The sequence below is a fragment of the Sapajus apella genome, unplaced genomic scaffold, assembly GCF_009761245.1.
Source record: "Sapajus apella isolate SASKATOON/1434 unplaced genomic scaffold, GSC_monkey_1.0 scaffold122, whole genome shotgun sequence".
NCBI classification, from domain to species: Eukaryota; Metazoa; Chordata; class Mammalia; order Primates; family Cebidae; genus Sapajus; species Sapajus apella.
In genome coordinates, this window is record NW_022437062.1 from 1 (window position 1) to 58,359 (window position 58,359).

The following is a 58,359-nucleotide window of genomic DNA, read 5'->3' on the forward strand; positions in this document are numbered from 1 at the left end:
AATGCCTTTGGCAGTACTCTTTATGAAGGGAAATTTGGACTGAGAACTTGCCTAAATATTCTTAAGTGTAAGAGATTTACTGTGGTAGTCCCTGCTTTTTTATACCTAGAATCCTTTGGAGACTTTTAAGCTTACTGTGATCTACTAAAGAATACTAATTAGGGCCAGAGGTCTGTGAAGAGAGGGGATTACATACAGATTAAAATTAGGCATTTTCAGCTCTAGTTGAGGGTAGAGGGACAGGGGACAATGCCACTAGGCTGTTGGTGGGACATCATTCCTTGCAGTGATGCTGCTTAGTCCTTGTCCCTGAGCTTGCTGCTTCCCCCCTAGGTATGCAGTGCTTTGTGGTCAGCTGGCTGAGCATGAGAGCATCCAGAGGCGCATCCAGAGTGGCTTTAGCTTCAAGGTAAGGACAAGCTTCTTCCTTGTACTGGCCTATCCCAGACTCCCTGCTCCTTTCTGGCTCCCTGCCAAAGGCTTTTCTACAGCCTCAGTGACTTGCCTCTCCTTTTTTTTTTTTTTTTTTTTGAGGCAGTCTCACTCTCTTGTCCAGGCTGGACTGCAGTGGTGTGATCTTGGCTCACTGCAACCTCCTCCTGGGTTCAAGCAATTCTCTTGCCTCACCCTCCCAAGTAGCTGGGATTAGGCATGTACCACCATGCCCAGCTAATTTTTGCATTTTTAGTAGAGACAGGGTTTCACCAGGTTGGCTAGGACTGCGAAGACTGGTTTCAACTCCTGACCTCAGGTCATCCGCCTGTATCGGCCTCCCAAAGTACAGGGATTACAGGCATGAGCCACCGCGTCTGGCCCTTGCTGCTCTTAGCAACTCTCGTGTCTGATGTTAGTTTACATTTTCCCCTTAGGAGCATGTGGACAAAGCCATTGCTCTCCAGCCAGAAAATCCCATGGCTCATTTTCTTCTTGGCAGGTGGTGCTATCAGGTAAGCTGCATTTCAGGGCTTGACATAATGGTCCTAAATGCCTTCTGGCACTGATTTCCTTGCCAGAAAGAACAAGATCTTTGGTCTGCTCTGGCTCAGGTGCCCTTTCCTCTGAATATTATTGGTGGTTGGACCCAGGCCCTTTTGACCCTGTTTTCAGTACATTTTCAAAGATTAAAAAAACCTTTAAAACTTCTTATTCACACCTTCATCTTTTGGTGGCAGGTCTCTCACCTGAGCTGGCTAGAAAAAAAAACTGCTACAGCCTTGCTTGAAAGCCCTCTCAGTGCCACTGTGGAAGATGCCCTCCAGAGCTTCCTAAAGGTATCAGAGAGGGGTGGGTGGCAGGGAAAAACACCAGGGTAACCTTGTTTTTTACAAGGTTTTCCTGGTAGGGGGCAATTTTGTGTTTGCTTGTTCTATGGGAAAATCAGAATCACTTGCACACCTTATCAAAAATACAGATTTCTTCTTCAGACCCACTGAATTAGCCACATGGTTGGGGACTAGAAATCTCTCATAAACTTCAGCCTGATTAGAATATAGGAACCTCTTACTGAAATACCTTTGTCCCTTTTCCCAGGCTGAAGAACTACAGCCAGGATTTTCCAAAGCAGGAAGGGTATATATTTCCAAGGTAAACTCACTTGTCTACTTCAACATAGTTCTGGGAACTCCTGAAAGCACACATATTCACCCTTTTCCAGTCTCCTTGATACTATTTCTCTCAGGTTTCACTGTTGTCTGTTTTCAGTGCTACAGAGAACTAGGGAAAAACTCTGAAGCTAGATGGTGGATGAAGTTGGCCCTGGAGCTGCCAGATGTCACTAAGGAGGTAATGCCTTTTTTTTTTTTTTTTTTTTTTTTTTTTTTTTTTTTTTTTGAGACGGAGTTTCACTCTTGTTACCCAGGCTGGAGTGCAATGGCGCGATCTCGGCTTACCGCAACCTCCGCCTCCTGGGTTCAGGCAATTCTCCTGCCTCAGCCTCCTGAGTAGCTGGGATTACAGGCACGCGCCACCATGCCCAGCTGATTTTTTGTATTTTTAGTAGAGACGGGGTTTCACCATGTTGACCAGGATGGTCTCGATCTCTTGACCTCGTGATCCACCCACCTCGGCCTCCCAAAGTGCTGGGATTACAGGCTTGAGCCACCGCACCCAGCAGTAATGCTTTTTAAATACTCCCTGTCTGTGTGGATCACCTTAGGTTGGGAGTTTGAGACCAGCCTGATGAACATGGAGAAACCGCGTCTCTATTAAAAATACAAAAGTAGATGGGTATAGTGTTGCATGTGTATAATCCCAGCTAGGCGGGAGGCAGAGGTTGCAGTGAGCCGAGATTGCACTCCAGCCAGGGCAAGCAAAACTCTGTCTCAAAAAAAAAAGAAAAACTGCCTGTCTTAACTGAATCATCATGTGACATCTTTTAGGAAAAAATCTTTCCTAGGGAACGAAACACAGTCTACCTCTAGGGGACGAGACAGATTTCATGGGCTCCAGGCTATCCTGAGAAAGTAGGAAAAAGAATATAACAGAGCTCAGGAAGGAAGCAGAGGGCCCCTGTTCTCAGGTTCCACGGGTCTGGGAAAATGCTGGCTTAAATTTTGAGTCCTAAATTTGTTCTTTGTTTCCCTAGGATTTGGCTCTCCAGAAGGACCTGGAGGAATTAGAAGTCATTTTAGGAGACTAAGCACATTTCACTGGCCTTCATGACTTGATGCCACTATAAAAGTCAAAGCTTTTTTTTTTCTTAGACATTCCTGAGATCAGGCAAATACTCAAATCTGACTTCTGGGTCTGACTGCCACCTACTGCCATTCCCCATCGGGTAATTTATTCTAACCTCTTAACCTAATCTAAAATTGGGGAAGTACTGGTGGCCTGGGTTGCTGCTGTTCTCTCCCTTGAGTGATCTCTAGGGGGAAAAAATCAAGATGCACACCTGCCCCAGGATTACACATGGGTGGAGCCTGCTAGACCTGAGACCTTCCAACTGCTGGTGAGGTGGATAACTTCAAAGAGCTACGAGAACAAAGCATAGAACTTGTCACTTTAACTTTTTCACTGACTAATATTCAACACACACAAATATATATAAATATAAACATAAACATATATATAAATATACATTCCTAAGATCATACCTTACCTACCAGGGTAAAAAGGAGGGATCAGAGTGGCCCACGGACATTGGTTTCTTACCACCTATCATGTGAATTCTACCTGTATTCCTGGGCTGAAGGGCTGGACCACTTGATGACTTCCAGAGTTCTAGCAGCTTTTGGAATGATAGCAGTGGTACAGGGTTTATGATGATGCTATAAAATGATGTCTGAAAAGTTGCCTAGAATATATTTTGTTACAAATTTGAAATAAAACAAATCTGATGTTATCAGCTTTTTAGTCTTGTTTGACATCTCCATAATTGTTTGACGATAGAGGCTACTGCAGGCAGGTTACAGTTAATGCTCTTTCCAGTATGTAAAATACAGGTAATTCAGCTTATTTTTTGAGACGGCGTTTCACTCTTGTTGCCCAGTCTGGAGTGCAATGACATGATCTCAGCTCACTGCAGCTGGGATTACAGACATGCACCACCACACCCAGCTAATTTTGTATTTTTACTAGAGTCAGGGTTTCACCATGTTGGTCGGGCTACTCTCAGACTCCTGACCTCAGGTGATCTGCCTTGGCCTCCCAAAGTGCTGGGATTACAGGCATGAGCCACTGTGTCCAGCTGGTATTGGGCTTATTTTTAGCCTAAACAAGGCCTACTGCAACTAAGCAGGTACTCCCTTGCCAGTCTTATGTTCATTCTTAGAGCCACCAGCACAAACCCCTAATTCCACCTAGAAGAAAAAGTAAGACAACTTTCTAGGTCAAATTCATTTATAAGGTATTTAAGACTGAAATGCTTAGGGTGGGTGTGGTAGCCCATGCTTGTAATCCCACCCAGAATTCTGGGAGGCCGAGGTAGTTGGATCACTCGAAGCCAAGAGTTTGAGATCGGCCTGGCCAACATAGTGAAACCCCATCTCTACTTTAAAAAAAAAAAAAAAAAAGCCGGGTACGGTGGCGCAGGCCTGTAATCCCAGCTACTCAGGAGGCTAAGGCAGAATTGCTTGAACCTGGGAGGCAGAGGTTACAGTGAACCGAGATCGCACCATTGTACTCTAGCCTGGGCAACAAGAGTGAAACTATGCCTCAAAAAAAAAAAAAAAAGATGCTTTTATTTAAGAACCAACCTCTTACTCCAGAATATCACTGTCTTTATTATACTACCTCATTTATTTTGTGGTATAGTAATGAAAAAGGACTTGAGATATACTCAATTCTAATATTTTTTGGTCTAAAACCTAGATTCAGTGGCTCTGGGAATCCATCTTTCTCCAGTGATTTTCCCAAGGAACAGGCAAACACAAAATTGCCCCCCTACCAGAAACCCTTCCTAATTAGGGTCTCAATAATGTCCATAGGAAAAGCAAAGTTAACTCCGGTATTTCTGTCACCCGCACCCCCCGTCCACCTCAGTACCTTTAGGAAGCTCTGGATGACATCTTGCACAGTGGCACTGAGAGGGCTTTCCAGCAAGGCTGTAGCTTTTATTTCTAGTCAGCTCAGGTGAGACCTGCCACCAAAAGATTAAGGTGTGAATAAGAGGTTTTAAATATTTATCATTTTTAGGAACACTGACTATTCTGTATGGAAAACAGGGTTTGGCCCAGCCACCAATAACGCACATTCCGAGGAAAAGGTACTTGAGCCAGACCAGGCTGAGGACTTTACTCTTCCTGGCAAGGAAATCGGTGTCATAGGACATTTAAGACCATTTTACTTATATATATATATATATATATATATATATATATATATATATTTTTCTCACCTTTTTTTTTTTTTTTGAGATGGAGTCTCACTCTGTCACCCAGACTGGAGTACAGTGGCATGATCTCAGTTCACTGTAACCTCTGCCTCCAGTGTTCAAGCAATTCTTCTGCTTCAGCCTCCCAAAGAGCTGGGATTACAGGTGCCTGCCACAACACCCGGCTAATTTTTGTATTTTTAGTAGAGATAGGGTTTCACCATGTTGGCCAGGCTGGACTCATCCTGACCTCAGGTGATCTACCCACCTTGGCCTCCGAAAGTGGTGGGGTTACAAGCGTGAACCATTACATACACAGCCTCCTTATATGTATTAATATCTCATAACATCATGTTGTATATGTTAAACATACATTAAGTTTATTTTAAAAACAGAAAAACGGTCACTGAGCACTTTGGGTAGGATCTGGGTTGTAAGTCCTAACTAGTGAAATGAGGTAAAGGGAAAAAAAGAGTCCCATAACCTCCATTTGGCCTCTGGCTTCCAGGGACATTGACAATGCTAGTTTTCAATCTTTGACTTTTTTTGAGACAGGGTCTTGCTTTGTCACCCATGCTGCAGTGCAATGGTGTGATCAGGGCTCACTACAACCAATACCTCCCAGGCTGAAATGACCTTCCCACCTTAGCCACTGGAGTAGCTGGGGACTACAGGCATGTGCCACCATGCCCAAATAACTTTCATTTTTAATTTTTTTGTGCAGACAGTGTTTCACCATGTTGCACAGGCTGGCCTCAAGTGATCTACCCACTTTGGCTTCCCAAGGTGTTGGGATTACAGATGTGAGCCACCACGCCTGGCCCAGTCCCTGATTCTTCTTACTCTTTTAAGAGAGAGGCTGGGCATGGTGGCTTACACCTGTGATCCCAGAACTTTGGGAAGTCAAGGTAGGCGAATTACCTTATGTCAGGAGTTCAAGATCAGCCTGGTCAGAACAATAAGAAATGTCTCTACTAAAAGTACAAAGAGTAGTCGGGCGTGATGGTACACGCCTATAATCCCAGCTATTCAGGAAGCTAAAGCAGGACAATTGCTTGAAACCAGGAGGTGGCAGTTCCAGTGAGTTGTGCCACTGCATTCCACATTGGGCAACAGAGGGAAACTCCATCTCAGGACAAAAAGAAAAAAAGAGACTAGAACTGCTTTGTTTTATTTTGTTTTTGACATGGGAGTCTTGCTCTGTTGCCAGGCTGGAGTCCAGTGGTGTCATCTCAGCTCACAGCAATCTCCACTTCCTGAGTTCAAGCGACTCCCCTGCCTCAGCCTCCTGAGTAGCTGGGACTACAGGCGTGCACCCCCATGCCCAGCTAATTTTTTCTATTTTAGTAGAGACAGGGTTTCACCATATTGGCCAGAATGGTCTCGATCTCCTGACCTCATAATCCACCCACCTCAGCTTTCCAAAGTGCTGGGATTGTAGGCATGGACCACCGTGCCTGGCTAGAACTGCTGTTAAAGCATTGTAGGGCTGGGCATGGTGGCTCACGCCTGTAATTCCAGCACGTTGGGAAGCTGAGGCGGGCAGATCACTTGAGATCAGGAGTTCGAAACCAGTCTGGCCAACATGGTAAAACCCTGTCTCTACTAAAAATACAAAAATTAGCAGGGCGTGTGGTGGGCGCCTGTAATCCCAGCTACTCCGGGGGATGAGGCAGGAGAATTCCATGAATCCAGGAGGTGGAGGCTGCAGTAAGCCAAGATCACACCATTGCACTCCAACCTGGGTGACAAGAGCAAAGCTCCATCTCAAAAAACAACAACAAAAAAAAACCCAGAAACAATGCAACATTAATTTGAGTCGAGTCTTTCTATGTCCCTGCAGGCAGTGGTACCAATAGGCAGCAGCAGAGATTTCAACTGCCTCTTCTCTCAATACTAGCTGAGAGTCCCTTTGAAGTTAGAAGAGCTAGTTAAAACTCCACGTAGAAGTCTGAAGGAGAGGAAAAGACGTAACCCAAAACCCTGAAGTAAAATAATCTAGGCAAGTACCAGATCTGCACAACCACAGACTTACGAGATACAAACAAAAGCCAGAGCCAGGTGCAGTGGCTCACGCCTGTAATCCCAGCACTTTGGGAGGTCAAGACCAGCCTGGCCAACATGATGAAACCCTGTCTCTACTAAAAAAAAATACCAAAAATTAGCCGGGCCTAGTGGCAGCCGCCTGTAATCCCAGCTACTCGGGAGACTGAGACAGGACAATCACTTGAACCCGGGAGGTGGAGGTTGCATGAGCCGAGATCGCACCATTGCACTCCAACCTGGGCAACAAGAGCAAAACTTTGCCTCAACAAAACCATAAACAAAGGCCACAAGGCAAGCCATGGTATATCTTTCTTTTATTTTCCATTAGGTTAAAGAACAAGAAAAATCATCCGCAAACAGGACTTCCCTTTCTGTTTCAAATCTTAAAGTAATAGAAACTAATCACCCCTACCTACGTAGTGCCAAAAAGATTATGGAGACCCAATCTGCTATAAACAGCACATTCACTACTATTAACTACTTTATTAGAAGCCTCACAATCTGTTTACTTACCTTCTGAAATGCTTCTTTTTTTTTTTTGTGACATGGTCTTACTCTGTCACCCCAGGCTGGAGTACGGTGGTACAATCTCAGCTCACTGCAAACTCCACCTTCTAGGCTTAAGGGATCCTCCCACCTCAGGCTCTCAAATAGCAAGGACTACAGGTGTGAGACACCATACCTGGCCTGAAATGCTTAAAACTCCAGAATTATCTTGAGTTAGTCTTAGCAATAAAAGACCACGCAGGTAGATGGTGAAGGGCTAACGGCCCATTACGCTTGGCACAAGACTCCATAACCAAAACCTTACACAAGATCATTCAGACACACAACTTAAAAACCTGCCTGAGGGGAAAGTTTTACTGACAGAAAAAAAGAATCTGTGCAGAGACCCATTCCCTGTGCTACATAGCTCAGGCATTTTATTATACCATTAATTCAGAAGTGACAGAAGGGTCGAGTCTCTCCAGCTTTAGTTATCTTAGAAACATAAGACTGTCCTGTAGACAGCTTATAAAGACCCAAGTCATTCCCAAGGCACCATGTCAAAGATACTTCGCACCCCTCCTCCAAAACCAAAGAAAACACAGAGATTAATACACTCCAGAGAAATACACAGTTTAGATTAGTTTGTGACTACTTAGCTGTCTCCTGTTTACACCATCAGAAAAGCTGATACAATAGCTGTTTTCCTGGAAGCCTTTTCCTGGTAGTCAAAACAGGAAGAGGCCTGTGAACACCAGGGAGCAGTGCAGTGCACTCCCATTAGGCTACAGCACTTAAGGTTTTTAACAGGAAAAAAAACCCAATGATTCAGTCTTTGGCATCTCCCACTCCATCTGCATTGATGGCAAACATAGCTTCAGCTTCAGGAAGACAGGGAGAGTCGTAGATTTTGCAGATTCTGGTTTCCCCTCTTCCTTTCCTCAGATACAATCTGACCCAAAGACACAGACCAAAGCATCAAGTTACTATAATTAAAGAATTCTATTCCCATAAAAGAGCTGAAAATTTTTTAGACATATTCGTCCTAGAAGAACACTGGGGATGTTTCTGTACTATTTTCCTTAATGCATTTCCAACCTGGCAGAATCCATTTTTGCCCTGGCCCCTCTTAAGTGGATTGTCCATACTGAAACAAACATTAAAAAAAGAAAAAAATTTTTTCAGGACAATATCCTGTTCTTTGACCCAGGCTGGAGTGCAGTGGTATGTGATCATAGCTCCATGCAGCCTTGAATTCCTCCGCTCAACTGATCCTCCCGTCTCACTCCCCTAGGTAGCTAAGACTACAGGCACACACCACCATATCGGCTAGTTTATTTTGCAGAGATATTGACCTCACTATGTTGCCCTCACTTGTCTGGAATTTCTGGCCTCAAGCTAACCTCTCATTGTGGCCTCCCAAAGTGTTAGGATTACCACTGTGAGCCACTGTGCCCAGCCCATTTTTTTAGTAACCAGGGAGAGGCATATTAATTATTCAAATTCATTCTTCCACATTTGTGGGTTTTTAATTCTTATATGAGCAAATATTTATACCAACCAAAGCATGTCCATTAGATTAGCAAGCGTTCCCAAGTGTCTATACAACAGTAGCTTCAACAGGGCTTAAAAGAAAATGTTTTATCTTAATGTCTACTTCACAGTTAACATGACATTCTGAAAAGAATCATTCCCTCATCTTACCTGGTTGTTGATGCATGGGCAATGATATTTCCTCCAATAGGTTTTTTGGGATCGGCCGCAAACATGGCTGCTCCATCCACCTGGGCTACCACCTGATTAGTGATTACCACTGCTACGCCAAACTGATGGAGAAAGGAAAAATGTCAATTTTGTGGTCACAGACATTCCAAGAGCCTTAATGCTGCTACCACTTTCCCCTACAAGGCAACGAATGACTCATATCTCTCTTCCTCCTTTTCTTTTTTTTTTTTTTTTAAAGACAGGGTTTCACCATGTTGGTCAGGCTAGTCTTGAACTCCCAACCTCAGGTGATCCGCCTGCCTTGGCCTCCAAAGCGCTTGGATTACAGGTGTGAGCCACCATGCCCAGCTGGTCCTCTTCCTCCTTTTCTAATAGAGCTTGATCATCTCAGGCACTGATGTCTTGGCTTCCTAGCAAGGCTCCTGGAATTCACAGCCACCAAAAGTAGGCATTTTCTGTCCCTATCCCAAAACTTACCTCATCAGCAAGTCGCAGAAGCATCCGCAGAAACCTGGCCAAGTGCATCTGCCTGGCTGAAAGCTCACCTCGACCCGAGTAGTCTGTTCTGTAAAGGGCGGTGGCACTGTCTACAATAAGCAGTGCATACCTACAGGAAGCAAGGATTCTCTGAAGCCTCTATCTAGCCTGTGTCAGGCAGATTCTCTCCCCTTCCTTACCACCCTAAAATCTCATATTCATAGTTTTTCTTGCATATAAATGTTTTATTAAAATACTTGCACAGCACTAACAACTGAGGTACCATTTAACAAGATTTCCACAAAATTCAGATAGATTATGGTTTCATTTTTAATAGTGACTTGCCCTAAACTACAAAGCAAGAGTGTAAAAACAGGAATTAAACTTAAACCTCATTTCTAATTAAAGCTACTATCAATCTGGCCAAATAGCCATTACAGGATCCAGGTAAGAACTCTAAGAACGTATTTGGTGTCTTATACTGACCACATACCTAGATTCTACCATCATGGCTGATGCTTGATAAAGGAGCTGAGTCTGGTGGTCTGTGTTGAACGCTCGAGCATATGCTACATTATCGAGGACATCACTGCCAGAGAGACCATACCTATAGGAGAGGAGAGAACATTTATAGTCTGCACACAGAACTCAGGCAGATGGGCAATTCATCTCTGACACTTAAATTACCTGAACAGGTAGGGAAGAAGTGGTACTGACAGTAGTTTCAGGGGTAAAGAATGTAATTCCCTTTCTGTTCAGTTCGGGCCAACTATAAGCAGAGAGATGATAGCATCCAGTTACTCTGGAGCTCTACCTGGCAAGTCTTCAGTATAAATCAAATCTATTCTCGGAGGGCCAGGTGCCATGCTTCATGCCTGTAATCCAAGCACTTCGGGAGGCCGAAGCAGGTGGATCACCTGAGGTCAGGAGTTTGAGACCAGCCTGGACAACACAGCAAAACCCAGTTTCTACTAAAAGTATAAAAATTAGCTGGGCATGGTGGCAGTATGCACCTGTAATCCCAGCTACTCAGGAGTCTGAGGCAGAAGAATCGTTGAACCCAGGAGGCGGAGGTTGCGGTGAGTCGAGATCACACCATTGCACTCCAAACTGGGCAACAGAGCAAGACTCCGTCTCAAAATATAAAAATAAAAATATAAGGATGGAGTCAAGATGGCTGATTAGGAGCAGCTCAGGATTGCAGCTCCCAGCAAAAGCGCAGAGAGTGAGTGGGCGCCGCATTTCCAGACAGATTTTTATTGCCCACAGACCAGGAGATTCCCAGGGGGAGGAGCCCCAAGGGTCGCCAGCAGGGCTGTTTTTGCTGGCGCAGCTGTTTTGGCCGGAGCGGCTGTTTTGGCCAAACGGCCAGCATTCCAGCGCAGCAGTTCTCAGTACAAAATACACGGGTCCAGGCACTGTTTTAGCTGGCAATTGGAGCTCGGGGAAGACAGAGTCGCCCATTCAACAGATAGAAAAGGGGACTGAAATAGGGAGCCAGGCCAGGAGATTCCCAGGCAAAAAAGCAGCACGAATCTCAGTGTGGCTGTTTCAGCTGGCGCAGCGTGTTACTGCATGGGAAATCGCACAGATCCCCGCGCCTTTTCAACAGGCAACTGCAATACCTGGGAGACAAAAAAAAAAAAAAAAGGGTCTGAGGCAGGGAGCCAGGTGATCAGGCTTGGCTGGTTCCACCCACACAAAAAAACAGCAATATGAAACACTCTGGATTGAGGGTTTCACAGCAAGCATGGCTGAACCCAGGACGGTCCAGCTCTGTGGGGGAGGAGCGTCCAACATTAGCCAGGCACTCCAGCACTACAGAGGTAGTCCGCCGTTGCTGAGGGAGCCCGCTATTATTAAAGAGAGAGTCCGCCATTACAGAGGTGGGCCGCCATTGCCGAGGCAGTTCTAACTACACCCATATAAATAGGACTGCAGGGAAGTTCACACAGCAACTGGCCGGAGCCTACAGCAGCTCAGCAAAGCCTTGGCAGGCAGACAGTGACTAGGCTGCCTCCTTGCTGGGCAGGGCAGCCCTGAAAAAAGCCAGCAGCAAAACAGAAACTCATAAATAAAGCCCTAAATCCCCGGGACAGAGCACCTGGGAAAAAAAAAAGGGGGGGGGGGCGGTTATAAGTTCAGTTGCAGCAGATGTAAACGTACCTGCCCAGCAACTCTGAATGAACAATGGAGCTCACAGCTCAGCACTTGAGCTCCTATAAAGTACAGACTGTCTCCTCAAGCAGCTCCCTGACCCCCGTATATCCAAAGAATCACCTCACAAAGGAGAGCTCAGACTGACATCAGGCGGGTATCCTTCAGGGACAAAGATAACAGAAGAAACTGGCAGCAACCATTCCTGTTCTGCAGCTGCTACAGGTGATCCCCAGGCAAGCAGGGCCTGGAGTGGACCTCAGCCATTCTATAGCAGAGAGGCTTGACTTATAGAAGGAAAACTAAGAAACAGAAAGAAATAACTTCATCATCAACAAACTAGACGTCCACTCAGAGACCCAATCTAAAAGTCAGCAACTACAAAGACGACCGGATAAATCCACAAAGATGGGAAGAAAGCAGCGCAAAAAGGATGAAAACACCCAAAATCATAACACCTCTCCTCCTACAAGGGATCACAACTCCTCACCAGCAAGGGACCAAGGCTGGATGGAGAATGAGTGTGATGAATTGACAGAATCAGGCTTCAGAAGGTGGGTAATAAGAAACTTCTGTGAGCTAAAAGGATATGTTCTAACCCAATGCAAAGAAACTAAGAACCTTGAAGAAAGATTTGAGGAAATGCTAACGAGAATAAACAACTTAGAGAGGAATATAAGTGAATTGATGAAGCTGAAAAACACAATGCGAGAACTTCGCGAAGCATACACAAGTTTCAGTAGCTGAATTGACCAAACAGAAGAAAGGATATCAGAGGTCGAAGATCAACTCAATGAAATAAAACGAGAAGGCAAGATTAGAGAAAAAAGGGTAAAAAGGAATGAACAAAGTCTCCAAGAAATACAGGACTATGTGAAAAGACAATCTACGTTTGATAGGTGTACCTGTATGTCACAGAGAGAATAAATCCAAGCTGGAAAATACTCTTCAGGATATTATCCAGGAAAACTTCCCCAACCTAGCAAGGCAGGCCAATATTCAAGTCCAGGAAATACAGAGAACACCACAAAGATATTCCTCAAGAAGAGCAACCCCAAGGCACATAATCGTCAGATTCACCAGGGTTGAAATGAAGGAGAAAATGCTAAGGGCAGCCAGAGAGAAAGGTCGGGTTACCCACAAAGGGAAGCCCATCAGACTCACAGCAGATTTCTCAGCAGAAACCCTAAAGGCCAGAAGAGAGTGGGGGCTAATATTCAACATCCTTAAAGAAAAGACCTTTCAACCCAGAATTTCATATCCAGCCAAACTAAGCTTCATAAGTGAAGGAAAAATAAAATCCTTTACGAACAAGCAAGTACTCAGACATTTCATTACCACCAGGCCTGCTTTACAAGAGCTCCTGAAAGAGGCACTAAACATAGAAAGGAACAACCAGTACCAGCCACTCCAAAAACATACCAAATGGTAAAGAGCATCAACACAATGAAGAAACTGCCTCAACTAACGGGCAAAACAGCCAGCTAACATCAAAATGGCAGGATCAAATTCATACATAACAATATTAACCCTAAACGTAAATGGGCTAAATGCCCCAATCAAAAGACATAGACTGGCAAATTGGATAAAAAGCCAAAACCCATTGGTGTGCTGTATCCAGGAAACCCATCTCACCTCACATGAAGGATACACAAAGGCTCAAAAATGAAGGGATGGAGGAAGATTTACCAAGCAAATGGAGAACAAAAAAAAGGAGGAGTTGCAATTCTCATCTCTGATAAAATAGACTTTAAAGCAACAAAGATCAAAAGAGGCAAGGACATTACATAATGGTAAAAGAATTAATGCAACAAGAAGAGCTAATGATCCTAAATATATACGCACCCAATACAGGAGCACCCAGATACATAAGGCAAGTTCTTAATGACTTACAAAGAGACTTAGACTCCCACACAATAATAGTGGGAGACTTTAGCACCCCATTGTCAATATTAGACAGATCAACAAGACAGAAAATTAACAAGGATATTCAGGACTTGAACTCAGACCTGGACCAAGCAAACCTAATAGACATTTACAGAACTCTCCACCCCAAATCCACAGAATATACATTTTTCTCAGCACCACATCACACCTACTCGAAAACTGACCACATAATTGGAAGTAAATCACTCCTCAGCAAATGCAAAAGAACGGAAATCATAGCAAACAGTCTCTCAGACCACAGTGCAATCAAGTTAGAACTCAGAATTCAGAAACTAACTCAGAACCACACAGCTTCATGGAAACTGAACAACTGGCTCTTGAATGTTGACTGGATAAACAATGAAATGAAGGCAGAAATAAAAAAGTTCTTCAAAACCAATGAGAACGAAGACACAACATACCAGAATCTCTGGGATACATTTAAAGCAGTGGCAAGAGGAACATATATAGCAATAAATGCCCACAGGAGAAGCAAGGAAAGATCTAAAATCGACACCCTATCATTAAAATTGAAAGAGCTAGAGGAGCAAGACCAAAAAAACTCAAAAGCCAGCAGAAGACAAGAAATAACTAAGATCAGAGCAGAACTGAAAGAGATGGAGACACAAAAAAACCCTTCAAAAAAATCAATAAATCCAGGAGCTGGTTTTTCAAAAAGATCAACAAAATAGACCACTAGCCAGATTAATAAAAAAGAAAAGAGAGAAGAATCAAATAAATGCAATAAAAAATGATAAAGGGGATATCACCACAGATTCCACAGAAATAAAAACCGTCATCAGAGATTATTACGAACATCTCTATGCACATAAACTACTAAACGTGGAAGAAATGGATAAATTCCTGGACACTTGCATCCTCCCAAGCCTAAACCAGGAAGAAGCCGAAACCCTGAATAGACCAATAACAAGGTCTGAAGTTGAGGCAGCAATTAAGAGCCTACCACCCAAAAAAAAGCCCAGGTCTAGAAGGGTTCACAGCCAAATTCTACTAGACATACAAAGTGGAGCCGGTACCATTCCTTCTGAAACTATTCCAAACAATCCAAAAAGAAGGAATCCTTCCCAAACCATTTTATGAGACCAACATCATCCTGATACCAAAACCTGGCAGAGACTCAACAAGAAAAGAAAACTTCAGGCCAATATCCATGATGAACATAGATGCAAAAATCTTCAATAAAATACTGGCAAACTGATTGCAACAGCACATCAAAAAGCTTGTCCACCATGATCAAGTAGGCTTCATCCCGGGGAAGCAAGGCTGGTTCAACATATGCAAGTCTATAAACGTAATTCACCACATAAATAGAACCAAAGACAAAAACCACATGATTATCTCAATTGATGCAGAGAAGGCCTTTGACAAAATTCAACAGCCCTTTATGCTAAAAAACCCTCAATAAACTAGGTATTGACGGAATATATCTCAAAATAATAAAAAAGCTATTTACAACAAACGAACAGCCAATATCATACTGAATGGGCAAAAACTGGAAGTATTCCCTTTGAAATCTGGCACTAGACAAGGATGCCCTCTCTCAACACTCCTATTCAATATAGTACTGGAAGTTCTAGCCAGAGCAATCAGGCAAGAAAAAGAAATAAAGGGTATTCAAACACGAAAGGAGGAAGTCAAATTGTCTCTATTTGCAGATGACATGATTATATATCTAGAAGACCCCATTGTCTCAGCCCAAAATCTCCTGAAACTGATAAGCAACTTCAGCAAAGTCTCAGGATACAAAATCAATGTGCAAAAATCACAAGCATTCCTATACACCAATAACAGACTTAAAGAGCCACATCAAGAACGAACTGCCATTCACAATTGCTACAAAGAGAATAAAATACCTGGGAATACAACTAACAAAGGATGTAAAGGACCTCTTCAAGGAGAACTACAAACCACTGCTCAACGAATTAAGGAGGACACAAACAGATGGAGAAACATTCCATGTTCATGGTTAGGAAGAATCAATATCGTGAAAATGGCCATACTGCCCAAAGTAATTTACAGATTCAACGCTATCCCCATCAAGCTACCAATGACCTTCTTCACAGAACTGAAAAAAAACACCTCAAACTTCATGTGGAACCAAAAGAGAGCCCACATGGCCAAGTTAATTCTAAGCAAACAAAGCAGGAGGCATCACACTACCGGACTTCTGTGTTTAATTTTCTGAGGAATGACCACACTGTTATCTACTTTAATTTTTATGTATGGTGTATAGTAAAGTTCTAAATTCATTGTTTTGCATTTGGAAATTCAACTACATCAGCACGATGTATTTAAAAGACCATTCTTTCCCTCATTAAATTGCCTTGTCAGCCAGGCTTGGTGGCTTATATCTGTAATCCTAACACTTTGGGAGGCTGAGGTGGGATGATCACCTGAGGCCAGGAGTTCAAGACCAGCCTGGGCAACACAGTGAGACCACCTGTATTTGTAAAAAATTTTAAATTAAAAAAAAATTGGCGGAATCATGGCCACTATGGTTGCTGCTTGTGGTGGTCTAGGAAGGAAGAAGTTGACACACCTGGTAACGGCTGCTGTCAGCCTTACACATCCCAGGATTCACACAGTGCTGTGGAGAAGATGTTGTTCACAATATAAACAGGTATCCAGCAATGAGGACCTGCCCATTCCAATGGAAAACCCTTATAAAGAACCACTTAAGAAGTGTATTTTGTGTGGAAAGCGTCCTGGTCAACATGGTGAAACCCCGTCTCTACTAAAAATACAAAAAATTAGCTGGGCATGGTGGCGCATGCCTGCAATCCCAGCGACTCAGGAGGTTGGGGCAGGAGAATTGCCTGAACCCGGGAGGCGGAGGTTGCAGTGAGCCAAGATCGCGCCATTGCACTCCAGCCTGGGTAACAAGAGCGAAACTCCGTCTCTATCCAAAAAAAAAAAAAAAAAAAAAAAGAAATCACAAAAGCAATTAAGAGAGCTCAAATATTGGGGTTTATGCCAGTTACATACAAGGATCCTGCATATCTAAAGGACCCTGAAGTTTGTAATATCAGATATCGGGAATAAATTCTATCACGTTACCACCAATTAAAAAAAAAAAAAAAAAAAATTGCCTTGTTACCTTTGTCAAAAATCAAGTGACCATATAGGTTTCATTTCTGAACTCCCCATGTTTATCCTCATGCCATCACCATATTGTCTTGGTTACTATAGCTTCATAATAAATTTTTAAACTGAAAAGTCTAAGACTTCAAATTTTCTTTTTTTTTCCAGACTGGGCTATTCTGGGTCCTTTACATTTCCATATTTTATGTTCCATAAATGTTATAATTAGTTTGTGAATTTCTGCAAAAAAAAAAAAAAAAAAAAAAAAAAAAAAAAAACCTTGCTGGAATTTTGATAAGGATTGTGTTGAATCCATAGATCAATTTGAGGAGAACTGCCTTTTTTGGAGACAGTCTCGCTCTGTTGCCCAGGCTAGAGTGCAGTGGCACGATCTCAGCTCACTACAACCTCTGCCTTCCAGGTTCAAATGATTCTCCTGTCTTGCCTCCCAAGTAGCCCGGACTACAGGCAGTGTGCCACCAGACCCAGCTAATTTTTGTATTTTTAGTAGAGACAAGGTATCATCATGCTGGCCAGGCTGGTCTCGAACTCCTGACTTCAGGTGATCTGCCCACCTTGGCCTCCCAAAAGTGTTGGGATTACATGTGTGAGCCACTGCGCCTGGCAAAGAATGCTACTTTAATATTGAGTCTTCTAATCCATGATGTGGAATGTCTCTCTTTATGTAAATCTTCAATTTTTCTCAGCAATGTTTTAGAGGTTTTGCTGTGCAAATCTTACATTTCTTTTGTTAAATTTATTCCTATTTTATTCTTTTTCATGCTACTATGAAGTTTTTTAAGTTTTACTTTTGAATTATTTTCTAGTATATAGAAATATAATGGATATTTGTATTTTGATACTGTATTCTGCAACTTTGCTGAACTAGTTTATTTAGTTTTAGTTTTTCTTGTGTGTGTATTCCTTAGGATTTTCTATATAAAGCACCATGTAATCAGCAAATAGTTTTCCTTCTTCCATTCCAATCTGGATGCCGTTTATTTCATTTTCTTGCCTGACTAAACTGTCCATGATCTTCAGTACATTGTTGAATGTAAATAGTGAAAGTGGGCATCCTTGCCTTGTTAGTGACTTTAGGGGGAAAGCATTCAGAATCTCACCATTAAGGCTGGGCACAGTGGCTCACACCTGTAATCCTAGCACTTTTGGAGGCCGAGGTGGGCAGACCACTTAAGGTCAGGAGTTTGAGACCAGCCTGGCCAACATGGAGAAACCCCATCTCTACTAAAAATACAAAAAGTAGCCAGGCGGCCGGGCGTGGTGGCTCATGCCTGTAATCCAAGCACTTTGGAGGCCAAGGCGGGCAGATCACCTGAGGTCGGGAGTTCAAGACCAGCCTGACCAACATGGTGAAACCCCATCTTATAAACAAACAAACAAAAAAAAAACTTAAAAAAAAAAAAAAAAAAAAAGTAGCCAGGCATGGTGTCCCACGCCTATAGTCCCAGCTACTCAGGAGGCTGAGGCAGGAGAGTCACGTCACTTGAACCCGAGAGGTGGAAGCTGCAGTGAGCTGAGTTAAGCCACTGCACTCCAGCCTGGGACAATACCTTGCCTCAAAAAAAAAAAAAAAAAAAAAAAAGATATTCACCATTAAGTATGATGCTACCTGTAGGTTTTTCACAGATGCCCTTTAGCAGGGCCTCTGACAGATGTTACGTTCATTATTGAGAGTGAGATATTTAAGGCTGTATCCATTAGTGAAAATGTGAAACTGGTCCCCTACTATTATTGTTGAGTTGTCTATTTTCCCCTTTAATTCACTTTTTGTTTCGTTTATTTTGGGGCTTTGTTGTTAGGCATGTGTATATGTTTACAACTGTTATAACTTCCTCACAAACTGACCTTTTAATTATAAAATGTTCCTCTTCGCATATAATGTGTTTGTCTTTAAGTGTATTTTTTCTGATATTAGTATAGCCACTCAGGCTCTCTTATGGTTACTATTTGCATGTAGTATCTTTTTATATTCTTTTGCTTTCTAAAGGGTTTCTCTGAAAGAAAACATACAGTTGGATTTTTTTATTTAATCCGGTCTGACAGCGTCTCATAGATTGTTGACTAGAGAATGCCTTTTTCTGGCTGGGCACAGTGACTCACGCCTATAACCCCAACACTTTGGGAGGCCAAGGCGGCTGGATCACCTGAGATCAGGAATTTAATGCCAGACTGGCCAACATGGCAAAACCTTGTCTCTACTAAAAATACAAAAAGTTAGCCGGTGTGGTGGCGGGAGAATTGCTTGAATCCGGGAGGCAGAGGTAGCAGTGAACTGAGATCATACCATTGCACTCCAGCCTGGGTGACAAAAAGGAGACTCCATCTCCAAAAAAAAATCAATGCCTTTTTCTACTAAGGAAGTCATTCTTTTGAACCACATATGTAATTTTGGGATGTGGGGTTATAGAAAAGACATTCTTCAGCCAAACCCTGGCAATCACTACAGTGATAAGTGTAGCCATATTCTCTCTTATCTGAACAGTAACCTACCTCTCAGCCACTGCTAGCAGCCGTTCTGGCCTAAAGGTACCCTCAGTGTCAATGTACATGGCCTTTCCTTCACCTCCACCCCGGTCAATCGGAAGCTATAGAGAACAAAAACAACAGAGGAAATGAACATTTTATTTCTGCTATAGGTGACCAAATTCCTCATAACATCTTCATCATTACTCCAAGTCAAAGGGAAAAACACTAAAAAATGACAGTGGTAGGTAAAGAGGAGGCATTCTCTTCTGATATTAATAGAAATATAGCTAGAAAAAAATGTAACACTGATTGTGTCTCAGAACATACAGTTAGTCTTGTCAGAACTGAACTGCTTAGAAGTATAGCCCAAACTAGGTAACAAAATTATTTTCTTTTTTCTTGTATTGGAGTCTCACTCTGTCGCCCAGACTGGAGTGCACTGGCACTATGGTTCACTACAACTACCTCCCAGGTTCAAGCAATTCTCCTGGCCCAGCATCCAGAAGAGCTGAGATTAAAGGCGTGTGCCACCACACCCAGCTAATTTTTGTAGTTTTAGTACAGACAGTGTTTCACCAAGTTGGCTAGGCTGATCTTGAACTCCTCACCCCCAGGTGATCTACCTGCCTCGGCCTCCCCAAGTGCTGGGATTACAGGAGTAAGCCACCACACCTGGGTGGTAATAGAATTCTGTAACTACATACCAACACAAGACCGATAATTCAAGAATACAAAAATTTGGAAGACCATTTATCTTAGCTATAATCAATAAAGGGCCATGATCCAAAGACCAGTTAATTTTAGTATGTCTAGGTCAAACTTATACTTCACTGCATTGAGCAGATCATTCTTCAGGAGTACCAAAGGGGCTTGTCAATGCCCTTGGAGTATCCACAGCAAATTTAAAGTGTGAGCAAGAAAGAAGAAAAACACGATTACTCCAATAATACATACAGATGTTGAAAGTGAACAATTGGGAAAATGGAAAAATTAGTAGTACAAACAATTTTAAAAAGGAAAGAAAAGAGAAGTAAATGAAATGCCACAAAACATGTCTCATGAGCCTTTCAAGGAAACCTCTGCTTTAGGCTACCCATCCCATACCAGATACCTTTGAATTTTTCTACAAATTTTAAGTGAATGATGCTAAAGGGTAATTTCCACTCTAGAAATGTACTTTGGAGTCAAAATTCACCGTTAAAATCTGAGGAAAATCCCTTAGAACATTTTACATTAAAGGCCTAGGAGAACCAGATTTCTTTTTTGAGAATTTTTTTTCAAAATTACAAAATAACTATGTGCTTATATTAAAAATCCAAACAATATAGAAGTAGAGGGCCAGGCGTGGTGGCTCATACCTGTAATCCCAATACTTTGGGAGGCCAAGGCAAGTGGATCCCTTGAGGTCAGGAGTTCAAGACCAGCCTGGCCAACATGGTGAAACCCCATCTCTACTAAAAATACAAAAATTAGACACGTGTGGTGGTGTGTACTGTGAACCTAGATACTCAGAATGGTGAGGCAGGGGAATTGCTTGAACCCAGAAGTCAGAGGTTGCAGTGAGCCAAGATCTTGCCACTTTACTCCAGCTTGGGCGACAGATGAGACTCTATCTCAAAAAAAAAAAAGTAGTGTAAAAACTAAAAGCTTGCCAGGCGTGGTGGCGCGTGCCTGTAGTCCCAGCTACTTGGGAGGCTGAGGCTGGAGGATCGCTTGAGTCCAGGAGTTCTGGGCTGTAGTGTGCTATGCTGATCGGGTGTCAGCACTAAGTTTGGCATCAATATGGTTACCTCCCGAGAATAGAGGACCACCAGGTTGCCTAAGGAGGGGTGAAGCTGCCCAGGTCGGAAACAGGTCAAAACTCCTGTGCTGATCAGTAGTGGGATCGCGTCTATGAATAGCAACTGCACTCCAGCATGGGCAACATAGCGAGACCCCATCTCTTAAAAAAACAAAAAACCCCTGAAAGCTCTTCTTCACCACTCTTCATCTCCCAGAAGTAATCTCCTAGGTTATTTTCTATGCATTTTCATATACTTCTTTTATGTAAGTAGTTCTTCTACTTACTATGTGACTCTGAGAATATTGTTTCCTTTTCTGTAAAATGTAAATAAAACTGACCAAACCGACCTTATGGGATTGTTTTAAAACCTAAATAAAATAATTCATGTAAAGTGTTTAGCACAGTACACTCTGAAGGCATGATTTCCTCAACCTTTAGGGCACTGACTTTAGTGTATACAGTTATGGAAGGCTTTGTTAATTTGGTAAGAAAAGAATTATGTTATTATTTGGCAGGTAAAATATTTCACATCAGGGAAATCCATGGAAGGAGCAAAGGACACATATACAATAAAAGAGGGTCTTGAAGTAAAGAAAGAATAGGAACCAGTAGCCAAGAGGACAAAGAGCAGAAGCTGCCTCAGTTTCTTGGGAAGGAGGAAATATTAACACTCTGTGGGCTAAGTCACCAGGAAATAAGATAAATGAAGTTCCCCATTCTCCCACCTCTGGCTAATATTAAGTGCTACCATGACAGGAAATTATTTCCCAATTGAATAGACTTCCTTGGCAAAAGAAAGGCCACAGATGATTGGGCATAGGTAGGTAGACTGACAACAGGATAGTGACAAGCTCCCAGGGTAAGCTCGGGGATGGACTGCATGCTCTGTTCTCTAGTTGATTTGGCCCTTTCCACCTTGCCCTCTCAGAGCCATCATAGCCATCTTCTGTTATTGGACTGAGATACCACCAGGTTAGCTGTTCATAATAATAACTGCTTAGGACCGTAATTTAACACTTCTTCCCATTTCATAGTGATGCAGTTTGTTTCTAACTTTTACCATTTTAATGACGCTTGAGTATAAATTCTTTGTACATTTATCTTTGCGTATATGTGAAATGTTCTGTGAGACAAATTTTCTGTCAAAGGGCATATGTTTTTAAAATTGGTACTTATGTTAAATTGTCTTCTCAGAATTTTTTTGTATTTTTTTAAATTAAGATGGGGTCTCACCATATTGCCCAGTCTCATCTGAACTCCTGGGTTCAAGCAATTCTCCGGCTTCAGCCTCTAAATTTCTGGATTTACAAGCGTGAGCCACCATGCCCAGCCCAGAATTCTAAAATTACTGTAGTACTTTGAATAAGCCTGGACTATTCATTTTGTAACCTAACTGTAGCTCTCAACTTCTTAACTTTTCTATTATACAGCGATCTAACACATAGCAGGGTTTTACTTTATTAAACTGAGAAAATCTGAACAAATGAGAATAGAAAATGTTTAGATTTAAGTGATAGTCTAATATCCTCTCTATATCCCTGGTTCTAGCTCTTAGGCTGATGAAATGTAATCTTTTCTATTATTACTTAATTAGCATTTTTCTTTAAAAAATTAACGATCTACAGTTGTTTAGCCATCTACAAATGATATTTTAACAGACAAGCTATGTTTACTTGAGAATTTTGCTTTAGTTTATTGCTGACAGACGTTATCTGACTACTTAATAAACATTCTCAGGTTAGGATTGTATTTGTACAACTTTGGAGCATCAGCATGCTATGCTGAGTTGCCATGCCGACTATGGATATTGTGTACTGTAGTCTAAATATTTATTCTACATGAGTACCTGTCAAAACAACATGGGAAAACATTTCTATTTAAAAAGGTCACACATCATGTTAAATGACCTATGTAAGAGTGCTATTTTAAACAGCTCTATTTTGCTTTAGCTATCAAATGTCTAATGGAGCTCAGGCAATAGCTATAGCTTCTATAACTTCCTCTTCCTCTTCCCAACGTCCCTCCCTTATTATCATAAAAGGTCTCCTAAGCACCCTCCCACATCCCTCCCCGAAAACTCTTTCTAATTATTATGAGGAGATGGGTACAGAGGCATGCGCATGTAATCCCAGCTAAGTGAGAAGCTGGGTGGGAGGACGGCCTGTGCTCAGGAGTTCTAGAACAACCTGGTCAACATAGTGAGACCTCATCTCAAAACAAGAATTCATTTCTGAGGAGAGTTAACAATGGATTAGGTCTGCTCAATACTGAAATGCTAACTTGGCTGTCTCATAAAACATTTGGTAACATTTTCGTCTGCAAAGAAAATATTAGTGAAGCAAAGAAAGAAAGAAACAATTAAAATGACATCAAAAAGTCAGGCACAGTGACTGACTCCTGTAATCCCAGCACTTTGGAAGGCCAAGGTGGGTGGATGACCTAAGGTCAGGAGTTTGAGACCAGCCTGATCAATATGGTGAAATCCCCTCTCTACTAAAAATACAAAAATTAGCTAGGCGTAGTGGTGTGCACCTGTAGTCCCAGCTACTCAGGAGGCTGAGACAGGAGAACTGCTCGAACCCAGGAGGCGGAGGCCTAGATCACACCACTGCACTCCAGCCTGTACGACAAATCGAGACTCCAACTTAAAAAAAAAAAAAAAAAAAAAGTAGTCTCTGCAGCGACTAATATGATAAGGCTGATTTTCTCATTTCTTGCATATGGTTTACCATGCAGGACACAGAGCCCCAATAAAATCCACAACTTTTTCCTTTTTTTTTTAGGATAGGGTCTGGCTCTGTTGCCTAGGCTGGAGTGTAATGGCATAATCAGCTCACTGCAGCCTCAACCTCCCAGGCTCAAGCCACCACACCTGGCTTTTTAAAAAAATTACTTATAGGCCGGGCATGGTGGCTCACGCCTGTAATCCAAGCACTTCGGAAGCCAAGGCGGGCGGATCACCTGAGGTCTGGAGTTCAAGACCAGCCTGACCAACATGGCGAAACCCTGCCTTAAAAAAAAAAAAAAAAAAAAAAAATTATTTATAGAGATTAGGTTTGCTGTGTTGCTCAGGCTGGTCTCAAACTCCTGGGCTGAAGCAATCTGACCGCCCTGGCCCCCCAAAGTATTGGGATTATAAACTGGAGCCACTATACCTGGCCTTCAAAATCCACGTTTTTAATGACACTTACCATCTTTAACTATAACACAGCATTACATCAATGTAATAAACATTTTTAATAAAGTATAATTTAAATTCAGAGTACACTGGCCAGGCAAGGTGGTTCATGCCTATAATCCTAGCACTTTAGGAGGCCAAGGCAGGCAGATCAGTTGAGGTCAGGAGTTAGAAACCAGCCTGGAAAACATGTGAAACCCCGTCTCCACTATAAATACTAAGAAAATTAGCCTTATGTGGTGGCAGGCGCCTATAATTACAGCTATTTAGGAGGTTGAGACAGGAGAATTGCTTGAACCAAGGAAGTGGAGTTGCAGAGTGAGGTTCCATCTCAATAAATAAATAAATAAATTCAGAGTGTTATAACTCCATCAAGACAGTAGAAAAAAAATTCAGAGTAAATTATGAAGGATAGTTCTTAACTTGATTTACAAGAAAAAACACAAAAGAAAATAATTTATATTGGACATCTAAATCTATAACTGAGTTCTAAAAACTACTGCTATTTTTCTGAGAGGATAAGAACTCATGCCGGGCGCGGTGGCTCACGCCTGTAATCCCAGCACTTTGGGAGGCCGAGGCAGGCAGATCACGAGGTCAAGAGATCAAGACCATCCTGGTCAACATGGTGAAACCCCGTCTCTACTAAAAACACAAAAAAATTAGCTGGGCGTGGTGGCACACACCTGTAGTCCCAGCTACTCAGGAGGCTGAGGCAGGAGAATTGCTTGAACCCGGGAGGTGGAGGTTGCAGTGAGCCGAGATCGAGCCACTGCACTCCAGCCTGGTGCCTGATGACAGAGTGAGACTCTGTCTCAAACAAACAAACAAACAAACAAACAAAAAGAACTCATGCCAGGCATGGTAGTTGGAGCCTGTAATCCCAGCACTTTGGGAGGCTGGGGCGGGTGGATCACCTGAGGTCAGGAGTTTGAGACCAGCCTGGTCAACAAGATGAAGCCCCGTGTCTACTAAAAATACAAAAATTAGTTAGGCATGGTGGCAGGTGTCTAAAATCCTAGGTATTCGGGAGGCTAAGCCAGAAGAATTGCTTGAACCTGGGAGGCGGAGGTTGCAATGAGTTGAGATCACACCACTGCACTCCATACTGGGTGACAGAGCGAGATTCCGTCTCAAAAAAATAACAAACAAACAAACAAACATCAATATCGTGAAAATGGCCATACGGCCCAAAGTAATTTACAGATTCAACGCTATCTCCATCAAGCTACCAATGACCTTCTTCACAGAACTGGAAAAAAACACCTTAAACTTCATATGAAACCAAAAGAGAGCCCACATAAACAAGTCAATTCTAAGCAAAAAGAACAAAGCGGGACACATCACACTACTGGACTTCAAACTATACTACAGGGCTACAGTAATCAAAATAGCATGGCACTGGTACCAAAACAGACATATAGACCAATGGAACAGAACAGAGGCCTCGGAGGCAACACAACATATCCACAAGCATCTGATCTTTGACAAACCTGACAAAAACAAGCAATGGGGAAAGGATTCCCTGTTTAATAAATGGTGTTAGGAAAACTGGCTAGCCATGTACAGAAAGCAGAAACTGGATCCTTCCTGACACCTTACACTAAAATTAACTCCAGATAGATTAAAGACTTAAACATAAGACCTAACACCATAAAAACCCTAGAAGAAAATCTAGGCAAAACCATTCAGGACATAGGCGAAGGCAAGGACTTCATGACCAAAACACCAAAAGCATTGGCAACAAAAGCCAAAATACACAAATGGGACCTAATCAAACTCCGCAGCTTCTGCACGGCAAAAAAGAAACAGTCATTAGAGTGAATCGGCAACCAACAGAATGGGAAAGAATTTTTGCAATTTACTCATCTGATAAAGCGCTTATATCCAGAATTTACAAAGAACTAAAACAGATTTACAAGAAAAAAACAAGCCCATTCAAAAGTGGGCAAAGGATATGAACAGATACTTTACAAAAGAAGACATACATGAGGCCAACAAACATGAAAAAATGCTCATCATCACTGGTCATTAGAGAAATGCAAATCAAAACTACATTGAGATACCATCTCACGTGAGTTAGAATGGCGATCATTAAAAAATCTGGAGACAACAGATGCTGGAGAGGATGTGGAGAAATAGGAACACTTTTACACTGTTGGTGGGAGTGTAAATTAGTTCAACCGTAGTGGAAGAGAGTTTGGCGATTCCTCAAGGACCTAGAAATAGAAATTCCATTTGACCCAGCAATCCCATTACTGGGTATATATCCAAAGGATTATAAATCGTTCTACTATAAGGACACATGCACACAAATGTTCACTGCAGCACAGTTTACAAGAGCAAAGACCTGGAGCCAACCCAAATGCCCATCGATGATAGACTGGACAGGGAAAATGTGGCACATATACACCATGGAATATTATGCAGCCATCAAAAACGATGAGTTCATGTCCTTTGTAGGGACATGGATGAACCTGGAAACCATCATTCTCAGCAAACTGACACAAGAGCAGAAAATCAAACACTGCATGTTCTCACTCATAGGCGGGTGTTGAACAATGAGAATACATGGACACAGGGAGGGGGGCACTACACACTAGGGTCTGTTGGGGGGAAATAGGGGAGGGACAGCAGAGGATGGGGAGTTGGGGAGAGATAGCATGGGGAGAAATGCCAGATATAGGTGAAGGGGAGGAAGGCAGCAAATCACACTGCCACGTGTGTACCTATGCAACAATCTTGCATGTTCTTCACATGTACCCCAAAACCTAAAATGCAATTTAAAAAAATGCAAAAACAACAAACAAACATAAAAAGACTCAAGAGAGTTCTGAGGATAGAAAAACACTAGGAAGCCTCTTCTATAATACTGATATAAGTCAGTTTTTGTTTCCCCTGTTCTTGAATTCCAACAGTAAGTTGTGTTCATGGTAGAAGTGGGTCTAATCTATCTAGATTAAAATAATGCCATGTTCTTCAAAATAACTCAAATTATAATAAAGCTTCAAAAGATTGTAACAGAAGAGTTGGTCCACAGGCATGGGCCAGGTTCCAGGGTACTCGGTGAACTGGCCACTCATGCAGCACATCCTTAAAGCCAGAAAATATTAGGACCAACTTAGACAAGGAAAAAGGGCTCCCCCTATCTCTGAAGTTGCAGACAAGGTGAAAGTTTGGTAGCTTTCTCTTCTATATCCTACTCCCTCCTTTTTTCATGTATCTTTCATTTCCAGATTCCATTGTTACTTCTCTGTGTGACTTAGTTCCACATTTCTCAATACTGCTAAAAATTTTTGCTTGGAGTTTGTCACCTCAAACCTGTCATCTTTAAACCTGAACTCGTGTTTCCAACAAAAATGTCTCCCTCTCCCAAACACTTTTTAGGTTTACTAAATTACTGTAATACATTGTTGGGCTGAGGTGTATTTTTTATTGTCAGTCATTAAGTGCTGCCCTTTACAATATCTTTTCCCTACATCTCTTTAGTGTCACTATCCTAGTTTAGTCTTGACCAGTTAATACTTACTCTCCACAAAATCAAGCTTAAACTTCTTACCATGCCCAAAACTTTCTGAAATAGGGTCTTGATTTTTTTTTTTTTTTTTTTTTTGAGACATAGACTGAGTCTCGCTCTGTTGCCCAGGCTGGAGAATGGTGGTGCAATCTTGGCTTATGGCAACCTTGGCCTCCTGGGCTCAAGCAATCCTCCCACCTGTACCTCCCAAGTAGCTGGCACTATAGGCACAGGCCACCACATCTGGCTAATTTTTATATTATTTGTAGAGATGGAGTTTTGTCATGTTGCCCAGGCTGGTCTCGAACTCATGAACTCAAACAATCCCCTTACTTTGCCTCCCAAAGTGCTGGGATTATAGGTATGAGCTATCATGTCCAGCTTGATGCATCTTTTTAAAGGTCATCTCCTACAACTTTTCTACACATACCCTGAACCAGGTAAATGAGCTTGCTTATTGTCTTTTCCCTATAACTTATGCCTTCCCATCCTCTGTCCATCCCATTCTGTACGGTTAATGCTTTTAATTTCCTTTCTTCCCAAATTTAGCATTCTTTGGAAGTCTGGTCCAGTATCTTTATCCATAAAGTATTTCACGGTAACTCTACGGTGAAGTTACCCCTTTTTCTTCCTTAAACAGCTAACCCATTTCCTCTATAGCATTCATTTTATATATCAGGCATGTTTCTGAACATCTATTATCTCCACTCATTCAAGCATTTTATTGTTTACTGAGTGCCAAGCACTGTCTTAAGCATTAGCAATACAACAGAAAACATGAAATGGCATGATCCCAGTCACTGGGATCCCTGACCTCCTGGCTTCAAGAGATTCTCCCCACTCAGCGTCTTGAGTAGCTAGGACCACAAGTGCACACCATCACGCTAGGTTAGTATTTTCAATTTTTTAAAAATATAGAAACAGGGTCTCACTATGTTACCCAGGCTGGTCTCAAACTCCTGGCCTCAAGCGATCCTCCCACTTTGGCTTCCCAAAGTACTGGGATTACAGGCATGAACTACCATGCCTGGTCTCTTAGGAAGTTTTAAGAGCACAATCTCTAAGGTCTGGTTTGATTCCACTATTTACTAATTAAATACAATGTATCGGGCAAATATTTAACCCACGTGTCTGTTTCCAAATCCACCCACCAATGGGAACATAAGTAAAGCAAAATGAAACTGAAGGAGTCCAGGGAAAGTTTTTTCCTAATGGAGGAGACACTAGGTTTATTTGTATACTGATGAGGATAATTTCATAGAGAAGTACAACAGAAAATGGAAAGAGTAGAGTCCTTGAGAAGGTAGCAGGAGATGGTAACCAAATCATATTGATAGAATGGGCCTTTCAGAAGAAAAGGGTCACTTTGTCCATTGTAACCTAAGATAAAAAAAGATGGGCACAAATGTAGGTGGATTTAGATTTGATGCCAAGAGGAGGTTAGGTTACTGGCTGAGAATGAGGGTTGAAGAGGAGCATAAAGATAAGAGAAGTCAAGGTATGAAATACCTAAGTGGTAAAGTACACTTAAATGGAGAAAGTAGACTTGCCAAGAAGTCTTGAATGTTAATCTAAAGTTTTGTCATCTTGAATTTTTTTTAAACAGAGTGTTGCCTCTTTGCCTAGGCTGGGGTGCAATAGCTTAATCTCAGCTCACTGCAACCTCCACCTCCCAGGTTGCAGTGCCTCAGCCTCCCAAGTAGCTGGGATTACAGACATGTGCCAGTACACCTGGCTAATTTTTTTTTTTTTTTTTTTTTTTTTTGAGACGGAGTTTCGCTCTTGTTGCCCAGGCTGGAGTGCAATGGCGCGATCTCGGCTCACCGCAACCTCCGCCTCCTGGGTTCAGGCAATTCTCCTGCCTCAGCCTCCTGAGTAGCTGGGATTACAGGCACGCGACACCATGCCCAGCTAATTTTTTGTAGCTTTAGTAGAGACGGGGTTTCACCATGTTGACCAGGATGGTCTTGATCTCTTGACCTTGTGATCCGCCCGCCTCGGCCTCCCAAAGTGCTGGGATTACAGGCTTGAGCCACCGCGCCCGGCAATTTTTTTTATTTTTAGTACAGACAGGATTTCACCATGTTGGCCAGGCTGGTATCGAACTCCTGACCTCAAGTGATCCACCCACCTCAGCCTCCCAAAGTGCTGGGATTACAGGCATAAGCCACCACGCCCCGCCTGTCATCTTGAATTTAAAGTGAAGTCAGTCAGCTTTATGGTATGATTTTTCTCCAGCAAAATCAGCTATTTGAGTACAGACACTAAGAAGACAGATGAATTTCATCTAAGGTTGGGATCTCAACTGGGTATGTAAACTGAGGCTATCTGCAAGAGAATTACTTTACTGATGAATCATAAAATCTAGAATAATAAAGAAGATGGAGGCTGTGGCTCACACCTGTAATCCCAGCACTTTGAGAGGCCAAGGCAGGCAGATCAATTGAGGCCAGGAGTTTGAAACCAGACTACCTAACATGATGAAACTCCATCTCTACTAAAAATACAAAAATTAGCCGGGCATGGTGGTAGGCACCTGTAATCCCAGCTACTCAGGAGGCTGATGAAGGAAAATCACTTGAACCGGGGAGGTGCAGGTTGGAGTGAGCCGAGATCGTGCTACTGCACTCCAGCCTGGGTGACAGAGTGAGACTCTGCCTCAAAACAAAACAAAACAAAACAAAAAAAAAAAAAAAAAAAAAAAAAAGGCGGCAAGTAAGACAGCAAAGGCCTAGTGGCAGAAAAGTATTTGAAATCAATGTGTCTGAAAGAAGATCAATGATCTGGAAGAGTTTTGACATGCAAGAATTTTGCAGTAGGAGTCTATCTTATAACTACTAACAGCTATAAGATTCTTGAGGACAGAGAAAGTATGTTTTATGGCCATCCTAACTAATGCTTGCAAATAGCAGGATTCAAGTATTGATCGCTTATTTGATGAGCTATAGCCCCAAGAGCTCACCTGGCAGGTGACAGCCAGTGTATGACAGATCTGGGTCTTCCCAGTTCGGAATTCTCCAAACATTTCTGTGATAGATCCAGTCTCAATTCCACCTAAAAGAACAATAAGAAATACCTCTCAGCATAATACAAATGTTTAGAAATGATAGTCACAATTGCTTGAACCCAGGAGGCGGAGGTTGCGGTGAGCCGAGATCGCGCCATTGCACTCCAGCCTGGGTAACAAGAGCGAAACTCCGTCTCAAAAAAAAAAAAAAAAAGAAATGATAGTCACAGAAATGTTCTTGGAGATCATCAGAAAGATGTTTACATAAATTAAAAATTTAATTTCCAACAAGCAGTAATTTTTAAAAAATGTATTTTGAGGCTAGCCATGGTGGCTCATGCCTGTAATGCCAGCACTTTAGAAAGCTGAAGTGGGTGGAGTGCCTTAATTCAGCAGTTCAAAACAAGCCTGGGCAACATTCTGAAGCCCTGTCTCTACCAAAAATATAAAAATTCGCCAGCCATGATGATGGATACCTGTAGTCCCAGCTACTCAGGAGGCTAAGGTGGGAGGATGACTTGAGCCTGGGAGGTGGAAGTTGCAGTGAGCTGAGATCACACCACTACACTCCAGCCTGGGTGACAGAGTGAGACGCTGTCTCAAAACAGATAAACAAACAAACAAACAAAAATATTTTAAAATAATTATAGATTGGCCCTGCGTGGGGGCTCACGCCTGTAATCTCAGGACTCTGAGAGGCCGAGGTGGGCAGATCACCTGAGGTCGGGAGTTCGAGACCAACCTGACCAACATGGAGAAACTAAACATGTCTACTAAAAATACACAATTAGCTGGGCATGGTGGCACATGCCTGTAATCCCAGCTACTAGGGAGGCTGAGACAGAATTGAGTTCCCAGGAAGTGGAGGTTGCAGTGAGCTGAGATCACGCCATTGCACTCCAGCCTGGGACACAAGAGTAAAACTCTTATCTCAAAAAAAATAACAGTCTACAGCCATACCAAACTCAACGCGCCCAATCTCGTCTGATCTTGGAAGCAAAGCAGGGTCAGGCCTGGTTAGTACTTAAATGGGAGACCGCCTGGGAATACTCAGTGCCGTAGGCTTTTTTAAAATGAATTTTTAAAAAAAGATTAAAATAATAATAATAATAATAATAGATTTACAGAAAGTTGCAAATAAGGCCGGGGATGGAGGTTCACACCTGTCATCCCAGCACTTTGGGAGGCAAAGGCAGAGGGATCATCTGAGGTCAGGAGTTTGAGACCAGCTAGACAACGTGGTGAAAACTTGTCTCTACTAAAAATATAAAACTTAGCTGGATGTGGTGATGGGTGCCTGTAATCCCAGCTACTCAGGAGTCTGAGGCAGGAGAATCGTTTGAACCTGGGGGGTGGAGGTTGCAGTGAGCCGAGATGGTACCACTGCATTCCAGCCTGGGTGACAGAGTGAGACTCCTTCTCAACAAAATAAAAATTTTAAAAATTAAAAAAAAAAAAAAAAAAAAAAAAACACAGGGAGGTTCTATGCACCTAGCCTTTGCCAATGTTAACATCTCGCATAATGACAGTACAGTACTGATATTAGAAAACTGACATTGGGGGCCGGGTGCAGAGGCTCACACCTTTAATCCCAACACTTTGGGGGACTGAGGCAGGCGGATCATCTGAGGTCCGGAGTTCAAGATCAACCTAGCCAACATGGTAAAACCTCATCTCTACTAAAATACAAAATTAGCCGGGCGTGGTAGCATGCGCCTGTAGTCCCAGCTACTTGGGAGATTGAGGCAGAAGAATCGCTTGAACCCAAGCAGCAGAGGTTTCAGTGTACTGAGATCACACCACTGCACTCCAGCCTGGGTAACAGAGCGAGACTCAAAAAAAAAAAAAAAAGAAAGAAAGAAAACTGGCTGGGCACAGTGGTTCACGCCTGTAATCCCAGCACTTTGGGAGGCTGAGGCAGATAGATCACAAGGTCAGGAGATCAAGACCATCCTGGCCAACGTGATGAAACCCCGTCTCTACTAAAAATACAAAAATTAGCTGGGCGTGGTGGTGCACGCTTATAATCCCAGCTACTTGGGAGGCTGAGGCAGGATAATCGCTTGAACCAGGTAGTAGGAGGTTGCAGTGAGCCAAGATCGTGCCACTGCGCTTCAGCCTGGTGACCAAGTGAGACTCTATCTCAAAAAAAAAAAAAAAAGAAAAGAAAAGAAAACTGACGTTGGACTGGGTAAGGTGGCTTAAGCCTGTAATTCCAGCACTTTGGGAGGCTAAGACAGGGAGATGGCTTGAGCTCAGGATTCTGAGACCAGCCTGGGCAACACAGTGAAGCCCTACTTCAAAAAAACACAAAAGAAAAGAAAAAGAAAATTAGCCAGGTAGTAAATGAGTATAGTGCTAGCCCTGGGGAGACTGAGGCTAGAGGATTCACTTGAGTCCAGGAAGCAGAGGTTGCTGTCAGCTGAGACCATGCCACTGCATTCCAGCCTGGGTGTCAGAGTAAGACCCTGTCTCAAAAATAAATAAACAATTTTTTTTTTTTTAAATAAGGTTAAAAGCTTTATAGTTTTCCTTAAAGTCTTGAAGATTAGTGTGTACTACACAATGAGTAGTATTCAAACATGGAATGCTTTAACCATTGATAAGGTTTTCAACCTTGTGATAGAGTAGGTGAAAATTATAGTTACTTAAGCAAAGGGCGCTTACTCTCTTAATGTAACATTAAATGGAGACTAAATTATTTAATTTGCAGATAATTTTAGAACTCCATAAATAAGGTCCCAACTTGCAGCAGTCTTACTTCTTCAATGTAGACACTTCCTTTATCTCTCTTTCTTTTTTTATTTTTATTTTTTTTTTTGGAGACAGAGTTTACTCTTATTGCCCACGCTGGAATGCAACAGGATGATCTTGGCTCACCGAAACCTCCACCTCCCAGGTTCAAGTGATTCTCCTGCCTTAGCCCCCCGAGTAGCTGGGATTATGTAATAGGCATGCACCACCACTCCTGGCTAATTTTATATTTTTAGTAGAGGTGGGGTTTCTCCATGTTGGTCAGGCTGGTCTCAAACTCCCGACCTCGGGTGATCTGCCCACGTCAACCTCCCAAAGTGCTGGGATTATAGGCGTGAGCCACCTCAACCAGCCTTCCTTTATCTCTTAATCATACCTAACAAGTAAATGCTACCCAAATATTTCAGTTTTTATCTATAACCTGGAAGCTTTCCTAACTAGGGTTCACAACATAGGATAAGGGATTACTATACCTTGAAGTAGTTTGTCAAGCTCTTTAGAGCCAGTAGTAATCTGTATGATCTCTGACCGCCTTTGGTGGAATTCAGTTGCAGTGGTGAAACCCATTGGAACTAATTTGGCTGCTTCAGCCTGGGAAAAATAAGAAATGTTAAATCAACAAAACAATATTCCTTACCAGAGTGATCTAAAGGGCTATAATGTGAGAGTGTGTGTGTGTGTGTGTGTGTGTGTGTGTGTGTGTGTGTGTATATGTATATATATATACATATATACATATATACACATATACACTAGTAAAACAAGAATCAGGTATACAATGGGAAGAGAAAACATCTAACAAAAATACCAGGCCGAGTTCTATTTAGAAAATCATAGGCCAGGCGCGGTGGCTCACGCCTATAATTCCAGCACTTTGGGAGGCCGAGGCGGGTGGATCACGAGGTCAAGAGATCGAGACCATCCTGGTCAACATGGTTGAAACCCCGTCTCTACTAAAACTACAAAAAATTAGCTGGGCATGGTGGTGCGTGCCTATAATCCCAGCTGCTGAGGAGGCTGAGGCAGGAGAATTGCCTGAACCCAGGAGGCGGAGGTTGCGGTGAACCGAGATTGCGCCATTGCACTCCAGCCTGGGTAACAAGAGCGAAACTCTGTCTCAAAAAAAAAAAAGAAAAAAAAGAAAATCATAAAAAATGGCTGGGCGCAGTGGCTCACGCCTGTAATCCCAGCACTTTGGGAGGCTGAGGTGGGTGAATCATGAGGTCAGGAGTTCGAGATCAGCCTGACCAAGATGGTGAAACCCCGTCTCTACCAAAAATACAAAAAATTAGCCGGGCATGGTGGCACACGCCTGTACTCCCAGCTACTTGGGAGGCTGAGGCAGGAGAATCACTTGAACCTCCCACAGGAGGTGGAGATTGCAGTGAGCCAAGATAGCACCACTGCACTCCAGCCTGGGCACCAGAGCGAGATTCTGTCTAAAAAAAAAGAAAGAATGTCCAAAAAAAAGGATAATCTAATTCACAGACTCCATGAAGATCAATTCTTTAATTGCCAATTCAAGGTAATATATTAATATAGTTTTAAAAACTATTATAGGCCGGGCACGGTGGCTCAAGCCTGTAATCCCAGCACTTTGGGAGGCCGAGGCGGGTGGATCACGAGGTCAAGAGATCGAGACCATCCTGGTCAACATGGTGAAACCCCGTCTCTACTAAAAATACAAAACATTAGCTGGGCATGGTGGTGCATGCCTGTAATCCCAGCTACTCAGGAGGCTGAGGCAGGAGAATTGCCTGAACCCAGGAGGCGGAGGTTGCGGTGAGCCGAGATTGCGCCATTGCACTCCAGCCTGGGTAAAATGAGAAAAAATCCCTCTCAAAAAAAAAAAAAAAAAAAAAAAAAAAAAAAACCATTATAGATCCATATATATGTGTTTTGTCCAATTTATAACAAAAATAACAATACAGTACACATTCATTTCCTGCTCCATCAACCACTCTATCTCTTAACTTCCTACTTTGTAAAATGAGGACATTTGCCCTTTCATCTATTCTCTCTCCATGGCTACTTCCCCACCTCAATCAGCTGTACCTTTTTTTTCACACTGTCTGGTTGAGAACATTCACTTCCTATTTTGTAATTATAAATAAGTGTTCTATAATAGCACTATAGGTTAATTCTAAAATTGAAAAATAAATGCACTCACAAATATGCAAAAATAAAGCCACACACTCCTAAATAACTAAAAAGTCTAAGAAATGACAGGGGAGGCCGGGCGCGGTGGCCCACACCTATAATCCCAGCACTTTCGGAGGCCGAGGCGGGTGAATCACGAGGTCAAGAGATCGAGACCATCCTGGTCAACATGGTGAAACCCTGTCTCTACTAAAAATACAAAAATTAGCTGGGCATGGTGGCACGCGCCTTAGTCCCAGCTACTAGGGGAGGCCGAGGCGGGAGAATTGCTTGAACCCAGGAGGCGGTGGTTGCGGTGAGCCGAGATCCCACCATTGCACTCCAGCCTGGGTAACAAGAGTGAAACTCTGTCTCAAAAAAAAAAAAAAAAAGAAATGACAGGGGAAATCAGAAAATACTTTTGCAATGAATGAAAATGAAGATATATTGAAACTTATGGGATCCAACAAAAGCAGTGCTTAAAGAGAAATTCATAGCTATATTAGAGAAGAAAGCTGGGTGTGGCGGCTCACGCCTGTAATCCCAGCACTTTGGGAGGTCAAGGTGGCTGGATTGCTGGAAGCCACAAGTTTGAGACAGCCTGAGCAACAAAGTGGGACCCTGTCTCTAAAAATGTTTTAAAATTAGAAGGCCATGGTGCTGGGTACCTGTGGTCCTAGCTACTTGAGAGGCTGGTGAAAGGTTTGTTTGAGCCAGGAGCTGGGAGGCTGTGGTGAGCTATGATCACACCACTGCACTCCAACGTAGATGACAGAACAAAATTCTGCCTCTAAAAACAAAAAAGATAAATCATAACCTAACCTTCCAAAGAACAAAGAAAACAAAGCGAGCAGAAGAATAGAAATAATACAGGTTAGGCTAGAAACTACTGAGTAGAGGAGAGAATAATACAGAAAAATCAATGAACCCGGCCAGGCATGGTGGCTCATGCTTGTAAGCACAGCACTTTGGAAGGCCGAGGTGGGCAGATCATGAGGTCAAGAGATCGAGACCATCCTGGCCAACATGGTGAAGCCCCGTCTCTGCTAAAATACAAAAATTAGATGGGCATGGTGGCATGCGCCTGTAGTCCCAGCTACTCGGGAGGCTGAGGCAGGAGAATTGCTTGAACCTGGGAGGTGGAGGTTGCAATGAGCCGAGATTTCGCCACTGCACTCCAGCCTGGCACCTGGCAAAAGAGCAAGACTCTGTCTCCAAAACAAACAAACAGACAAAAAAAATCGATGAACACAAAAGCTAGTTCTTTGAAAATATCAAAAAAATTGACAAGCTTTCAGCTGCACTAACCAAGAAAAAAAGAAAAGACTCAAATTACTAAAATCAAGAATGAAACAGAGGACACTACTACTGACCTTATGGAAATAAAAAGTAGTACAAGGAAACCCTTTGATCTCAATAAGTTAGATAACTTAGATGAAATAAGCAAATTCATAGAAAGCTAAACTACCAAAACTCACTCAAGAAAATCTAAATAGACTCATAGAAAGTAAAAAGATTAAACTTTTATGATTTTAAAATTTTCCATGAAAAAAAAATCAACAAACAGCTGAAAAATCAATGCAAATTTATTCTCTAAACTTTTCTATATACTTAATATTTCATTTAAAAATTCATTGCAGGGCCATGTGCAGTAGCTAATGCCTGTAATTCTAGTACTTTGGGAGGCCGAGGTGGGCGGACTACCTGAGGCCAGGGTTTTGAGACTAGCCTGGTCGATTCATATACTCACTGTCAATTCAGTGCAAAAAACACATACTAGACACTTACTCTGCATAAAACATAGTCCTAGGGACTTCGAAGGATATGGAGAAAAAGATGAACTGATTCTTACCTTCACAGGGCTTACAATTTAATCAGGAAGATAAGCTATACAAAATAACTAAAGTACAAGTAGATGTGATAGGTAACATATGTATTAACAAAATAGGCATGGGAACTCAGGGAATACAGACTACTTCTTTTGGCGAAAAACAGAAGGAGAATGTAGCAGCAAAGACAAAAGTGGTAGAAATGGTCAAGCTAGCGGCATGTACCTGTCATCCAAACTATTCAAGGGGCTGAGGAGAATTCCTTGAGCTTCGCAGTTTGAAGCTGCAATCAGCTATGATCATGCCGTTGCACTCCAGCCTGGGCAAAGGGTCAGACTCTGTCTCTCTCACTTTTTTTTTTTTAAAAGGTGGGCGCAGTGGTTGGCACCCATAATCTCAACACTTTGGGAGGCTGAGGCGGGTGGACTGCTTGAGGCCAGGAGTTTGAGACCAGTCTGGGGAACATGGTGAAATCCTGTCTCTAATAAAAGTACAAAAATTAGCCAGGTGTGGTGGTGGGCACCTGTAATCCCAGCTACTCGGGAGGCTGAGGTAGGACAACCACCTGAACCCGGGAAGCAGAGGTTGCAATGAGCTGAGCAGAGATGGCACCATTGCACTCCAGCCTAGGTGACAGAGCGAGACTCTGTGTCCAAAAAAAAAAAACCAGGTGCGGTGGCTCACTCCTGTAATCCCAGCACTCTGGGAGGCTGAGGCAGGCAGATTACCCTAGGTCAGGAGTGAGACCAGCCTGACCAACATGGAGAAACCCCATCTCTACTAAAAATACAAAAAATTAGCCGGGCGTGGTGGTGCGTGCCTGTAATCCCAGCTACTCGGGAGGCTGAGGCAGGAGAATCGCCTGAACCCAGGAGACGGAGGTTGCAGTGAGGTGAGATCGCGCCATTGCACTCCAGCCTGGGTAACAAGAGCGAAACTCTGTCTCATATTTTTTTTTTTTTTGGGGCGGAGGCTCGCTCTTGTTACCCAGGCTGGAGTGCAATGGCGCGATCTCGGCTCACCGCAACCTCCGCCTCCTGGGTTCAGGCAATTCTCCTGCCTCAGCCTCCTGAGTAGCTGGGATTACAGGCACACGCCACCATGCCCAGCTAATTTTTTTGTATTTTTAGTAGAGACGGGGTTTCACCATGTTGACCAGGATGGTCTCGATCTCTTGACCTCGTGATCCACCCGCCTCGGCCTCCCAAAGTGCTGGGATTATAGGCTTGAGCCACCGCGCCCGGCCAAAATATATATATATTTTTAAGATGGGGTTTCACCATGATGGCCAGGCTGGTCTTGAACTCCTGACCTCAGATGATCCACCCACCTCAGCCTCTCAAAGCGCTAGAATTACAGGCGTGAGCCACCGTGCCCGGCCAAAAATAAATTTTTTAAAAAAGGAAAACAAACAATATAATCATAATTTTTACAGAACAGAAACTAACATAAAATATCTAAAAGTGAAGACACGTATGTCTATATCATTTTGCGTCTCAAACCTCATATTCTAGGTTTGTAATTTTGTGTTCATAGAAGCCTAGAACTGACTTGATTTCTGAACCCAAGATCTCACAAGGCAAAAGTAAAGATCCTGTTAGCATTTGTTCATTAACAAAAACTGATGCCCAAAAAGTGATAACAGAAAGACTTTAGGGGCTCCTACTGGCTTAGTCAATATCACAATCTTTTTTTTTTTTTTTTCTCTTTGGTATTTTTAGTAGAGACGGGGGTTTCACCATCTTGAGTAGGCTGGTCTTGATCTCCTGACCTTGTGATCCACCCGCCTCGGCCTTCCAAAGTACCAGGATTACAGACATGAGCCACCACACGCAGCCATCAATATCACAATCGTTTAACAAAATTACTATGTTAGGAACTCAGAACTCTTATTTCCGATTAACCAACCACTTCAACAAATACTCATTTGAGTAATCCAATAAATTTCTCTAACGTTAATAGTAATTGATATTTAAAAATACAATTATATAAATAAATATTTGCTTTATATTATACAAAATGTCAAGGGCAAAGGTAGCAAAACTGTATAACTATATAAATACTGAAGGAATAAGTTCATAAAACAAAATGTAACCATGGGGAACTATGGATATTAAAGAACTACATGAAGCTACAAAAATAAATAGGCCAGGCGCAGTGACTCACACCTGTAATCCCAGCACTTTGGGAGGCTGAGACAGGTGAATCGCCTGAGCTCGGGTGTTCAAGACTAGCCCAGCATGATGGCATGTGCCTGTAGTCCCAGGTACTTGGGAGGCTGAGGTGAAAGGATCTCTTGAGCTTGGGAGGCGAAGGCTGCAGTGAGCTGAGATGGCACCACTGCACTCCATCCAACCTGGATGAGAGAGCGAGAACATGTCTCCACAACAAAAAAAGAAACAGAGGTAACAGTCACCCCTGGAAAGGAAAACAAGATAACAGAAGAATGAGAGATGGAAGGAAGAAGTCTTTCACTACATTTCCTTTTGTACTATTCCCGCTAATACCTCCCTTGGTCAAATAAGCAGTACTTACCAGAATTTTATCAGCTTTGGCTTCACTAATTCCCTTAATATTTATTAGCTCCTTCTTTGGTGCATAGGCAACAGCCTCCACAGTATGGAATCCAGCTTCTTCCAATTTTTTCACATCATTGGCATTTATGCCACACTGCTGCAAATGAAGAAAACCATAAATAAATTTAAGCTTTAGTTCTCTAATCTAACACAGATGATATGTGTCCTACATACTTCACAGAGGTGCATAAAGACTTATAATACAACTGTCCCTAAATCCTGGGGTGGGGAGATGGGAAGTTGCTTCCAGAACCCCGAGTAGATAATAAAATCCAAGAATGCTCAAGTACCTTATATAAAATGGCATATTATCTGCATATAGCCTATGGACATCCTCCTGTATACCTTTTTTTTTAATATGAAGTTGATTGAATTTTTCATATGTAGTTTGTTCAATTTCCTGATGCAGAATCCAGGGATATAGGGAGCCTACTGTATTATATGCAAAAGCTGAAAAATGAGCCCTATGTATGAGGTACTAAATAACAAAGTAACAACTTTTTCATCATCAAAATCAGTAATTTTAAACTAGCACTATGCCATGTATATTAAAAAGAATTCTTGGCTGGGCGCGGTGGCTCACGCCTGTAATCCCAGCACTTTGGGAGGCCTAGGTGGGCGGATCACGAGGTCAAGAGATCAAGACCATCCTGGCCAACACGGTGAAACCCCGTCTCTACTAAAAATACAAAAATTAGCCGAGCGTGGTGGCACACGCCTGTGGTCCCAGCTACTCGGGAGGCTGAGGCAGACGAATCACTTGAACCCAGGAGGCGGAGGTTGCAGTGAGCGGGGATTGCACCACTGCACTCCAGCCTGGTGACAGAGCAAGACTCCGTCTCAAAAAAAAAAAAAAAAAAGAGTGAGGAAAACTGAGGCCGGGCACGGTGGCTCATGCCTGTAATCCTAGCACTTTGGGAGGCTGAGGTGGATCACCTGAGGTCAGGAGTTCAAGACCAGCCTGGCCATCATGGAGAAACGCCATCTTTAAAAAATAAAAATAAAAATAAATAAAATAAAAAAAGAGTGAGGAAAACTACTTTTTGTCAGAGACTTTTATACCACTTCTCAAAACAAACCACCAAAGATACCTCTTTCTTCCTATATTCAAGTCGGCTTTGGTTTCATTCGCCACCCAAAACCATAATTTGTGAGAAAACATGAGTTAGTAGGGAAATGTGGATGTATTTGGGGTTTGGGAGAATTTACAAGAGGAAAGCTTGCCAACAGAAGCCATGTCTGCTATGAATATTTAGGCGATAAGCAATATGCATGTGTTAGTATAAGGACGTTCATGGCACCAAAAGTTATGACTCTGAACTTTCAAATGTTTATCACAAATCAATTTAAGGAACTTCTTGAATTTTTTTTTTTAAATAAGCCTTTTGCACTCCTAACTTCTAGAGTCTTGAAGATTAGTTGGCGATGGGAAATATGCATAAAGAGAAGAATCAAGTCTTTCTCTGCTTTCCCCCCTACCTATCTCAGCCCGAAGCAGCTGCACTCACAGGGCATTCTCTATATAATGGGCAGAAACAGAGTAAGGCCTCAGCTCTGGTGCTTAATGTTCTTGTGCAGAATCCTGAATTGGAGCTTGTCTCTTATACTATAACAACCCCATACCCTTCTCCCTGCCAATGACAGCTCACAGCATAATCTAGATCAATGAAGAGATGGTCCTCCCCTCTCTTCCTTGCACAACTGGTCCAGGCCACTGTAATTCCCGGAACAGCACTTCCTTTTTTTTTTTTTTTTTAAATACTGACTGTTTCACAAATTTGCATGTCATCCTTGGGCAGGGACCATGCTAATCTTCTCTGCTTGGTTCCAATTCTAGTATATGTGCTGTCAAAGTCAGCACAGCACTTTCATACTTAGCGCAAATAGCACAGGATGCTTTGGCCAGGCATGATGGCTCATGCCTGTAATCCTAGTACTTTGGGAGGTTGAGGCTAGGAGTTCAAGACCAACCTGGCCAACACAGTAAGACCCATTTCTTAAAAACAACCCAAAAAACAGCACAGAGATTCCACCATGGGATCCTAGGCCTTAGTTGCTGACAGTCCAGCTCTCAAAAATAAAAATGATAAAGTAGGAAGAGAATTGTTAACAAAGGAAGACGCCCTGTTGGACGTATTTAGCAACAATCTTCAGCTTTTCCACAAGATTCTTGACAACATTTCTGAAAAGTCTAATCTGGGTCTTGATCTTGGTAGTAAACCTATAGTTTATGTAAAGATTGTAATACTTTCCTCTAGATAGAAGAATCTAGTATATAATTCCAAAATTAGCAACTCAGCACATACCTCTAACCGTGAAACAGGTTGTGGGCCAAAGCTTTCTTCTTCCACTGAAGTATCTGCATTTGCTTCAAGCTGCATCTGCATTGCCATTACTGAAAAATACAAATGCTTATCAGTATAAACACTAGAGAAATAAGGTGCATCTATCTCTTCATCTTCTATCTAGCTAGTTGTATCGGAAAGACTTTAGGAAGAGCCAAGGCCATTCTCTTATTATGCCTCCCTGTTCTCCTGCTTTATAGTCCTCGAGTGTGGAGGCCTTGCTTATAGCCATTACTGGAAATAGTGAAGAAAAAAAAAAAAAAAGAGAGTGGAGGCCAAGTCTTTTTTATTTCTGTATACCCCATTATACATTATAAATGTGTTTGCAGACAAATACTGCATGATCTCACTCATATGCACAATCTGAAAAAGTTGATCTTGGCCGGGCGCAGCGGCTCATGCCTGTAATCCCAGCACTTTGGGAGGCCGAGGTGGGCAAATCACAAGGTCAAGAGATCAAAACCATCCTAGTCAACATGGTGAAACCCTGTCTCTACTAAAAATACAAAAATTAGCTGGGTGTGGTGGTATGAGCCTGTAATCTCAGCTACTCAGGAGGCTGAGGCAGGAGAATGGCTTGAACCTGAGAGGAGGAGATTGCAGTGAACTGAGATCATGCCACTGCACTCCAGCCTGGCAATAGAGCAAGACTGTGTCTTAAAAAAAAAAAAAAAAGTTGATCACATACAAGGAGCAAATAGAAGACTGGTAACCAGGGACTGAGAACACAGCCGTTAGAGGGGCAGTGGGAAGGAGAGAGGTTGGTCAACAGGCACAAAGTTTCAGTTAGACAAGAGGAATAAATTCTAGTGTTCTATTTCATTCACAGCTGGGTGACTACAATGCACAGTAATGTAATGTATACTTCAAAATAACCAGAAAGAGTATTTTGAATGTTCTCACCACAAAGAGAAATGACAAGCGTTTGAACTGAATTGATTTGATCATTCATTATACAATGTACATATGTATTGAAATATCACCTTGGCTGGTACTGTGGCTCACACCTGTAATCCCAGCATTTTGGGAGGCTGAGGTAGGCGGATTTCCTCTAAAAATTAAAAAAATTAGCTGAGCTTGGTGGCACACGCCTGTAATCCCAGCTACTTGGGAGGCTGAGGCAGGAGAATTGCTTGAGCCCAGGAGGTGGAGGCTGCAGTAAGCTGAGATCATACCGCTGCACTCCAGCCTGGGCAACAGAGCAAGACTTTGACTCAAAAAAAAAAAAAAAGAAAAAAAAGAAAGAAAAGAAAAAGAATTACTTCAACGCTACTTATTCATTTATTTATTTAGAGATTGAATTTCCCACTTGTTACCCACAACCTCCACCTCCTGGGTTCAAGCGCTTCTCCTGCTTCAGCCTCCCAAGTAGCTAGGATTACAGGCGCACGCCACCACACCTGGCTAATTTTTGTATTTTTAATAGAGATGGGGTTTCACTATGTTGGCTAGGCTAGTCTCGAACTCCTGACCTCAGGTGACCCATCCACCTCAGCCTCCCAAAGTGCTGGGATTACAGGCATGAGCCACTACTGCACCCAGCCAAGAATCACATCAGTGCAATTTAAATATTTCCCTTCATAATTTATGAATACAGTACTGCAGAATAATGGGGAAGGGACGGTTTTTTTCAATTTAAGTAGTGCTGGGTTGATTGAATAGCCTTAGAGAGAAAAATGAACTTTGTCCCTTTCTCATACTACAGACAAAAATCAATTTCTCATTTATTAATAGATTCCACCCAATCTAAATGTAAGCGATAAATCAAAGTTTTCAGAATATAGGATAATATTTTCACACCCTTGGGACAGAAAAAGTTTTCATGAAGTTGGATATATAATGCACTAGCCAAAGAGGAAAGGCTGAAAACTGAACTACATTTATTTTTTATTTTATTTATTTATTTATTTATTTTGAGACAGAGTCTGGCTCTGTTGCCCAGGCTGGAGTGCAGTGGCTCGATCTCGGCTCACTGCAACCTCCACCTTTGGGGTTCTTGGTCTTGAATTCCTGACCTGGTCATCCACCTCAGCCTCCCAAACTGCTGGGATTACAGGCATGAGCCATGGCGCCTGGCCTGACTACATTCAAATTCAGCACCTCTATTCATCCAAGGACACTACTAAGAGAATGGTAAGTCAAACTGCAGCAGAGGAGAAAACATTTAGCACAAACATCGCTGAGGCCTGATAACCAGAATATAAAGAACTTCAAATCAGTAAAAGACAATTCAACAGAAAATGAGGCAAGAGATTTTAACAAGCACATCACAGAAGATATCCAAATGGCCAAAAACACATGAAGAAATGCCCAACCTAATCAGTAATCAGGAAAATCAAAATCATAATGAGACATTACTGTGTACCCAGCAAAAGAGTTAAAATTTAATAAGACTGAAAAATATCGTATTGGCAACCATGTGAAACAATAACACTCCTGATATATTTGTATATAAAATTCAAAAACAAGGGACATAATCGCATTAGAAACCAGTATGCAGTGCCTCACAATGTAATCCCAGCACTTTGGGAGGCCGAGGCGGATGGATAACCTGAGGTCAGGAGTTCGAGACCAACTTGACCAACATGGTCAATAGAACCCCCGTCTCTACAAAAAATACAAAAAATTAGCCGGGCGTGGTGGCGCGCGCCTGTAATTCCAGCTACTTGGGAGGCTGAGGCAGGAGAAGCGCTTGAACCCAGGAGGCGGAGGTTGCAGTGGGCCGTGCTCGGGCCACTGCACTCCAGCCTGGACGACAGAGGGTGACATCATCTCAAAAAAACACAAACAAAAACAAAACAAAACAAAACACCCAAACCTCACTTGAGAACATTCTCTAGGCGTCACGTAAATGGTTTTCTGCATCAAATGACATTTTTTTTTTTTTTGGCAATTGGAGGTTGAGTACTTTCTAAGCAACCTCCAACTTTCCATTATACCGTGCTGTAATGGAAAGACCAGGAATCCGGAAGCCCTGGCGATGATATCAAACAGCTGTGGCTACACGGCTCTGCTCTCGGACTCCTCGACCAAGCCCATAAAATGGGTGTTGGCAATGACGTTTCTACTGTTTCTCCCCTAGCTCTAAAGCCTGGGGTCCACTGTGTTTTCGCCCCAGCAGCTGAGGGTCGGTCGGGCGCCGACACGCCCTGCCACGTCCAGGTTTCACACTGCGCGCGAAGGCCCCACCAGCCGCCGCTGAGTAACGAGCCGGCTCGCACCCAGGTGGACGAGCACGAGCCGCGGCTGTGGAGGCCCCGGCCTGCGCCTCACACTCACCTCGGCCCGCAGCGCTGCTCGCTCCAACTTCAGCCTGTGGGCCTAGCACGCGCGCGACCCGCGCGGACCCCAACGCCCCTAGGTTGCGCCCCACTTCTCTACTCGCTTGCCGCAGCCTTCTGCGCACAACCCAGGCGAGTTTCAGCTCCCAGCTGCGCGCCTCGGCAAGCGCTGCGCTCTCGTTAGGGATCGGTCTCTGGCTGCTGTCTGCCCTCTGCCAGCAGCTTTCAGAATTCCCGCCAAAGCTTCTCGGCCGGGGGTCACGCCCGCGTCGGCGTAACGTCTCCCCGCCTCCTGGATCCGCCTTCTCACCGCTTCAGCCCTGCGCCCCAGGGCAAGACGGGATCGCGAGAGCTCGAACTTACGCGAGGTTACGGACCGCCCTCTTCCCTTTTTGCACGAGGACTAATTCAAACGTTATGCCGGACGCAGTGACTCACGCCTGTAGTCCCAGCTACTCGGGACGTAGAGGCGAGAGAACCACCTGAGCCTGGGAGTTCGAGGCCAACCACAGCAACGCCCCTACTCCTACCACAGTCCCTCGCGGGTGGGGCGTGGGTTGAGGGGGTCGGGGAGGAAGACTTATCCGAGTTGCCGTTTTATCTTTTTACTTTTTTTATTTTTTTCTCTCAGGTGTCTACAGAAACCGTTTTATGTTTACCAGATCAAAGACTACAACTCCCAAGAGGTAACGCGTCGGCTCGGGACTGCATCTCCCGGCATGCACCTCCTGCGGGCCCGCGGCTACCTACCTTCATCCCTGAGCCTTAGATCTTTTGTGGTTTGTTTTCCGCAGTGTCTGAACGTCGGCTTTTGGCACTTAGGGTCGCTCTGAGCCTCCGACTCACATTCCTGGAGCCGGGTGCTTTCCAGGCCTCATGAAGGTGAAGGAGCTGAGGAAGCTCGAGAAGATGGATATTATTGGGAAATGGAGCTAGCGGACTGGAGAGAGAAATAGCTGGAATATTCGTCAGTTTGTGGTGCTTTACTGGAGATTTGCAGGACTTCAGAGGAAGAAGGCATTGAATTTGATAACCTAAACAGTATTGTGGTTTACCAAAAAGTTCTGACCCTTGATTCCGGTTTTAAAAGCTGAGTAGGGCCGGGCGCGGAGGCTCACGCCAGTAATCCCAGCACTTTAGGAGCCACCTCACCTGACCTTATTTATTATTATTATTTTTTTTAATGAGACAGCATCTCGTCCTGTTGTCCAAGTTGACTTTGAACTCCTGGCCTCAAGTGATCCTCCCACCTGAGCCTGCCAAAGTGTTGGGATTACAGGTGTGAACCATTGCAACGGCCTTATTACTACTTCATATTTGTGGAGTGCTTTAAAGTTGACGAAGTTTTTAGTTAATCCTCGAACTATTACCTTGTGGCATTGGAGGATAGATTTCAGGAGAGTGAAAGCGAAAAGGAAGCTCTTGCAATATTTCAGGCAAGAGATTTGAATTAGATTCCAATTCTACCTTTTGGCACCAGGGACTGGTTTTGTGAAAGACAATTTTCCACAGGGTTCGGGGGGGGGGGGTGGCTGTGGGGCAGAGGATGGTAACGGGATGAAACTGCTGCACTGCAAGATCATCAGATTCCATAAGGAGCATGCAATCTAGATTCCTCACAGTTGCAGTTCAAAATAGGGTTTGAGCTCCTGTGGGAATTTAATGCCATCCTGATCTAACAGGAGGCAGAGCTCAGGTAGTAATGTTTGCTTGCCCGCTGCTCACCTCTTGCTGTGCAGCCCAGCTCCTAACAGGCCACAGGTGTGTGGCCTGGGCGTTGAGGTCCCCTGAATTAGAGGAATGACAGAACAGACCCAGGCAGCTTTCTGGATGTAGAAACAACCTAACTTAGTGATTATAGATAGTACCTGGTATAATAGTGAACCTTCTTCCATATCAAAGTTACCCACCTTTGCCTCCGGTTCTTCACACACCCTTAGAGCATCTGCAAACCTACAACCCTCCTCCTATCTGACTGTAGTCACATGACTTTTACCTTTCTGGCCACCAGTTGTACCAGCAGAGTTCACCTGGTCCAAAATCAGCCAATCATATTCCTGCTCCTGCAAAACTGGATTTGGGTTTTATACTGAAGTCTGACCTTAGGAATTTATGGGGCAAAGTACACAGATAGGTGTGTGTGAATGTCAAATCAGAGAAAATACATCTGCTGAAAGATTAAGAAATTGAGAAACTGGCTGGGCACAGTGGCTCACGCCTATAATCCGTGCACTTTAGGAGGCTGAGGCAGGGGGATCATCCTGGCCAACATGGTGAAATCCCATCTCTACTAAAAATACAAAAATTAGCTGGGGGTGGTGGCACAACGCCTGTAGTCTCAGCTACTGGGGAGACAGACAAGAATCGCTTGAACCTGGGTGGTGGAGGTTGCAGTGAGCCAAGATTGTGCGACGACACTCTAGCCTGGCGACAGAGTGAGACTGTCTCAAAAGTGAGATAATAGGGAGATAATCAAAGATAAATAAACCATTTGAATTCTGACTCCTTTCCAGATTGCCTTTCCAGTTTCTCAGAAGCCTAGCAGCACTTATTCCTCCTGCTCTTGGGTTCTTTTTTACTTTTTTTTTTTAAACCTTGAACTCTTAAGGGTTAATGCTCTTAAGTTACGAGAGATCCCTACATTCCAATAAATTTCCCATTTTTTTCTGATTAAACTAGTTTGAGTAGTTTTTGTTCCTTTCCTCCAAAACAACCCACTAAGAACTTGGAAATAAGGCAAACTAAATTTCTCTCTGATAGTTAAATTGGCAATCTATGAGAAAATTTATAAATGTGTTAATTGAAAAATTTTGGAGTGTGGTGGCTCACACTTGTAATCCTAGTGCATTGAGAGCCTGAGGCAAGAGGACCATTTGAGGCCAAGGGTTAGAGACTAGTCTGGGCAACGTAGTGAGACCCCAACTCTGCAATAAAATTTTTTTTCTTTTTTTTTTTTTGAGACGGAGTTTCGCTCTTTGTTACCCAGGCTGGAGTGCAATGGCGCGATCTCGGCTCACCGCAACCTCCGCCTCCTGGGTTCAAGCAGTTCTCCTGCCTCAGCCTCCCGAGTAGCTGGGACTACAGGCATGCACCCCCATGCCCAGCTAATTTTTGTATTTTTAGTAGAGACGGGGTTTCACCATGTTGACCAGGATGGTCTCGATCTCTTGACCTTGTGATCCACCCGCCTCGGCCTCCCAAAGTGCTGGGATTATAGGCTTGAGCCACCACGCCCGGCCCGATAAAATTTTTTAAAAATTAGCAAGGTGCGGTGATGCATGCTTATAGTCCTAGCTACTTGGGAAGCTGAGGAGGGAGGATTGCTTGAGCCCAGGAGTTCAAGGTTACAGAGAGCTATGATAGTACCTTGTACCACTGCACTCCAGCCTGGGTGAAAGAGACCTTGTATAACAAAAAAAAATAAATAAGTAAATAAAAATATATATATATATACACACACACACACACACACACACACACATACATGTACATATATATATATGTATTCTTTAGGTAGCTCTATATAAAGAATATTATGTAGATTATGTGTATCAAGTGATCTAATCTGCTCCTTACTAATTCAGCTCCACTAGTATGCTTATAAAATGAGAGTCCTTGAGTAGCAGACATGCATTGTAAATAAATGAATATCTTTTTTTTTCTTTTTTTTTTTTTTTTTTTAGAGACGGGCTTTCACCATGTTGGTCAGCCTGGTCTTGAACTCCCGACCTCAGGTGATCCGCCCACCTTGGCCTCCAAAGTGCTTGGATTACAGGCGTGAGCCACCACGTCCGGCCCAAATGAATATCTTTCTACAAGTATATTTCCCTAAGTTTCGACTGAATATAATTTGCTATGATTCCTTAAAATTCAATCAATTTCACATCCATTAAACTTATAAGTACTGGATTTCCAGATGAGGTGGTCAGGTGATGTCTTTAATAGGCTCTCTGGAAGGAGAAGGCAGGGAACTGGCAGCCTCTAGTTTGAATATCTAGTTTGAATCTGAAAGAGGCCCAGCCTGGCTTGAGGTACACAGTAAAGAGATGAGCCTGTGGCCTCACCAGCCAAAGCTTAGAAAGGCCACCCTGTGGACCGAGTGTGGTGGCTCACGCCTGTAATCCCAGCACTTTGGGAGGCCAAGGTGGGTGAATCACAGGTCAGGAGATCGAGACCATCCTGGCCAACATGGTAAAACCCTGTCTCTACTAAAAATAGAAAAATTAGCTGGGCATGGTGGCACATGCCTGTAATCCCAGCTGTTCAGGAGGCTTAAGCAGGAGAATTGCATGAACCAGGGAGTTGGAGGGTACAGTGAGCCAAGATCATGCCACTGTACTCTAGCCGGGCGACAGAGCAAGACTCTGTCTCCAAAAAAAAAAAAAAAAAAAAAAAACTTATAAGTACTGTAATCCAATTTTCCCATGAAAACCAAGCCCAGCTGAACCTTAGGAAAAATACCCCTGTGTTAAACGTATGTGCATGATAGATTTTAAATGTTTTTACCACAAAAAATGGTAAGTATGTGAGGTGATGGATTTGTTAATTAGCTTGATTTAATAATTTCACAATGTAAACATAATTAAAATTATCTCGTATCCCATAAATACATACAGTTATTGTCAATTAAAAATAAAATATATATGTTTGTATGAAGGTAATAGCTACTATTTATTGAGTGCTTACCTTGTGCTGGCACTTTGTATGAGCATGAGCTCATTTAATGCTCACAACTTAGAAGGAAGTACTACTGTAGTTTTACAGATGAGAAAAATAAGACTCAAAGAGGTTAACAGTGACTATCAGTTGCCACAGAGTATGCCAAAAACTTGTAACAGGATTAGCTCTCTCTGTGAAGCTGCCTAGCTTCATAACAATCCTAACTCTGCAAAGGCCATAAAAGGCCAAAAGGAAAGGGAGAGAGTCGTCCACTCCTTCCTCGGGGTAGAGACATTGCTAGGCCAGTGGGAATCCAATCCTAGCAGAATATTGTGGAAATCTTCACCCCTGCCTCAGCAAGGGCTGGCCTTGGGCACATTCCCAATCCAAACAGCTTATTATTATCCAAATACAGGAGAAATGTAGAGGAGCAGCTGAAAAACTTTAAGGAACTCAATAAACCACATGAGCCAGACAACATGGCATAAAATCAACTCAGATCCAGTAGTAACCTAGAAGGTAACAACTCTGGATGTATCACTGGACACACTGACCAGTATGGACACACTGATCATTCCAAACAGTGATTGTCCCCAACTAGCCAACCTGGGATAGAAAGCCTTGCTTTACCCCCAGTACCCTGGGAACTCCTTATTCACCCTACCCATTTTTTGCAAAAGATGGGAATGAGAATGTTAACATCAGAACCTCCGCAAGTAATCTGTTTATATAAAATGTTGAGTGTTTCCTTGGGAGTGCAACTGGATTTGGTTCTCTCATGATTTCTACAAACATCTTGGGATGACATAAAAACCACAGTAGTTGATGATGCTTACAGTTGACAACAAAGGACTGCTTCTAAGAATTTGTACTTGCAAGATACATACATGTGTGTATGTATGTGTGTCTATATATATGTTATTGAGACAGAATGTCACTCAGGTTGGAATATAGTGGTGCCTTGACAGCTCACTGCAGCTTCAACTTCCCCAGGCTCAGGTGATCTTCCTGCCTCAGCCTCTCGAGTAGCTGGGACCACAGGCACATGCCACCATGCTAAGCTACCTTTTGTATTTTTTGTAGAAATGGAGTTTTGCCATGTTGCCCAGGCTGATCTTGAACTCCTCAGCTCAAGCTCCTCAGCTTGCCTCAGCCTCCCAAAATGCTGGGATTACAGGTGAGATCCACTGCTCCCTGCTGAAAATTTCTTATTCAATCTTTTTGACAGCTATTAGAATTTCTATAAGTAATGTTTAAAATTACATCATTTGGGCTGGGTGTGGTGACTCACGCCTGTTATCCCAGCACTTTGGGAGGCCAAGGGAAGGTGGTTCACTTGAGGTCAGGAGTTGAAGACCAGCCTGGGAAACATGGCAAAACCCCATCTCTACTAAATGTACAAAAGTTGGCCAGGCGTGGTGGCGGGTGCCTGTAATCCCAGCTACTTGAGAGGATCAGGCAGGAGAATTGCTGGACCCTGAGAGGTAGAGGTTGCAGTGAGACAAGATCACACCACTGTACTCCAGTCTGGGCAACAAAGCGAGACTTCATCTCAAAAAATAAATAAAATTACAAACATTTGAACTTAAAATTGCACAAAAGTAGGCCTCCAAAGCACTTTAGCCTGTGGGGCCTGCCAGAACTCAGGTTCCAAATGCTCCCTCTGGGATACTGGCTGAGCTAGAACTCAGGTTTTTTGTCTTGGGAGGAGGCAGAACAAGATGGCTAAATAGAAGCCTCCAGCAATCATCCCCCTGACAGAAATATCAAACTGAACAACTATATTACAAAAGCGCCTTCATAAGAACCAAAAATCAGGTGAATGATCACAGTACCTGGTTTTATTATATTAAGGAAACAGGAACTGAAGAGGGTAAGAGATACAGTCTTGAATTGTCAGCATCATCCCTCCTCATCCCCTGGCAGTAGGCACTTGGCATGAAGAGAGAATCTGTGCTCCTGGGGGAGGAAGAATACAACGATTATGAGACTCTGCGTCTGAACTCAGTGCTCCCCTGGCACAGCAGAAAGCAACACAGGGAAGAACTCAGCCAGTAACCCACAGGGAGCCCTGAGACCAGCCCTAGCCAGACAGGAATTGTCCTTTCCAGCAGTTAGAACCTGAATTCTGGCAGGCCCCTTAGGCTAAAGTGCTTTGGAGGCCTAGGTAAACTTGAAAGGCAGTGTAGGCCATGGGGACTGTAATTCCTGGGCAAGTCATGCTGCTGTGCTAAGCTCAGAGCCAGTGGACTTGGGGTGCACACAACTTAGTGAGATACCAGCTGGGGTGGCCAAAGGAGTACTTGCATCACCCATCCCAGAACCCCAGGCAATGCAGCTCACAGCTCTGGGAGAGACTCCTTCCTCTTGACTGAGGAGAGGAAAGGGAAGAATAAAGAGGACTTCGTCTTTCATCTTGGATACCAGCTCAACTACCATAGAATCAGGCACCAGGCAAAGTCCTGAGGCCTCATTCCGGGCCCTTGCTGCTGGATGACATTTCTAGACACAGCCTGGGCTAGAAGGGAGCCTGCTGCCTTGAAGAGAAGGACCCAGTCCTGGCAGCGCTCATCACTTGCTTACTAAAGAGCCATTGGGCCCTGAATAGCCAGGCAGTACTCACCGCAGGCCTTGGGTAAGACTCAGAGCCACACTGGCTTCAGGTGTGACCCAGCACATTCCCAGCTGTGGTGGCTATGGGTAGAGACTCCTTCTGCTTGAGGAAAAGAGAGGGAATAATAAAGGGGACTTTATTTGTCTTGCAGCTTGGATACCAGCTTAGTCACAGTGACAAGCAGGGTCCCCAATTCCAGGCCTGGCCTGGAAAGCATTTCTGGAACTGCTCTGGGCCAGAGGGGAATCCATCGCCTTAAAGGGAGAGAACCAGGCCTGGCAGCATTCAGCACGACCTGACTGAAGAGCCCTTGGGCCTTGAGTGAACTTTGGTGGTAGCCAGGCAGTACTTATCACGGGACTGAGGCAGTAGTGGTCAGGGGGAAAGACTCCTCTGCTTGAGGAAAGAGGAGGGAAGAGTGGGCAGAACCTCATCTTGCAACTTAGATGCCAGCTTAGCTGTAGTACAATACAGTACCACGTAGAGTCCCAAGATTCCTGACTTCTGGCCCTGGCTCCTTGATGGCATCTCTGGACCCACCCGGGGCCAAGGGGAACTCACTGCCCTGAAGGGAAGGACACAAGCCTGGCTGGATTCACCACCTGCTGATTGTAGCACCCTTGGGCCTTAAGTGAACATAGGCAGTAGCCAGGCAGTGGTCACGATGGGCATTGGGTGAAACCCAGTGCTCTACTGGCTTTGGGTCTGACCCAGTACAGTCTCCATGGTGGTGATCACAGGAGTGATTGTGTCACCCCTTCCTCAGACCCAGGCAACTCAGCACGGATAAACAGACTGTTTGGGAGAAAGTAAGGGAAGAAAACAAGAGTCTCTGCCTGGTAATCCAGGGAATTCTCCCAGATCTTACCCAAGACCACCAAGTCGGTATCTCTAAGAATCTACAAGAGCCACAGCATTACTGAGCTTGGGCTGCCCCTTAATCCAGCTACAGTGACCAAATACTTAGATCACAACACACAAGTCCCTTAGAATACTTGAAAAGCCTTTTCAAGAAGGGCAAGTACAAACAAGCCCAGACTGTGAAGACTACAACAAATACCTAACTCATCAATGTCCAGACACTAATGAATATCCACAAGCATCAGTTCCATCTAGGAAAACATTATCTTACCAAATAAACTAAAGCACCAAGGACCAATCCTGGAGAAACAGAGATATATGACCTTTTAGACAGAAAATTCAAAATAGCTCTTTTGAGAAAGCTCAATAAAATTCAAGATAATGCAGAGAAGGAATTCAGAATCCGACCAGATATATTAAGCAAAGAAATTGAAATAATTTAAAAGAATCAAACAGAAATTCTGGAGCTGAAAAATGTAGTTGATATACTGAAGAATGCATCAGAGGCTTTTAACAGCAGAAATGATCAAGCAGAAGAAAGAATTAGTGAGTTTGAAGATAGGCTATTTGAAAATACACAATCAGGCTGGGCCCAGTGGTTCATGCCTATAATCTCAGCATTTTGGGAGGCTGAGGTGGGCGGATCACCTGAGATCAGGAGTTCAAGACCAGCCTGGCCAACATGGCAAAACCCTATCTCTACTACAAATACAAAAATTAGCCAGGTGTGGTGGCACATACCTGTAGCTCCAACTACTCAGGAGGCTGACGCACAAGAATCTCTTGTACCCAGGAGGCAGAGGTTGCAGTGAGTCGAGATTGTTCCATTGCACTCTAGCCTGGTGACAGAGTGAGGCTCTGTCTCAAAAGAAAAAAAAAGAAAAAGAAAAAAGGAAAGGAAAGAAAAGGAGAAAAGAAAGAACACAGTCACAGGAGACAAAATAATAAAGAGTAAAAAAAATGAAGCACACCTCCAGAGTCTAGAAAATAGCCTCAAAAGGGGAAATCTAAGAGTTATTGGCTTTAAAAGGGAGATAAAGAGAGAGATAGGGGTGGAAAGTTTATTTAGAGGGATTATATTGGAGAATTTCCCAAACCTAGAGAAAGATATAAATGTTCAAGTACAAGAAGGTTATAGAATATCAAGCAGGTTTAACCCAAATAAGGGCAGGGCGTGGTGGCTCACACCTGTAATCCAAGCACTTTGGAGGCCAAGGCAGGCAGATCACCTGACGTCGGGAGTTCCAAGACCAGTCTGACCAACATGGTAAAACCCCATCTTAATTTAAAAAAAAAAAAAAAAGTAAAAAAAAACCCCTAAGACGACTACCTCAAGTCATTTAATAATGAAACTCCCAAAGGTAAAGGATAAAGAATCCTAAAAGCAGCAAGAGAAAAGAAACAAATAATGGCCGGGCGTAGTGGCTCACGCCTGTAATCCCAGCTCTTTGGGAGGCCAAGGTGAGTGGATCACAAGGTCAGGAGATAGAGACCATCCTGGCCAACATGGTGAAACCCCATCTCTACTAAAAATAAAAAAAAATTAGCCGGGCGTGGTGGCGCATGCCTGTGGTCCCAGCTACTCGGGAGGCTGAGGCAGGAGAATTGCTTCAACTCGGGAGGAGGAGGTTGCAGTGAGCAGAGGTCGCGCCACTGCACTCCAGCCTGGCGCTTGGTGACAGAGTGAGACCCTATCTCAAAAAAAAAAAAAAAAATTAGCTGGGTGTGGTGGCGGATGCCTGTAGTCCCAGCTACTCAGAAGGGTGAGGCGAATTGCTTGAACCCAGGGGTCAGAGATTGCAGTAGGCCGAGATCATACCACTGCACTGGGCAACAGAGTGAGACTCCGTCTCAGGAAAAAAAAGAAAAGAAACAACATACAAAGGAGCTGTAATACATCTGGCAGCAGACTACTCAATGGAAACCTTACAAGCAAGGAGAGAATGACATGACATATTCAAGGTGCTGAAGGAAGAAACTTTTATCCCAGGTTAGTACATCCACTGAAAATATCCTTCAAACATGAAGAAGAAATAAACACTTTCCTAGACAAACAAAAGGTGAGGGATTTCATCAACACCAGACCTTAGGATTTCTTATAAGAAATCCTAGGCCGGGCGCGGTGGCTCAAGCCTGTAATCCCAGCACTTTGGGAGGCCGAGGCGGGTGGATCACGAGGTCAAGAGATCGAGACCATCCTGGTCAATATGGTGAAACCCCGTCTCTACCAAAAAAAAATACAAAAAATTAGCTGGGCATGGTGGTGCGTGCCTGTAATCCCAGCTACTCAGGAGGCTGAGGCAGGAGAATTGCCTGAACCCAGGAGGCGGAGGTTGCGGTGAGCCGAGATCGCGCCATGCACTCCAGCCTGGGTAACACGAGTGAAACTCCGTCTCAAAAAAAAAAAAAAAAAAAAAAAAAAAGAACATTAATTCGGAAAGAAGGAATACTGATGAGCAAGAAGAAATCATCTGAAGGTACAAAACTCACTAGTGAAAAAGCAGAGCAAGGCTGGGCGTGGTGGCTCACACCTGTAGTCCGAGCACTTTGGAGGCCAAGGTGGGCGGATCACCTGAGGTCGGGAGTTCAAGACCAGCCTGACCAACATGGTGAAACCCCGTCTTTAAAAAAAAAAAAGAAGAAGAAGAAAAGAAAAGGCAGAGCAAGATGGCAGAATAGAAGGCTACACTGTTTATCCCTTCTGCTGGAACACCAAATTTTAATAATTATCAACACACAGAAAAGCAGCATAACAAGAACCAAAAAGTCAGTTGAGCAATCATAGTACATATGTTTAACTCATATCACTAAAAAGGCAATTGAGGAGGGCAGTGTTGAATCACCAATGTTACCCCCACCCCATTCCCTGGCAGCAGCCATGTGGAAGAGAGACTGTGCAATATGGGGAGGGAAAATACAGTGACTGGGGTACTTTACATTGAACTCAGTCCTACCCTGTCACAGCAGAGAATAAAGCCATGCTGGGCTCAGCCACACTCACACATGCAAAAAACATTTGGACCATCCTAGCCAAGGGGAATTGCCCATCCCAGTGGTTGGAACTTGAGTTTCTCTGGGGTCCTAGGTAAACTTGAGAGGCAATCTAGGACACAAGGACTGCAATTCGTAGGCAACTCCTAGTGCTAGGCTGGGCTTATAGGTAGGCTAACTTAGGTGTGTAGAATAGAACATCAGGTAAACTGCTAAAATTTGTTACTCTAATCCCAGGCTCCCAGATAACATCTCTGGATGCACCTGGGAACTGGCAGATTTCACTGCCTTGAAGGGAAAGGTCTTGGGCAAGACCCAGTGCTGGCTAGGAGTGGTGGTTCATGCCTGTAATTCTAGCACTTTAGGAGGCTGAGGCAGGCGGATCACTTGAGGTCAGGAGTTCGAGACCAGCCTGGCCAACATGGTGAAACCCCGTCTCTACTAAAGCTACAAAAATTAGCTGGTTGTGGTGGTGGGTACCTGTAATCCCAGCTACTTAGGAGGCTGAAGCAGGAGACTCACTTGAACCCTGGAGACAGAGGTTGCGGTGAGCTGAGATCATGCCACTGCACTCCAGCCTGAGCAACAGAGTGAGACTCCATCTCAAAAAGAAAAGAAAAGGAAAGAAAAGAAAAAAGACTCAATGCTGTGATTGCTGGTTTCAAGTCTAACCCAGTGCAGTCCCAGTGGTGGTGGCCACGGGTGCTTGCATCACTATACTGCCAGCTACAGGTGGCTCAGGACAGAGAGAGAAAGAGACTTCATTTGTTTGGGAGAAGTAAGGGAAAAGAACAAGAGTCTCTGCCTGGTAATCTAGAGTATTTTTCCAGATCTCTTCCAAGACCACTAAGGCTCTATGAGTCTGCAAAAACCACAGCGTTATTGGGCTTGGGGCCCAAGTCCCTTTGAATACCTGGAAAGACTTCCCATAAAGGAGAGCTACAAACAAAGCAAGACTGTGAACTATAAAAAGTATCTAACTCTTCAATGCCCAGACACTGACAAATATCTACAAGCATCATCTCCATCCAGGAAAATATGACCTTACCAAACAAACTAAAGAAGGCACAAGGGCCAGTCCTGGAGGAACAGATATATCTCTGACCTTTTAGACAGAAAATTCAAAACAGCTCTTTTGAGAAAACTCAAAGAAATTCAAGACAAAAAATAAAAAATAAAAAAAATAAAAACCAGTGAAGCACACCTACAAGCTCTACAAAATAGCCTCAAAAGGGAAAATCTGAGTTCAATAACTCTTGGCCTGAAAGAGGAGGTAGAGAAAGAGATAAAGATACAACAATTTTCAGAATGAGTCATCTAAAAAAGGTAAAAGAAAAAAGAAAATTTACTCAAAGTAAAGGGATATCAGAGAACTTTCTAAACCTAGAAAAATAAATCAATATTCAAGTACAAGAAGGTTATAGAATACCAAGCAGATTTAATCCAAATAAGGCTACTACTAAAAATCAAACTCCCAAAGGTCAAGGTTAAAGAAAGGGCCCTAAAAACGACAAGAGAAAGAAAAAAAAAAAGGCCGGGCGCGGTGGCTCAAGCCTGTAATCCCAGCACTTTGGGAGGCCGAGGCGGGTGGATCACGAGGTCAAGAGAT

The 58,359-nt window shown here is 43.3% G+C and overlaps 2 protein-coding genes, 1 non-coding gene and 1 pseudogene across 4 annotated transcripts; 2 read left to right on the forward strand and 2 right to left on the reverse strand.

Moving 5' to 3' along the window:
* Positions 1 to 314: 314 nt before the first annotated feature.
* On the forward strand, positions 315 to 2,870 carry RMDN3 (regulator of microtubule dynamics 3; the record flags this gene model as incomplete). Its single annotated transcript, XM_032261123.1, has 6 exons — positions 315 to 409; positions 870 to 947; positions 1,173 to 1,271; positions 1,531 to 1,584; positions 1,702 to 1,782; positions 2,585 to 2,870. Coding segments are annotated over 6 exons (461 nt in total), but the record flags the coding sequence as incomplete, so codon positions are not given.
* A 4,825-nt stretch (positions 2,871 to 7,695) lies between these two features.
* On the reverse strand, positions 7,696 to 46,377 carry RAD51 (RAD51 recombinase). Of its 2 annotated transcripts, XM_032261125.1 has the most exons (11): positions 46,351 to 46,377; positions 45,624 to 45,644; positions 42,306 to 42,394; positions 39,959 to 40,096; positions 33,929 to 34,046; positions 30,657 to 30,748; positions 19,241 to 19,335; positions 10,038 to 10,151; positions 9,545 to 9,674; positions 9,047 to 9,168; positions 7,973 to 8,294 (listed from the first exon to the last, which is right to left on the reverse strand). In XM_032261125.1, exons 3-11 carry the CDS (start codon positions 42,390 to 42,392, stop codon positions 8,171 to 8,173), a joined length of 1,020 nt encoding a protein of 339 aa, XP_032117016.1. In that variant the 5' UTR covers positions 42,393 to 42,394; positions 45,624 to 45,644; positions 46,351 to 46,377; the 3' UTR covers positions 7,973 to 8,170. The 2 variants fall into 2 exon arrangements, with proteins under 2 accessions (XP_032117015.1, XP_032117016.1); XM_032261124.1 differs by lacking the exon at positions 46,351 to 46,377 and having other exon boundaries at positions 7,696 to 8,294; positions 45,624 to 45,942.
* On the forward strand, positions 31,648 to 31,766 carry LOC116538824 (annotated as a pseudogene).
* LOC116538821 lies at positions 41,754 to 41,860 on the reverse strand. Its single transcript, XR_004263794.1, has one exon. It is a non-coding gene; the product is annotated as a U6 spliceosomal RNA (small nuclear RNA).
* Positions 46,378 to 58,359: the final 11,982 nt, after the last annotated feature.

Bases quoted from the DNA above. Each gene is read 5' to 3' on its own strand.
- RAD51 (XM_032261124.1), bottom strand. From the start codon at position 42,392: ATGGCAATGCAGATGCAGCTTGAAGCAAATGCAGATACTTCAGTGGAA. The intron at 30,749-33,928 runs GTATAGTAATCC...TTGTTCTTTTAG, and splicing joins GCTTGACAAACTACTTCAAG to GTGGAATTGAGACTGGATCT. The intron at 9,169-9,544 runs GTAAGTTTTGGG...TTTCTCCATCAG, and splicing joins TTCTGCGACTTGCTGATGAG to TTTGGCGTAGCAGTGGTAAT.